General features: G+C 35.8%; 6 protein-coding genes and 2 pseudogenes across 6 annotated transcripts; all 8 read right to left on the reverse strand.

The window, feature by feature from the left end:
• Window positions 1–5,155: 5,155 nt before the first annotated feature.
• On the reverse strand, window positions 5,156–6,558 carry LOC128159691 (uncharacterized). Its single transcript, XM_052822866.1, has 2 exons — window positions 6,136–6,558; window positions 5,156–5,679 (listed from the first exon to the last, which is right to left on the reverse strand). Exons 1-2 carry the CDS (start codon window positions 6,431–6,433, stop codon window positions 5,273–5,275), a joined length of 705 nt encoding a protein of 234 aa, XP_052678826.1. The 5' UTR covers window positions 6,434–6,558; the 3' UTR covers window positions 5,156–5,272.
• A 4,763-nt stretch (window positions 6,559–11,321) lies between these two features.
• Window positions 11,322–12,476, reverse strand: LOC128159692 (uncharacterized). Its single transcript, XM_052822867.1, has 2 exons — window positions 12,179–12,476; window positions 11,322–11,713 (listed from the first exon to the last, which is right to left on the reverse strand). Exons 1-2 carry the CDS (start codon window positions 12,474–12,476, stop codon window positions 11,322–11,324), a joined length of 690 nt encoding a protein of 229 aa, XP_052678827.1.
• Window positions 12,477–20,245: 7,769 nt separating this feature from the next.
• On the reverse strand, window positions 20,246–23,039 carry LOC128161052 (uncharacterized). The gene is made up of 3 exons (XM_052824303.1): window positions 23,019–23,039; window positions 21,152–21,449; window positions 20,246–20,680 (listed from the first exon to the last, which is right to left on the reverse strand). Exons 1-3 carry the CDS (start codon window positions 23,037–23,039, stop codon window positions 20,274–20,276), a joined length of 726 nt encoding a protein of 241 aa, XP_052680263.1. The 3' UTR covers window positions 20,246–20,273.
• Window positions 23,040–24,848: 1,809 nt separating this feature from the next.
• LOC128159684 (uncharacterized) lies at window positions 24,849–27,791 on the reverse strand (annotated as a pseudogene).
• Window positions 27,792–29,179: 1,388 nt separating this feature from the next.
• LOC128159932 (WASH complex subunit 4-like) lies at window positions 29,180–39,194 on the reverse strand. The gene is made up of 18 exons (XM_052823158.1): window positions 38,785–39,194; window positions 38,544–38,660; window positions 37,789–37,956; window positions 37,359–37,513; window positions 36,536–36,610; window positions 35,910–36,014; window positions 35,711–35,800; window positions 35,372–35,416; window positions 34,976–35,084; window positions 34,427–34,580; window positions 33,772–33,835; window positions 33,570–33,644; window positions 33,390–33,486; window positions 33,178–33,272; window positions 32,803–32,895; window positions 32,194–32,284; window positions 31,754–31,822; window positions 29,180–29,679 (listed from the first exon to the last, which is right to left on the reverse strand). Exons 4-18 carry the CDS (start codon window positions 37,431–37,433, stop codon window positions 29,531–29,533), a joined length of 1,386 nt encoding a protein of 461 aa, XP_052679118.1. The 5' UTR covers window positions 37,434–37,513; window positions 37,789–37,956; window positions 38,544–38,660; window positions 38,785–39,194; the 3' UTR covers window positions 29,180–29,530.
• Window positions 39,195–39,275: 81 nt separating this feature from the next.
• Window positions 39,276–42,324, reverse strand: LOC128159931 (uncharacterized). Its single transcript, XM_052823157.1, has 2 exons — window positions 42,252–42,324; window positions 39,276–41,672 (listed from the first exon to the last, which is right to left on the reverse strand). The coding sequence occupies exon 2, from the start codon at window positions 41,670–41,672 to the stop codon at window positions 39,948–39,950; it is 1,725 nt and encodes a 574-aa protein (XP_052679117.1). The 5' UTR covers window positions 42,252–42,324; the 3' UTR covers window positions 39,276–39,947.
• A 2,036-nt stretch (window positions 42,325–44,360) lies between these two features.
• On the reverse strand, window positions 44,361–55,336 carry LOC128161053 (WASH complex subunit 4-like; annotated as a pseudogene).
• On the reverse strand, window positions 54,823–57,860 carry LOC128159933 (uncharacterized). The gene has a single exon (XM_052823159.1). The coding sequence runs from the start codon at window positions 57,849–57,851 to the stop codon at window positions 56,121–56,123; it is 1,731 nt and encodes a 576-aa protein (XP_052679119.1). The 5' UTR covers window positions 57,852–57,860; the 3' UTR covers window positions 54,823–56,120.
• Window positions 57,861–72,089: the final 14,229 nt, after the last annotated feature.

Here is a 72,089-nt window from a genome sequence, read left to right on the forward strand (position 1 = left end):
AGTGTCATTGAGACACGTGTATGTGGAGAATAACGTCACGACCAACAATGTCACAACTAGTTGTGGAAGGAAAAAAGAACCTCCATCCAGCTATACACCTTAAAATGGCATAACTATTTGAACATTTTATTGATGTTTATTTAAGCTCATGGTGATGTATGATTAAATTTGATTGGTTTTTATTTCAGAACACTTGTGTTGTATCACCCTACAGCTGGGGGTCAATATGGCCATATACTTCAAATGTATTCAATCTTAGAAAATCTTTCATTCTACTCCAAAATATATTTGAGAAAAACTAAATACATCCATGATGTCCATAAAGCCCTTTACCTAAATTGTGAAATTCATGCATGTCCCCTTAAACATGTGTTCAGACGGTAGGGTGGGGCCAGTATGGCCATATAGTGAAAATATATTAAATCTTAAAGGGGAAGGAAAGTCAAAAATATATCTTATTCATGTGGTAATACTGTTTTGAAAATTATAAAACTAAATAATTAAGCTTAAATGCGTTTGAAGTTAGGGAAATCGTATTTACTGCATGGATACTGATATGTTGTAGAACTTGTTTACGGCTAAATACAACTCTAAATTACGTAATGTTGGCGGACGACTAAAACAACCCTACCAACTGGTGACCTTATTCCCCCACCTTCTGCCATCAGTTTGCATTATAACTAATTTACTTATGTGTTTGAATGCATAGGTTACCTTGTATAATATTCTGCTCTACATATTATATGTTGCAGTTGGTTTTAAATAACATATGTTTTTTTCAGTTACAGTATTTTGATTTTTGTTCTACTTGAATTATTGGTATGTACTAGATATGATGTACATGAATGTTTATATGTTCTGATCAGAATATAATTTTCAACACATTTGTGAGTTTGTTTGAAGTGCAGGTAGGAGAATAAGGAGGCATAATTAAGCTTAAATGCACGTTTGAAGTTAAAGAAATCGTATTTACTGCATGGAGACTAATATGATGTAGAACTTGTTTACGGCTAAATACAACTCTGAATTAGGCCTACGTAATGTTGACGGACGTTTAAACAATAAAAATGATCATTGTGTATTAGAAATATATCTGTTAATCAATGAATTCAAAATATTGTTTGCACCCCCAGAATTATTGATCGACATTGCATGTTTGTCATGTATCTATCACAATGCCTGTAATGTTATTTCAAGTTTTGAATTTGTTTCAAAAATGATTTATCTAATATAAAACAATTTTTACTCTAAAAATGTCGTTTGAATACAAGAAGTTATGGCTATGTAATGTCAATAAATTTAAAACAAATTTCCAGTTGAAACGCTATTGCACAACCAATTTTAAAATATCGGTTTCAATATATTTAACTGACCCACTTTGAAGTTAAGTTATTGCAGTATACGTTAAATGAAAAAAATAATCAAAGACTGACAGGTTTTCTCCTAAATCGTAGTTATTTAACAAGACGGCTTTTATGTTCAAATCGATGTATGAAATTTTGATAATTTCTATTTGCAATTATATTAATTCAAAATTGTAACGAATATTTCTTGAAAACAGATAAGTATTCATATATTAATATTTTTCATTTGAAGATTGCTGCATCAAAGAAAAAATTAAAAACATTACTGAGGACAAACAAACCTAATAAAGTTGAAAAAGAATTTTAAATCTTAAATAACTACGTCATAATAAAAATGAAAAATAAAATAATCTCCTTCCGTGGGTAAAGAAAGAATGTTCTTTGAATTCAAACAATAATTACGAGTTTTCTCAAGTGTTTATCTCCAGGTTACTGTATTTGATTGATAGTCTAATTAAGTAACTAAATTCTGATCATCTCTGCGTTCTTTACATGTAATAAAAATTTACAAAGAATATTCGCTGGCTCTTTTTCGATGTTTTTAAAAGTAGGAGTTACAGTAAATATATTATATTCTAAAAACATTTTTAAAATTTTTTAATTATCTTTTTTAAAAATTGCTTCTTTGTAAGATGAATCAATCCTGATCATGAATTAATAATCAATGACACATAAACACAAGAAAAATATATTTTTGATATTTTCCTCGAATCATCATTAAAATCTTTCGGCAAATTATTAATAAGAAGGAGTGAGGAGGCATCAAACATTGACATCCCAACATTAAATCTATCAGCAATTCTAATATCAACAAATCAGTCATTTCGTGTTTTCAGCCACCAATAGTATAGAACTTGGCTTTCTCAGATTTTGTTGAAACCACAACCTTTGCAATTTGGTCCATACTTGGTGCATCAGAAAAAAGCGCCAAGAGAATTGCTGAAGCAGATGTAAGCGTGTCTGAAATTATTGCAATTTGTTATACAGTTTTTACAAAAAATTAAAAGTAAGAGAAATGCAAGGTTATAACTACTTCCTCCTTTTTTCTTAACGCAAATTGTTCAAAACACAGGATGAAGCTCTGCCATTTAAGTAAACTAAATGATAACTGAATGGTCTGGAAAGGTGACTGAATGGCACAAATATGCCATTCAGTCACTTTTCAGTTACCTTTCAGTCACATTTCAATTAATTGAATGGCAGAGATTCATCCTGTGAAACGACTTTGACATTCTCTTATTAACTGTAAATATTAGTAATGATTTATTTAATTTGTTAAGATATACAACAATCATACAAAGAAGCCAACAGACCTTGAGGAACATGAGGAGTATTTTGTTGGATTGTGTTGCATTTGTGTCGTATATACCTGCCTATTCTCTTTGCTCCAGAAGGAGCATGACGTCAACACAAGACCTCGCCACTCGGCTCTCTTCTTTGTCAGGGACTTAGTCTCTCCCCAAGTCATGTGAAGCTCCTTACGTTCACGTTTCACCGTTCTGCGCCACGCTGTTTTGGTCTTCCCCTTGGTCTTTTCCATGGTGGTGTTCACCTGATGGCGACTTTGGGAATTGGTGCTCCTTCCATGTTCAAGACATGCCCTAGCCATCTGAATCTCCTTTGTTTTATCTCATCGATGATTTTTTTTAGTTAGTCATATTAAGTAGATTTTCATTTGATATTGTATTTGACCAATATATTTTGCAGATTTGACGGACGCAGCTCTAGTGGAAATTGGATAGTTATCTCACGTCTTTCGTTCTTACCCCCGGTTTTGTTATCTTTTTGTGAAGGATCTTAGTACTTACCACTGTCTCTAAATTACAAATTTATCAGCATGTTTTATTATCCCCTCGCGCAACTTGTTGCGAAGTAGATATAGCATCGTTGTTGTGCGTGTATGTTTGTGTGTCTGTGCGTGTGTGCATATTTCTGTGTCTGTGCGTGTGTGTATGTTTGTGTGTCTGTGCGAGTGTGTATGTTTGTGTGTCTGTGCGTGTGTGTATGTTTGTGTGTTTAGATCAGCCTTGAAAGTAAAATGAAAAGAAAACCCTCTCGTGCATGTTTATCAAACCTCGTACACTATATAGGCACGGTTAAAGAAAAATCCCTGTTCATTTTCAAGGAATTCTGTTAAATATTTATTAAAATATCGTTAAAATTAAATTAGAACTTTTTTATGTAGGCCTTGACGTACAATAGACATTTCCTATTCGTTAAAGTAAACATTTCAAACCGACAACTTGATATTTTGTTGCATTTAGCCCTTGTAAAGGTTAGAAACAAGTGTTTTGAAGAAATAAATAAAAATATTCGAGCAAGAGATTAATTCATCCCAATTTAATCCAAACAAGCAGCCGTCTGAGCCGAATTTCGGGCTATGTTTCCGGAATTCCCAAGAGAAGAGCAGGTTTATAATTCATAAGAGACTGATAGGAATATCGTCAACACTATTATTCGGGAATTCATTTCATTTTAATTGCTCTGGATACGTTACTATTTAAAAAAAAGAGGGGTGGGGTGGAGATTGCGTGTTATTTAAACTCGTTTAAACTTTTTCATAATAAGTCCTATAAAGCAATGGTTGCTGATGTCAAGTCGATCTTTAAGAGTTCTGCCTGAATTCTATCTATGCCTGCTCTTTTTCCTGATTTCAAGGATATGATGGCTTCCGTTATTTTGTCTTTTGTTTGAAGATCTCTATTGAAATTGAGGTTAGACTGTTGTCTATGCCCTTTAATAAAGTGGCTGGCTCCGGTCTGTTTAAGACCTCTTTGAAGTGTTCTAGCCATCTTGTTGCCTGTTCTCACTTCGTTATAATTATTTTACTTTTGGTATCTTTCACAGGTTGTACTTGATTTGTTTTGCCACATAATTCCTATTGCTTGGTTATTTTAAGTAAGTTATTCAGGCCTCCTCTCTGGGCACCATTTTATGCTTAATTCACAAATTGATCGATGAAATTACGTTTCTCATTCCTGGTTGGTTTCATAACTTGTCTTTCTCTTCATATTATTGTTTAAGTTCCGTTCTCTTTTTCGTGCAGACTTGGTGCTTAATACTCTCTTTTTGAGCTTTGTTCTTTCTGCGACTGTGTTCTACAGTTCACGATATTTTACAAGATTTGATAACCCGAGTTCGCCCAGAACTTTTCGGTTATCTTCGAGATTCTTTTTAATTTGTTTCTTAATTTTAACTTGTCTTTCTCATCATATTATTGTTTGAGTTTCTCTCTTTTTCGTGCAAACTTCGTATTAAATACTTTCTCTTTAAGCTTTGCTCGTTCTTCGATGGTGTTCCACAGTTCTGAACTTAACGATAGTGTTACAAGATTTGATAGCCCTAGTTCAACCAGAATACGTCGGTTATCACCGAGGTTCTTTTCCTGAGTTTTCATCTTTAGCCATTGCAATGTTACGCTAATATTTCCCCGCCACATACACATGTATTTTGTCTGATTTTTAACTCCAATCCCGATTACATAATTATTACTTTTATTCATCAATCATTCTTTGTTAATACAGTATAAGGAAGAGTATTCTGTTCATCAGGATTAACAAATATATATTATAAAAATAAAGTAATTATGAATTAATAGGCAAAACCATTTTAATTTTTCGGGTATGAATAAATATAATCAGAATCTCTTAGCAAACAAAAGAGTTTTAAAAATAAAATAAAAAATAAAATTCAAAATAAAAATCAACAATGGTGCAGAATCAGATTTATTCAGACTTCACAAGTAAATGAATCATAATAAATCGTATATATAATCGCAAACATTTATGCATTGAATGTTTAATTTTGGATGACGTCGGTCCTATAACCCACCAAGGTTGTGCAGACAAATGGAATGTTAACTTTAGTGGAGTTCTTTTAACAAAATATTGCATGGGATATGAATGTTCTTAGAGGTAAATTATCCATTGTCCGTTTCTAAGAAGTACGTTGCTGATAGGATAAGCATTTGGAAACTGATGTTCCATGATTTTTGAGCTTCCAACCGCTTCCCCGATTCCGACAAGGATATTTCCATGATCCCACTGAACCCAATACCGGACGAACTCCCTGGGTGAGAGATACGATCCGATGTGTTGGGAGTAGCAGGTACCGGAAACAAACCCATCTCTCATACAATTGAGGTCCATTGAAAATCCTTCCAAAATAATCCAGTAGCCAGGAAAGGCTGTTGTGTTACCGGAAGACAGACCGAAGTAGGCATCATTAGATACTTTTACGGAGAACTGTATAGACCGTCTGCCTAATAACAGAGGCCCTATGTCAATCCAAGTTGTTGGCGCTGTTACGTGTATATCTGTAAAAGAAGATATGTTACGTTAGACAATTATGTCTCAATTTAAATGTTTTTTGTTCATTATTAAAGGATTTATCCAAGGTTTATTTAAATCAACAATGTTGTCTTCGCTGTATTTGTTTGAAACTGTTTGCAAATATCGTTATTTAACATACATTAAACACCTAAATGTTTGAGATCTTTGATTAAAGGTTTGGACTTTTCTTAAGATAGATTATTCGTATGAGAATTTATTGTGTAAAAAATAATATAAATTATGATAATAACTTTAAAGACGCAACCGAGAGGAAAGTAAATGCAAAATCATGCATATATACAATCATGTATGTTGCCATATCCAACTATTCAAATGGCGGAAGTCAAAGGAAAACCCCATCTGCAAACACATTTAAGAAACTAATAAAAATAGATAAAATTTTCAAAAGGAATTTACAGATCGCAAAAACGTTTCCTTACTATTGCAGAAATGTTTCCATCCTACTTCTGTTATCCAGGTTCCGGTGATAAGGTTAAATTTTAGAAGGCATTTATAATGAACCGAACACAACTGATCGTCATTATGGCAAGAAAATGCTTGTCCGTTCATCATTTTAGCCCTTGTGCCGCATTCTAAGCACCGGGTATTCTCTCTTTGGCGTACTACATAAAGGTTAGAATTTATATCATTCATTTCTTTAACCATTGTCCAAAGAATTTGTTCAACGGCTCCAGAACACACAATGCATAAAAAAAGAAGATGAAACTTTAGAACCATCTTAACGCTTATGACCGTATTAAAAAGTCTCGGATGTTTTTCTAACTTTAGACTTAAACCAGCGTTCTACGGAGTACTTTTTCTTCGACTAAATGATGCTTGTTAGTTACATGAATTTAATATATCTCTAAACAAAGTCAATCATCGATTTTTCCCCCTTTTTCTCTTAGCAGACATTTATTCTACGAACAATTTTACTTTATATGGACAATGCAAAGAGAAAAATAAAAATAAATTCGTTTAAATTATCCTGCGTTGATATAATAAACAATTCAGTTAAACAAGAGCAGTTCTTTTGTTCAAACAAAATGAGCATTTGTGTCAATCCAATTTCAGATGTAAGCCACAGTACAAATTCACAATAAAACGCCAACGCACGTATATTTCTGAAATTATGTCTGTATCAAATTCAATGTAAACATAAATTATGCAATAAATGTACCTTCCAAAATGTGCCTTATAGAAGGGTGAGGTTTTTTTTAGGGGGAGGGCTGGGTGAGTTGAGGTTAGTATTCTTTTTTTAAGTGTTGAGACAATCACTAATTAAAATCAATTTTTCTGTAGTAAGATAGCAAAAGATTGTTTTAACAAAGTTTGATTCCCAAATATCAAATCTATATGTTGCTTACACAAGTAAATTTGGAATCTGGAGTTTTCAAACACGCTGATTAATCGATAAAATATGTGCATCAAACCGTCTTTTGTTTGCAGTTTGATTCTCAGCCTTAGACTTAAATAAGAGCTTATGCAAATTATGTCATACACCTTATTGGCCATTTAAGAAGACTAACATACAAAATATTCCAAATTCTGCTTCAATATATCAAAGACGTTCAAAGTGTGGCCCGAACAGCATATTGCATACCGCTATATGCCTTCAGTAGATGGCCATGCGACCGTTTTTTAATTAGTTTCTTTGCTAAATGCTGAAACAAGTCGAATTTTATCTGTAGAAGGGTACTCAAAAGTTGAAAAGAATTTTAAATCACACAATAACTACGTCATAATAAAAACGAAAAATAAAATTATCTCCTTCAGTGGGTATAGAAAGAATGTTCTTTGAATTCCAACAATAATTACCAGTTTTCTCCAGTGTTTATCTCTGTGTCACTGTATTTGATTGATAGTCTTATTAAGTAAATAAATTCAGATCATCTCTGCGTTCTTAAATAGAAATTTACCAAGAAAATTCGCTGGCTCTTTGCTGATGTTTTTAAGAGTAGGAATTACAGTAAATATATTATATTCTCAAAACATTTTTAAATTTTTTGATTATTTTTTTAAAAAATTGTTCTTTAAGTTGAATCAACCCTCGTCATAAATTCATAACCAATGACACATAAACACAATAACAAATATATTTTTGATATTTTTCCTCAAATCATCATTAAAATCTTTCGGCAAATTGTTAATAAGAAGGAGTGAGGAGGCATCAAACATTGACATCCCAACATCAAATCTATCAGCAATGCTGATATCAACAAATCAGTCATTTCGTGTTTTCGGCCATCAGTAGTATAGAACTTGGCTTTCTCGGATTTTGTTGAAATCACCACCCTTACAATTTGGTCCATACTTTATGCATCAGGAGAAGGAGGCAAGAGAGTCGATGAAGCAGATGTAAGCGTTTCTGGAATTATTGCAATTTGTAATACAGTTTTTACTACGAATTAAAAGTTAGAGAAATGCAAGGTTTTAATTGTTCCTCCTTTTTTCTTAACGTAAATTGTTCAAAACGACTTTGACATTCTCTAATTAATTGTAAATATCAGTAATGATTTATTTAATTTCTTAAGATATACAACAATCATACAAAGAATCCAACAGACCTTGAGGAACTTGAGGAGTATTTTGTTGGATTGTGTTGCATCTCTGTCGTATATACCTGCCTATTCTCTTTGCTCCAGGAGGAGCATGACGTCAACACAAGACTTCGCCACTCGGCTCTCTTCTTGGCCAGGGACTTAGCCTCTCCTCAAGTCATGTGAAGCTCCTTACGTTCACGTTTCACCGTTCTGCGCCACGCTGTTTTGGCCTTCCCCTTGGTCTTTTCCATGGTGGTGTCCACCTGATGGCGACTTTGGGAATTCGTGCTCCTTCAATGTTGAAGACATGCCCTAGCCATCTGAATCTTCTTTGTTTTATCTCATCGATGATTTTTTTTTTTAGTTGGTCATATTAAGTAGATTTTCATTTTAATATTGTATTTGACCAATATATTTTGCAGATTTGACGGACGCATCTCTGGTGAAAATTGGATAGGGATCTCATGTCTTTCGTTCCTACCCCCCCCCCCCCCCCCCCACACACACACACACTCGCTTCCATACAAAAAATATTGACTTTACATTCCTGTTCTATATAATTTGATCTTTGTTTTCCTGATATAATATTTTGATTTCAAGTGAGTGTTTCATTTGTAAAATGCTCTTTGTTGTGCGTGTGTGTATGTTTGTGTGTCTGTGCGTGTGTGCATATTTCTGTGTCTGTGCGTGTGTGTATGTTTGTGTGTCTGTGCGTGTGTGTATGTTTGTGTGTCTGTGTGTGTGTGTATGTGTCTGTGCGTGTGTGTATGTTTGTGTGTTTAGATCAGCCTTGTGAGTAAGATGAAAAGAAAACCCTCTCGTGCATGTTTTTCAAACCTCGTACACTACATAGGCATGATTAAAAGAAAAACCTTATTCATTTTCAAGGAATTCTGTTAATTATTTATTAAATATCGTTAAAATTAAATTAGAACTTTTTTTATGTAGGCCTTGACGTACAATAGACATTCCCTATTCGTTAAAGTAAACAGTTCAAACCAACAACTTGATATTTTGTTGCATTTAGCCCTTGTAAAGGCTAGAAACAAATGTTTTGAAGAAATGAAAAAAAAATAATTCGAGGAGGAGATTAAGTTCATCCCCATTTAATCTAAAGAAGTAGCCGTCTGAGCCGAATTTCGGGCTATGTTTCCGGAAATCCCAAGAGAAGAACAGGGTTATAATTTGGAAGAGACTTTGATGAATATCGTCAATACTATTATTCGGGAATTCATTTTATTTTAATCGCTGTGGATACGCTACTATTTAAAAAAAAAAAAAGAGGGGTGGGGGTGGAGATTGCGTGTTATTTAAACTCGTTTAAACTTTTTCATAGAGCAGACTGTATATTATTTTGCTGTTCACTAAGTTTTATAAAGCAATGGTTGCTGATGTCAAGTCGATATTTAAGAGTTCTGCCTGAATTCTATCTATGCCTGCTTTTTTTCCTGATTTCAAGGATATGATGCCTTCCGTTATTATTATTTTTTTTTTTTGAAGATCTGTAATGAAATTGAGGTTAGTCTGTTGTCTATGCCTTTTAATAAATTGCTGGTTCCGGTCTGTTTAAGACCTCTTTGAAGTGTTCTAGCCATCTTGTTGCCTGTTCTCACTCCTTTATAATGATTTTACCATTGGTATTTTTCACAGGTTGTACTTGATTTGTTTTGCCACATAATTCCTTGGTTATTTTATGTAAGGTATTCAGGCCTCCTCTCCGGGCACCATTTTCTGTTTTATTTAAGGAATGAATTCAATATTTATTTGTTTTATACGATATAAAATGGTTTGGGGCAGTTTACGCTTTATAAACCGCGAAGCGGTTTATAAAAAAGCGTAAACTGTTTCAAACCATTTTATATCGTATAAAACTAATAAATATTGAATTCATTGCTTATAATTAAATTTTTCTACTCTTCATTGTAGATAAAAACGATCATTTGAACTTTAAATTGACATCAAATTGTACAAAATTCAAACGTAACGTCAGGCGTATTGATACGTTTTTGACGTTAGTCTTACTATGACGTAGGCAACATTCTTTATACGATATAAAACAATTTTTTTAGCCAATCAGAAAGCGCGTAACAACCAGAATTAAATTATTCACAAATTGATCGATGACATTTCGTTTCTCATTCCTGGTTTGTTTTATAACTTGTCTTTCTTCATATTAATGTTTAAGTTCCGGTTTTTTTTTCGGGCAGACTTGGTGCTTAATACTCTCTTTTTGAGCGTTATTCCTTCTACGATTGTGTTCTACAGTTTAGGATATTCTTACAAGATTTGATAACCCTAATTCGCCCAGAACCTTCGGTTGTCTTCGAGATTCTCATTGAATTGTTTCTTAATCTTAACTTGTCTTTCTCATCATATTATTGTTTGAGTTGCTCTCTTTTTCGTGCTGACTTGGTATTAAATACTTTCTCTTTAAGCTTTGTTCTTTCTTCGATGGCGTTCCACAGTTCTGAAGTTTACGATATTGTTACAAGATTTGTTAGCCCGAGCTCAACCAGAATATATCGGTTATCACCGAGGTTCTTTTCCTGAGTTTTCATAATTAGCCATTGCAATGTTACGCTAGTATTTCCCCGCCACATACAGATGTATTTTGTCTGATTTTTAGCACCATTCCCGATTTCATATTACTTTTAATCATCAATCATTCTTTGTTAATACAGTATAAGGAGGATTATTCTTTTCATAAGGAATAAATAAATAAATATTATAAAAATAAAGTAATCATGAATAAATAGGCAAAACCATTTTAATTTTTCGGGTATGAATAAACATGATCGGAATCTCTTAGCAAACAAATGAGTTTTAAAGTATTAGAGCTTTCTTTTGACGATGAAAATAAAAATCAAAAATTGTGAAGAATCATATTTATTCAGACTTCACAAGTAAATGAATCATAATAAATCGCATAAATTATCGCAAACATTTATGCATTGAATGTTTAATTTTGGATGACGTCGGTCCTATAACCACCAAGGTTGTGCAGATAAATTGAATGTTAACTTTAGTGGAGTTCTTTTAACAAAATATTGCATGGGATATAAATGTTCTTAGAGATAAATTATCTATTGTCCGTTTCTAAGAAGTACGTTGCTGATAGGATAAGCAGTTGGAAACTGATGTTCCATGATTTTTGAGCTTCCAACCGCTTTTCCGATGCCGACACAGACATTCCCATGATCCCACTGGACCCAATACCGGACGAACTCCCTGGGTGAGAGATACGATCCGATGTGTTGGGAGTAGCAGGTACCGGCAACAAATCCATCTCTTATACAATTCAGGTCCTTTGAAAATCCTTCCAAAATAATCCAGTAGCCAGGAAAGGTTGTTGTATTACCGGAAGACAGACCGAAGTAGGCATCATTAGATGCTTTCACGGAGAACTGTATGGACAGTCTGCCTAATAACAGAGGCCCAATGTCAATCCAAGTTGTTGGCGCTGTTACTTCTGTATCTGTTAAAGAAGAAATGTTACGTTAGCTAATAATGTCTCAATTTAAATGTTGTTTTTTCATCATTAAAAGATTGGTCCAGGGTTTATTAAAATTAACAATGATGTCTTTTCTTTGCTGTATTTGTTTGAAACTATTTGCAATTATCGTTATTTTACATACATTGAACATCTAATTGTTTGAGATCCTTTATTAAAAGTTTGAACTTGTATTGTGATAGATTATTCGTATGGTGATTTACATATTATATTCATTGTGTAAGAAATAATATAAATTATGATAATAACTTTAAAGACATGATCAAGAGGGGAAAAATGCAAATTATCACACATTTATATGTAGCAATATCCAACTATTCAAATCGTAGATGTTAAAGGAAAACCCCATCTGCAAACACATTTAAGAAACTCATAAAAATAAATAAAATTTTCAAAACGAATTTACAGATCGTGTAAACGTTCCCTTACTATTGCAAAAATGTCTCCATCCTACTTTTGTTATCCAAGTTCCGGTTAAAAGGTTAAATTTTAGAAGGCATTTATAATGAACCGAACACAACTGATCGTCATTATGGCAAGAAAATGCTTTTCCGTTCATCATTTTAGCCCTTGTGCCGCATTCTAAACACCGGGTATGCTCTCTTTGGTGTACTACATGAAGGTTATAATTTATATCATTCATTTCTTTCACCATTGTCCAAAGAATTTGTTCAACGGCTCCAGAACACACAATGCATAAAAGTAGGAGATGAAACTTGAGAACCATCTTAACGCTTATGACCGTATTAAAAAGTCTCGGATGTTTTTCTAACTTTAGACTTAAACCAGCGTTCTACGGAGTACTTTTTCTTCGACTAAATGATGCTTGTTAGTTACATGAATTTAATATATCTCTAAAAAAGTCAATCATCGATTTTTTCCCCTTTTTCTCTTAGCAGACATTTTTTCTACGAACAATTTTACTTTATATGGACAATGCAAAGAGAGAAATGAAAATAAATTCGTTTAAATTATCCTGCGTTGATATAATAAACAATTCAGTTAAACAAGAGCAGTTCTTTTGTTCAAACAAAATGAGCATTTGTGTCAATCCAATTTCAGATGTAAGCCACAGTACAAATTCACGATAAAACGCCAACGCACGTAAATTTCTGAAATTATGTCTGTATCAAATTCATTGTAAACATATAAATTATGCAATAAATGTACCTTCCAAAATGTGCCTTAAAGAAGGGTGAGGTTTTTTTAAGGGGAGGGCTGGGTGGGTTGAGGTTAGTATTTCTTTTTTAAGTGTTGAGACAATCACTAATTAAAATCAATTTTTTTTTGTAGTAAGATAGCAAAAGATTGTTTTAACAAAGTGTGATACCCAAATATCAAATCTATATGTTGCTTACAGAAGTAAATTTGGCATCTGGAGTTTTCAAACACGCTGATTAATCGATAAAATATGTGCATCAAACCGTCTTTTGTTTGCAGTTTGATTCTCAGCCTTAGACTTAAATAAGAGCTTATGCAAATTATGTCATACACCTTATTGGCCATTTATGAAGACTAACATACAAAATATTCCACATTCTGCTTCAATATATCAAAGACGTACAAAGTGTGGCCCGAACAGCATATTGCATACTGGTATATGCCTTCAGTAATATGGAGGGTAATCGTGTTCAAAAATCCAGACATGTAAACTTGTTAATCCGAATATGTAATCGTGTTGATGTGTGAGCCTGAGCAAGAATATGTGTAATTCTAATCGTGTAACCTATAAAACTCGGGCATAAACACGTGTAAGATTTGACTCAGTTCCTTCGCATGATGCACATTTTGCAACTTTATTGTTTACATTAGTTAATTAAACCTTCAACTTTGCACACTTTCAATCCGTAGTTTCTGCGTTTGTAACTTCAGGCTTGGCAAAAGCACATCTGACATGATACAAATTGACAAATGTAAAGTCTACAAGTTTGTCGAATTTTGACATGACCTTATATGGCAACTGCCTTGCTGCGGGAAAAGGCATGCCGTAACCGCCGGACCGGAATGAATGAACGAAAAATAAACATAATATTCAGCTAAACTGTTGCAATAAGCTTTTAATGAACGACACCTTTTCTATCGAAAACACTGGTATTATCTTCAGAAAAAAAAATTGAGGTATGATTGAAACTGGACCAAACAGGAAGAGGTTCATGTAGAAAAAAAATCGTTGCCGATGTGACGAATGCGCTAATTTCCGTAATATAATTCTTATGGTATTATAAAAGGAAATGCCTAATATCTTATATCTCTAAAAAAAATTGACATGTTATTTAAACTGGAATATAAGTAAATGCGTACTCTTTTCTAGAAATGAGACGGATCAAGAAATTTCCTAAGGGGGTAAATATATTTTGAGCGGCATGGGGTTCAAAGACCGCCATGAGGTCCCATGTAACTCCATTGCTTCTGAATTCTAAGAATTTCGAGAGTGAAATTTTAACCGGGTTTCCGATTATTGAAATAGTAAAAATTGCAGACGGGCGAGTGGCTGTCAAAAAGGTACCCTTATTGTATCGATAACTCCTCGAACAGTTTTCAAGATAGGAAGTTGTTCTTTTGCAGATCATTTATACGTATATATCAAAAGTATGCAAATTGCTAAGATTTTGATTTCTGATAATCTATAAAAATATCAGCTGTTGAACTTAGTCATTTTTGGGCAAAAACATTGCATATAGAGTATCCCATTTTTACTCTTGTTATTTTTCTGAATTAGTTAGAATAAACGACCTGCAAGGATTGTGTAATTTTTGCGGAAAAATTTATGTTACTTAACGTGTATTTATACTTTTTGTTGTTGTGTAAGTGAAAGATAAATAATAACACAATCTTCAATAATAATAAAAAAAAAAAACTAGCGCATAATTTTTGTGCGCCGTAAATTGAAGTTTTACTATGGGAAGCACTGTAGCTCAAAGATCGTCCATCTGTATTTTTAAACAGGGAGCTACAGACCTGCAGCTAGTTCACAAGTGGCTGTAAAGCTGTATTATACTAGCTCTCCAGAAAATTTTTATCAGCCAACTTCACAAAGTGAGTCTGTATTGAACCGACATTCAGGACGTCATACTCAATCCCGTAATAATTGCTTAAGATAATTTTTTAAAAATGTCAATTTTTACCTTCATGATAGGCTTTTTTCCCTATATATTGCCGACAATGCAAAGAAACAATTCTTACAATAATTTATACACATTTTAATTTCACGATAACTTTGCAACTCAGCTGACGGACCTCGTGTAATTTTTCGCGTGGGGGGGGGGGTCTTGTCACAACCTTTTTGGAAGCGATAAGGATGCATTTGGAGATATGGATATAGATTTGGAGGCCTATACTTTAACAATTTGTTGCATGCACTCTAATAACAGTGGCGTCGGAGGCAAATTGAAGGGGGGGGCTAAACTAATCATGAAAAATATTGACAAGAATTCCTTATGAAAATTCTAATCCGTGGGGGAGGGTATACCAATAACTCCAATCTTACCTGTCCAATTTTGTCCCCCCAAATCATGAAATTCCTAATCCGTGGTGGTGGTGGTGGTGGTGGGGGGGGGGGGGGCTAGTATACCTACTATGACTCTAATTTTCAATAAACTATTAATAATTATCATTCTCTTTAAGGTCTTTTAAGGAACAATTTTGTTTGTTGCGAGGAAAAAGTAGGGTGGGGTGGGGGGTTGAATCCTCCTTGTTGCTATGTTCCTAATGGTTAGGTCTAACTTGGCAAAAATGTGGGTGGGGGGGGCTAAGTCCCCCCCCCCCAGCCCCCCCTCCCGGTTCAGACGCCTATGAATAAAAATGCGTATATATCTTTATACACGTGTATTCGAACAAAGTCATTAAATGTAATTTTTTTCAGTTCTAAGAGGATATCTGAAGCCGATCGAATTCTTTACTTGCATCTTTTATACATTCTCTTGATTAAATGTACACCAATCTCATAATTTAATTTTCCGAAAAATAATACTCTGTGAAATGTTGTTATCCAGAGATAATATGATTATAGGCTTACCTAATATTTATCTTTTTTATTTATTCCGTCCCTATTCCGGCGATTACGGCATGCCTTTACCTGCAGCTAGCCTTTTTCTATCAGTGACGTCACTGTTTCCATATAAGGTCATGTCAAAATTCGACAAACTTGTAGACTTTACATTTGTCAATTTGTATCATGTCAGATGTGCTATTGCCGAGCCTGAAGTTACAAATGCAGAAACTACGGATTGAAAGTGTGCAAAGTTGAAGGTTTAATTAACTAATGTAAACAATAAAGTTGCAAAATGGCATCATGTGAAGGAACTGAGTCAAATCTTACACGTGTTTATGCCCGAGTTTTATAGGTTACACGATCAGAATTACACATATTCATGCTCAGGCTCACACATCAACACGATTGCATATTCGGATTTACAAGATTACATGTCTGGATTTTTGAACACGATTACCCTCCATACAGTAAATGGCCATGCGGCCGTTTTTTAATTAGTTTCTTTGCTAAATGCTGAAACAAGTCGAATTTTATCTGTAGAAGGGTACTCAAAAGTTGAAAAGAATTTTAAATCACACAATAACTACGTCATAATAAAAACGAAAAATAAAATTATCTCCTTTAGTGGGTATAGAAAGAATGTTCTTTGAATTCGAACAATAATTACGAGTTTTCTCCAGTGTTTATCTCTGTGTCACTGTATTTGATTGATAGTCTTATTAAGTAAATAAATTCAGATCATCTCTGCGTTCTTAAATAGAAATTTACCAAGAATATTTCCTGGCTCTTTGCCGATGTTTTTAAGAGTAGGAATTATAGTAAATATATTATATTCTCAAAACAGTTTTAAATTTTTTGATAATTTTTTTTAAAAATTGTTTTTTTTTTAGTTGAATCAACCCTCGTCATAAATTCATAACCAATGACACATAAACACAATAAAAAATATATTTTTGATATTTTTCCTCAAATCATCATTAAAATCTTTCGGCAAATTGTTAATAAGAAGGAATGAGGAGGCATCAAACATTGACATCCCAACATCAAACTATCAGCAATGCTGATATCAACAAATCAGTCATTTCGTGTTTTCGGCCATCAGTAGTATAGAACTTGGCTTTCTCGGATTTTGTTGAAATCACCACCCTTACAATTTGGTCCATACTTTATGCATCAGGAGAAGGAGGCAAGAGAGTCGATGAAGCAGATGTAAGCGTGTCTGGAATTATTGCAATTTGTAATACAGTTTTTACTAAGAATTAAAAGTCAGAGAAATGCAAGGTTATTACTTGTTCCTCCTTTTTTCTTAACGTAAAACTTTGACATTCTCTAATTAATTGTAAATATCAGTAATGATTTATTTAATTTCTTAAGATATACAACAATCATACAAAGAAGCCAACATACCTTGAGGAACTTGAGGAGTATTTTGTTGGATTGTGTTGCATCTGTGTCGTATATACCTGCCTATTCTCTTTGCTCCAGGAGGAGCATGTTGTCAACACAAGACTTCGCCACTCGGTTCTCTTCTTGGCCAGGGATTTAGCCTCTGCCCAAGTCATGTGAAGCTCCTTACGTTCACGTTTCACCGTTCTGCGCCACGCTGTTTTGGCCTTCCCCTTGGTCTTTTCCATGGTGGTGTCCACCTGATGGCGACTTTGGGAATTGGTGCTCCTTCCATGTTCAAGACATGCCCTAGCCATCTGAATCTCCTTTGTTTTATCTCATCGATGATGTTTTTTAATTTGGTCATATTAAGTAGATTTTCATTTGATATTGTATTTGACCAATAAATTTTGCAGATTTGACGGACGCAGCTATGGTGGAAATTGGAAATTGGATAGTGATCTCATGTCTTTCGTTCTTACCCCCAACATTCGCTTCCATACAAAAACATTGACTTTACATTCCTGTTCGATATAATTTGATCTTTGTTTTCCTGATATGATATATTGATATCAAGTGAGTGTTTAATTTGTAAAAGGCTCTTTGTGCCTTTGCTAGTCGTTTTTTTTTTATCTTTTTGTGAAAGATTTTAGCACTGACCACTGTCTCTAAATATACAAATTTATCAACATGTATTATTATCCCCTCGCGCAACTTGTTGCAAAGGAGATATAGCATCGCTGTTGTGCGTGTGTGTATTTTTGTGTGTCTGCATATTTCTGTGTCTGTGCGTGTGTGTATGTTTGTGTGTGTGTGTGCGTGTGTGTATGTTTGTGTGTTTAGATCAGCCTTGTGAGTAAGATTAAAAGAAAACCCTCTCGTGCATGTTTATCAAACCTCGTACACTTCATAAGTATGATAAAGGAAAACCCCTATTCATTTTCAAGAAATTCTGTTAAATATTTATTTAAATATCGTTAAAATTAAGATAGAACCTTTTTGTGTAGGCCTTGACGTACAATAGACATTTCCTATTCGTTAAAGTAAACATTTCAAACGAACAACTTCATATTTTGTTGAATTTAGGCCTTGTAAAGGTTAGAAACTAATGTTTTGAAGAAATGAAAAAAATTGATTCGAGGAGGAGATTAGGTTCATTATAGCATTGAATCATGATTTTTTGAAGTATACACTCTCATAACTGCAGCGATGTGTGCATACAAATTGAGTAACGCGCGTTAGCGCGTTATGAAAATCTGTATGCACACACCGCTGCAGTTATGAGAGTGTATACTTCAAAAAATCATGATTTAATGCTTATATTTACATTTTTTTTAACTTCTTGCCTTGTCTGCAAATGTGATTCATACCTTAAAATTCCTATCTTATCCTAAGGGTAAGTTAATATTAATGGAAGAGCCACAGTAACAGCCATAAGCGTGAACTTTGATTTTCGCTTGTGACGTTGCAGTTTACAGCGTTCAACGTTTGTGACGTCATAATAAAACTCGTCAATTTGACCTTTGACTACTTGTTGCATTTAGAGGCATTTAAACATCACGGAATTTAATGGAAAAACACAGTAGAATGTAAATATTCCACTTTAATCTAAACAAGCAGTCGTCTGAGGTCAATATCGGGCTATATTTTGGGCTAGATTGCGTTTTATTTAAACTCGAATTTTTCCATAGATCAGATTGTATATTAAATTGCTGTTCAATAAGTTCTATAAAACAATGGTTGCTGATGTCAAGTCGATCTTTAAAAGTTCTGTCTGATTTCTATCTATGCCTGCCCTTTTTTATGGTGTTCCGATGGGGCCACTTCGACCTTCGCACTTTCGACGTGGTCGAGGTGCGAGAGTGCGAAGTTGCGAAGGCGAAAGTGCGATGGTGCGACGGCGAAGGAGCGAAAGTGCAAAGATGCGACGGCGAAGCACGAAGATACGAAGGTGAAAGTGCAAAGTTGCGAAGGCGAAGAAGTGATGCTACTATCGCTCCTTCGCCATCGCAACTTCGCACTCTCGCCTTCGCATCTTCGCGCTTTCGCCGTCGCTTTTTTATAATTGTGGAGCTCTCCATCGTTTAAAGAAAATTATAGCTGTATAAAAGGACATATGAGGTAGACGATGAACTTTTTAAAATTCATTTTCAACAGACTGCGCAGATCCATAACTTTTTCTAAAAGGGGGGTGGATGGCGTCCGAGACATATTTTAAAGATTTTATTATATATAATTAATAAAATTACATTTTCCGGGGGGATGTGATCCGGACCCTCTTTCCCTTATTTACTGCATGTTTGGAATTATTAATATTGGATTTTCCGGGGGGCGGACCCCCTCTCCCCCTCTAGGTCCATACTTGAGCAAGGAGTGTCGCATAATGAAATTAGAATGTTTCTGTGTTTGATCCACGATAAACAGACAGCTGGTAAGTGACAGGAGTCTGGAAGTGCATATGTATACATTCTGGAGGACATTACATTTTATACGGAGTATATAATGATTAGGCATAGCCAGTACTGGTAACATATATGTCTCATATGCACATTAAAATATTTTTAAACATTCATAGTCAGCACAATGGCCTAGCGCATGCGTACCAATAATATCATGGATTAATCGGGAAACCTTGGCGAGTACGGTGCCTGCATCAAATTCTATGTAATCGACCAAGACTTTCTGAATGCTATCACCTTCGCACCTTCGCACTTTCACCATCGCACTTTCGATGCTTCGCTCTCGCACTCTCGCACTTTCGCCTTCGCAACTTCGCACTCTCGCATCTTCGACCTAAAGACGAAAGTAGGATAGAAATAATTAGAACTGCCTTGTCAATGATTCATTGTTGGAAGAGATAAGTTTGTGAAGAAAGGAAAGTTTTAATAAAAACAAAAATCAAATGGGAGTGCAGAATCAGGTTTATTCAGACTTCACAAGTATATGAATCATAATAAATTATATATATATTTGCCAAACATTTATGCATTAAATGTTTATTTTTTGGATGACGTGGATCGGTCACATAACACACCAATGTAGTACGGACAAATATAATGCCGCATGTTAGCGTTAACCCAACGTGAATTTTTTTTTGGTTTTTTTTTTTTTTACGAAATATTGCATCTACTTAAGATATAAATGTTCTTAAAGATAAATTATCCATTGTCCGTTTCTAAGAAGTACGTTGCTGATAGGATAAGCATTTGGAAACTGATGTTCCATGATTTTTGAGCTTCCAACCGGTTCCCCGATTCCGACACGGATATTTCCATGATCCCACTGGACCCAATACCGGACAAACTCCCTGGGTGAGAGATACGATCCGATGTGTTGGGAGTAGCAGGTACCGGAAACAAATCCATCTCTTTTACAATTGAGGTCCATTGAAAATCCTTCCAAAATAATCCAGTAGCCTGGAAATGCTGTTGTGTTACCGGAAGACAGACCGAAGTAGGCATCATTAGATGCTTTCACGGAGAACTGTAAGGACAGCCTGCCTAATAACAGAGGCCCTTTGTCAATCCAAGTTGTTGGTGCTGTTACATGTATATCTGTAAAAGAAGATATGTTACGTTAGCCAATAATGTCTCAATTTAAATGGTTTTTTTTCATTATTAAAGGATTTATCCAAGGTTTATTTAAATCAACAATGTTGTCTTTACTGTATTTGTTCGAAACTGTTTGCAAATATCGTTATTTAACATACATCTAATTGTTTGAGATCTTTCATTAAAGGTTTGGACTTATATTATAATAGATTATTCGTATGAGAATTTACATATTATATTAATTGTGTAAGAAATATTATAAATTATGATTATATAACTTTAAAAGCGTGATCAAGAGGAAAGCAAATGCAAAACATAACACATATATATAAAAAATCATGTATGTTGCCATATCCAACTATTCAAATGGCGGTAGTCAAAGGAAAACCCTATCTGCGAACACATTTAAGAAACTCATAAAAAGTAAATAAAATTTTCAAAAAGAATTTACAGATCGTTTAAACGTTCCCTTACTATTGCAGAAATGTCTCCATCCTACTTCTGTTATCCAAGTTCCGGTTAAAAGGTTAAATTTCAGAGGGCATTTATAATGAACCGAACACAACTGATCGCCATTATGGCAAGAAAATGCTTTTCCGTTCATCATTTTAGCCCTTGTGCCGCATTCTAAACACCGGGTATTCTCTCTTTGGTGTACTACATGAAGGTTAGAATTTATATCATTCATTTCTTTCACCATTGTCCAAATAATTTGTTCAACGGCTCCAGAACACACAATGCATAAAAGTAGGAGGTGAAACTTTAGAACGATCTTAACGATTATGGTCGTATTAAAAAGTCCCGGATGTTTTTCTAACTTCAAAGTTAAACCAGCGTTCTAGAGAAAACTTTTTCTTCGTCTAAATGAAGCTTGTTAGTAACATGAATTTAATATATCTCTAAACAAAGTCAATCATCGATTTTTTTTAGCTTTTCTCGTAGCAGACATTTTTTTTTATATTCATATGTTCAAAATATAATTAAAATGGAGTTCCTCCCCCCACTCTCTTTGGGAGCATGTACATATAATATTAAGGTGGCTCCATACACCCACAGTTTATTCCAATTTTCAATAGTAAACCACAAAACATATACTTATCGAATATTAAAATGATAACAGGGGTACTTTAGGTATTTTTAAAGAATTTTTAAATGTTTTTTCGTGTTTTAGTAAAGTAATCTTTAAAAAGTAAACTAATAACAAATTGAGAGAATTTTTGTGATCGGCTTCTGCCGATCACAGTTGTGTCCATATGAGGCATCCGGCAAATTTAACTATTTGCGCACGTGTTGCGCCTTGCACTTTTTTGTTTACTTTGCAATGACGTCCTTATTTAAATCCTTAATTGGACGTAGATTACTAAAACGGTAATCTTGTCCGCTTACCCTGAAATTAAAACATTTATAGAGTTACATACATAATGATTCAAATCATGGGTTTTTTTCACATATGCGTAGGAATATTAGTCGGAAGTATAATTCGCCTACTAAAAGTAAAGCTCATTCATGCCTTGCCATTTCGGAAATCAAAAAAACTGTGCTATATATACAGTGTAGTTCACTGCATGTTGCATATATTATATAAACAGGGCTGACCAATGATATTCCTTTAAAAGGAATACTTGTTTTTTGTTATATGATGGATATTTCCTTCGGACACCTACAAATAAATATAATACTTCTTAACATTCAAAAATGTTATTTTTGCAATTTTTTTTAGTATTTCCCCAAAACATAATTTTTCATATTTTCTTACTCTGTTGAAATCATCTGAAAAACTGTTCAATGTTATAAGAAAATGTATTTTAATAACTGTGACATAAAAAATTTGAATGAAAATCATTGGAAATAAACACAAAAAATATTTTAAATTTTATTTGGTATGAAAGTTCCTCAGGTAAGAGTTATCGTTCCTAAGTCCCAAGACCCAAACATCTTAATGGGCTTTTCATTTCTGAGTTGAAGAAAATTTCCTAAATATCACGATGGAATGATAAACACGTCGAAAATTGGAAAGAAAACATTTAAAAAGCTATACTTGATTTTATTGTTTATGTCGATTAATAATACGACACAGCGTGAAGGTGTCACATTACTTGTAAGTAATGATTTTTCCAATTACCAAATTAAATCTAAGACTATTCATTTAACAATTTTTTTGAAATAGCGGTCCCCATACAATTTGCCTCAGTTTAAATCAGCCAGTACCGGAATTACATCCTTCCAGATTTACTTTTTTGCGTACTGCGTCATCAAAAAGTGGTGTATAGAGCCACCTTAAATGAAACTGAACATTAGGAAACCAACAGTAAAATTGAAGCTAAGGAATACTACGGCACACCTGCCCTCCACATATTAGCATTCTTAAGATTTTAAAAGTTTGAGAATTTCCTTTCTATACCAGCTGAAACTCTTATTAGATTCGAATGGACGGATCCATAAACTTTTTTCGGATCGGGGTAATTTGGTTTGCCAAGATGATGAGATCTTAGGAATATTTTCTGTAATTTTAATGTGATTTTAATGTTTGATTTAAAAATCTTTTAAAAATCTTTGATTGTCTTGATTGGGGGGAGGGGTTTGTCCTCCCAGACCCCATCCTCTTCTATATAACTCCGCGCATGCATGCTTCTTGTAAATATATGTAGAGAAAGTATTTTAATTACATTTTCTAGTAATGGTATGATTCTCAAGTCCTTCTAATAGTGCAAGCTCATAAGAAAATTTGTTTTCTTTGTTCGCTAATATACATTTATGAACATGCATTGCTCTCTTTTGTTCATTTTTATTTTCATATTGATATACCGTTTTCATTCATCTACAAAATAAAATTTCATCCATCCTGGGGGTTCTTCTTTTCCTTTAGGGAGGCTGAATGGTCAACAAATTAACCTAACCAACAGATATGTATGAACTTTAAAGATATGATATATTTAGCTATAAGCTATCATTTAGTAAAAAAAAATCCAAACATTTTGTCTTTAAAATTGGGTATTTTTCTATATCTTTATATAGAGCTTTTTTTTTAAAGGAGATCAATACAGTCTAAATATGGCTACTACCATCGAGCCCTCTTAACCTCGTTAATGTTTTACACAGCCCAAATATTGAAGTAAAGGACGTTTCCTAAAGTTTTTGATCTCCAACCATAGCATTTAGTCATAGGTCTCGGAACCGAAGGTGCTGGGGGTAAAACAACTTACAAAGCCCGTGATGCTTAACCGACCCTCAAAGTATTATTACCAGCATTTCTTACGTAAATTGATTGTAATTTGTAATTCATAGCTCTGTAGAAACTGAAATATACATGCCCTGTTTGTCGAAACCTTCAGTAAACTATTAGTAAGAAAATACACAGACCGTACGATATAATCACCATGATCATGACGTCATTCGGCTATTTCTTTTATTTGAACGTACTGATGTGGATTAACAATCATTTGGTTAATTTTACTCAGTACTCTTTACGATCAATGATTTTTTTTTTAAAAGATGTAAATATAAGCAAAAAAATTGGCTTTATGTGGAATTTTTTTTTTGGCATTTGTCGCATCCCGCATGAATCAGCACGGAAAGCATTTCATTGTTTGAATGAAATATCTTCCGACGTTTTGAAACTGGACAATGAATCTATAAATATAAAATAATTATTTGCCAAACCAAAACGAAAAGAATGACTTGCAAGCAACGATAAAACCCACCGCCCCTTTCCCGGTTTCAGCTGTAGGTACTCTCTCTCTCTTTCTCTCTTTCTTTCTCTCTTGGCAGTTCTACAGTTCCTAGTCTGAAAAAACTAATGCATGTTTTTGTGCGCAATAAAATGACAATTTTTTTCAGTGTGCCACTGTAGCTCCAAGATTTTTTTTCCAGATCTGGAGCTGCAGACCTGCATGCATCTCTCTCTCTCTCTCTCCTTCTCTCTCTCTCTCTCGATTTGAAACCAGACAAGGTATCTATAGATTAAAACACTACATGACCTGCATGCATCTCTCTCTCTCTCTCCCTCCCCCTCTCTCTCTCTCTCTCTCTCTCTCTCTCTCTCTCTCTCTCTCTCTCTCTCTCTCTCTCTCTCTCTCTCTCTCTCTCTCTCAAAATTCGACTATAAAGATTAAAATGTGGAAAAATTTCGAAGTTTAAAGCGCTTTATATAGAACTTCAGTGTTTTGTAATCTGCAGTTTCCGGAAAAATCAAATCTGCAATATGGTAAACTTTTGCTTGTAATAGTTTACGATTAATATCAAGAAGTGGATCAAGAAAACTATCTTAATTTGAAATATGATATTATTACATGTAATGTCATGTCTGGACTTCATACTGACCATAGATACAGAGGCTTTGTTTATAAATATAAGTTTTTTGGATAACTACATATATTGACAAAATTAAAGCTAGCGGTTTCTAATAAATTTAAAAACCAATATTTGTTAATACATGTATATTTTATAGTCAACTCATCTGCAATGAAATCAATCTGAGAAGAAATTCATATTACAAACAACAATACAATGGTTTACATGAATAATGTATGTACATGTATAGCAATGTACTTTTATGTACACTGCAGATACATATATGTACCAGTAATTGTACACTATCACAGTGTTATTGATACATCGTCTACAACAAACACTCAGTACCTAACTTATGTATGGATATATAATGATCACTGTAAATACTTGTACACTGTCACCGTGTTGGTGACATATTGTCCCACCCAGAGATTGTTTTCATCATCCACACACACACACTGTAGGGATACTTTATCCCTTGTTGTGATGTGAGTATTAGAGACAAGAACTGACCGTCCTGGTTCAGAAGATGAACTGTTTTACTGATACTATCACACACCAGGATATGACCGAGTACATCAGTACATATTCCATATGGATTAAACCCTGACCCCTGACCTGTGTAGGAGAACCTGTGTTGTCCTGATTTATCCACCACCACTACACCATTGTTATAGTCTGATACACAGACATCACCATTGATGTTTTCTGTGATGTAGTGTGGTAAACTACTATACAGTTCCCGTTCTTTGTTGCCTCTCTGTATGTTCTGTATTTCTGTCCCTGTCTTGTTGTACCTGGTAACTGTACCCTTTCCATCCTTCCACATCCCCACCAGTATGTCCCCGTTGATGTGTGAGGAGTGTATACTGAGTGGTTCCCAGTCTCCCGTTTTAATGAATTCAGTGATTGTATTATCTGGTGTTATCCTATTGATGACTTTGTTGTCTTTGTCTGTATAGATCAGACCCCCGTCCTGTGTGACTGTGTGGTAGCCATCAGATCCACCACTGGTTTGTATCTTCTGTAGCTGATTCCCCTGTAGATCTGTTTGGACAAGGTTACAACTACTATCACTGACCCAGAGTTTGCCTGATTTACCCAGTGATGTATGATATACACCATCATTTCCTGGTACTGTGTACTCCCTGACCTTGGTGACAGAGGAAAACAGAGACAGTGCTTGTTTCACGTCAGATTTCTCTCTGTCTTGTTTTCTCTGTTTCCCTGTAGGTTTCAACTGTGTAGAGGCAGTCTCCATGGGTTTTATTTTTCTGTTCTCTGGTTTAGTGTTGGGGACAGTTATTGTACCCAGTAATTTGGCGATATCTTCCTTGCTGTATTGACCAGCAGTAAATACGGGTGGGACTGGTTTTGATGTCTCTGGAATGTGTCGAATGATTAAGTTTTCTGATTTGAGGGCAAATGTTAATTGTTCTATGTTTGAGGGAGATAGGTAACCATAATATGTTTCGATTAAATCATTGAGATAGTTGATGTAGCCATCTATTTTTTGGTTTTGACTGTTTAATATTTGTAATAATGACTGTTCTATTTTGTCGACTTGTTCTATTTTATCTGATGTGACCGTGTCTACCAGCCTTTTCACAGCTTTCGCTTCAGTCTTTATGGATGTTCTTATTCCCTCCATGATCTTCTTTATTTCTGTGACATCTCCAGAAATTTCCTTTTTTAAATCTTCAGAAGTAGGCTCAAAATAGCTTCGAATTTTGGTAATTTCTATGTGACAAAGTGAACATTTTTCAGCAAAGACCAATTCTAGGTCAGTAAAGGCATGGTCGCGATGTTCTTTGGTTCCTGTGCATTTAGAACAAATGGGAATTTGGCATTCCTTACAGAGAAGTTCTATGTGTCTTGTGGGGTGGATCTTGCATTTCTCCACAGGAAGCGGTCGTTTGCGTTGTTTATATGGGACCACTTCATGGTTCTTAGTTTTCTTATTCTTCTGATGTTCATCTCTGCATTGTTCACACATTGGTTGGTGACAATCATTGCAGTAAAACTGGCAGTTCCTCTCACAGTCTTCAGTGCCACACATCAAATAATGCTGGGCGTCGGGTGGTATTTGGGATTCAGATTTTGCCATCTGAAATGAGAAAAATTTTAAAAGTTTGAGGAGACTATTTCTTTATTTTGCTCCTCAATATTATCAAGGAGTCAATCATTTCTACCTACCCTCCCCCCCCCCTTCCTAGAAAAACACACACACCAACACCCAAACACACATACATTAATATATACAATAAACAATATCCTGGGTTTTCTTAGAATACTTTTAGTAATTAAACGATCTTGAAATATAAATTCATACTTATTTCAATATTTTGATAGGAAGTTGGAGGGGGGTCCAGACCACCCACTACCCCTGAAGTCCGCGCATAATACACTGCCTTTAAAAAAAATTATGGACTTATAAGTACAATAAAACAGTTTGAGTCTCATCTATTTGTGACCCAGGTCTGTTTAAAGTATACATTTTTTAGTAAACAAAAATGTCGGTGAATGAATGGGCCAATGGTAGAGAATTGCTAGTATTTCCCTATTTCAAAGCACGGCCACCAGATAGCTACTTTCGGTTCAGTACATTATAAATGATCGACTGTTGATCGAATTAAAAATCTTGAAGTAAACCAAATATGTCAACTTGTTTTCCATCGTGAGATATAGAAACAATTATTAGCACTCACCGTGTGTATCAGTGTGACATTTTATAAGTTACACCTGGCAGCCATTATCGCGTGATTTATAACGCTTTATAATATTAGAATGAGAAAATACGAGACTTGTGTAATTTACTTCCTGGTCAAAATATCTCAATTGTTCAGTGGACGAATGGTGTCCCAAGCACGTGGGGGGGGGGGGGTCAAAAAATACAAAAAGCAAAACACACAAAAGTCCCTGCGCCCTGCCCAATTTTTTCTGCACGGTCTGTAGCCCTTTTGTAAAAGAAAAATCTTAATTCTTTATGTATGGTTGGTGTTTTCGAAGAAAGTGTCGTCACTATTGTCGCCTCTTTGTCACGCACTAAATTACTAGAGTTTCTACCCATCGAACATATAAAATGAAGCACCAGCATCATTATATTTTTTTTCACTTCCTTTTGTTGAGAAAAAAGATTGTTGATTTGATATTAAATGTTTTCGGTGATAAGCTCGTGCTGTTAATAAATTTTCCCCCAAAAATTACAAAATAATTTAAATCTTTACTTTTGACTAATTTAATCGATGCTTTCATTCATAATGTTTAGATTTGCATGTATATATTTCGGGTAGCACACTACATTTGAAAAGCATTTACCGCAGTCATATTGAACTTTAAGTTGAATTTGCAGAATTGTGCCGTTTGGTTAAGAATATCTTGATTAATCGGCCTTAATTATAAATTTATTATAATATATAAAAATTGATAATAAAAGTATATACATAATAAAGACATCTATGAATATATCAATTATTCGATAGTTGCTGAGAAATCTTTGACAGAAATTTGATTGAAAATTATTAGTAATATTATGTGTATTTCTGTGTATTGCATTGAAAAACATTTCGTGAAAATCACTGTTTCAGTCATTTTAAAAAGCGTTTTCAATGTACATTAAAAAGTAAAGGGACGACACTCGCCGTCATAGATTTTAGGGGGTCCTTGGTTCACGCTATCTTTTAAACAACTTCTCCAATCTCTCCAACAATTTCTGGCGAGATCTAGGTTGGAAAATGATCAAACAACATAGATGTGAGCCAATTCTCACTAGCTGCTTTGATGTGAATATGCAAAAAAAAGGAAGTCGACATTTTAAAAAATTAGGCCAATATAAACATAAGTCGTAATTTAACAGGAAGTTGCCGTACGATTAGTACAAAAAAATCCCATCATATGATATGCCTAAACAAATAATGTGTTAAAATTTCAAGCATCTGCAATGAATAGTTACTAAGATATCGTTGATAAAAATTTAGGCCGAGTGACCGGATCCCAAATGGTCAGAAAACTATATTAACATTACAATAAGTTTCTTACTTTTCTGATTAATCATCATTGCACTCGAGACCGCAAATTACCGGTATATATTCTTAAATTAAACCAATTCATGCACAAAAGTATTGCTGAGATTTCTTATAATATACATATAAAGTTCATGTAGAGTTTTCTAATTCATTGCCATTTATTAGACAAAACAAAATAAATACAAGATAAGATTGCATATTTTATTTCTTATTAGATACATCAATATTGTTCATAATCTCTGTTTGGCACTTATAAGCTTTCATAGCCACAAAAATAGCATCAATATAGCACAATTTCAAACTTAAAGCAAAGCCATAATGTGAATCAACAATAAATCCTAATCATGTCCAAATTAGTATTATCACAAATAAGTATACTTCACAATTTGTAATTCATTTTTCCTATAGAGTTCTTCAAAAAATATATACATGTATTGTTTATGTCCTATATCTGATTTTACAAAATTGCACATAGGTCCTTTTACTATATTGTATGTGGACACTGGGTTTTGGAGTACTGAGTCCATCCCACTGTTGCTTACATTGGAGGGGGCGGGGGCGGAGGCGGGGGTGGAGGTGGAGGAGGAGGAGGGGGAGGGCCACCTGGTGGTGGGGCTGGGGCTGGGGCCGGAGGGGGTGGGGCAGCAGGGGCCGCCGGGGCAGCTGGAGGCGGTGGGGCACTGGAATCTGAAAAACAAACAACATCATTAAATTACGAACATTGATACAACAGACTGATAAAACAATTCATTAATATCCAGAAATAAACTTTGCAAAGTTCCACTTTATGGCACAACTTACTTACATAAGCAATAAGGAATCATTCTTTGAGTATTATGAGGTGATAATTTTGGTCAGGGCGTGATCAAATTCAATAAAGCCCGAAGGGCTTTATGATAGATTTGATCACGTCCCGACCCAAATTATCACCTTATGATACTAGTACTCAAAGAATGATTCCTTATTACTTATATTTATATAATTTTAAGTCATCGTACGATTAAACATTAAAATATAAATAAGCAAACCCCGCTGGCGCCTCAATTTGGCATCATTTGTATTATGGGTTATATAGTACAAAATCGATACGTAGTGTTATCACAGGCAAAGACACTGGAAAATGTAAATATATATGAATAGATTCCTTTTTTAAATTTTTAAAATAAGGTCTAACCTATTAGAAGAGATTGTAACTGATTTGGTTTAGTGTTAACTGTAACTTTTTTTTGGGGGGGGGGGGGGCGGTAATTTGATTTTCCTTTTTATCTTTCAAACCAAGGAATATTAATTGAAACTGAACTTTATTTATTTTACAACAATTGATAAACAAGTTCAACAACTTATATTTAATATCTTTCATTAGCACGGATGTTAGCGCGAGGGGGGTCATTGTTGTGGGAAGAAGCCGGAGTACCGGGAGAGAACCCACGTGTCCAAGCGGGCGACCGCCATACCCTATCACATACAACCACTGTCGATCACAGGGATCAAACTCGGGTCGCAGCGGTGAGAAGAAGGAATATTAATTATAAAATAAGAAAATGAAATTCAAACTGATTAATAAGCTTAGGAAATAAATTGATATCCAAGAGCCTATTAAAGAGTCGATAGGTTGTATGCTCTGCATATGTAGGAGATATCAGTATAGATATAATAGGAGTAGTATTACAGTATCTTTATCATCAAAGCCATACAAATAAACTAAGGAGATTTAAAACAATCTTTATAAAACATGTAAATGCAATAATCAAAGCAAGCTATATATGTTTTTTTCTCTGTGAACCTAATGTGTGAATCTATGACAATAAAATTTAAACTTATGTGGGTATTACTTTTTCTAAAAAAGAGAAAAAAAGCCTCTAAACTTCAGAGATAAAGAATCATTACACCAGTGTTTGAAATAAAATGTTAGATGCAACAGTTAACAAGGGGAGGAACATTACATCCATAACAAGTTATACATATACACATGTTCATCTAGTGTTAAGCATAAGTTATACACCACAAGCAAAGATAGAAAAAGAAAAGTATTAAAACTAAATAACAATACTAAGCAAATTTAGAGTGATACATTCATATGCACGCGAAACTAGATCTCTGTTAATGTGAGGAGAAATCTAAATTCTAATTAAAGAAGCAATGCTATGGACCTCAGTAAACCTCAGTACATGCGTCTACTTTAATTATAACTACATCATGTAGCATCCATACATAATGCCATGCATAGTCCTACCTTCCTATCCTTTCATGTTGCTTTATATCCAACAAAACAATACATTAGAAACATTGTCTTACACAAAGTACAGTGTTTATTGTACAAGTAATGAATAATATCGTATGAAGGTGGTATGGGACACCTCCATGTTGTGACGAATAGTTTATCGAAATAAACAATAAAATGAAGTGTAATTTTATAAGTAGTTTCTTACTCAATACTGTCACCTTACAACTTTAAATCTTGCTGAGGGTTTTTACAATTTTTTTACCTCTCAAAGTATTATAAAAGCTATTTTTTTTTGGTTAAATATTGTAAAATTTAAAAATTCTTAACCAGTGAAAATACATGTATTCTAATTAAAATGTACTTTAAACCTCATTATTATTGACAGATGTCCCAAACCACCTTAATAACTGTAACATGAATTAACTCAAGGCAATGTTAATGAGAAATTGTTCTACATGAACACAAAAATAACACCTGTCCTTAATTAGTTACAATTCACTTCATAACAAACAATGCCACAGTTTATTTTCTACATACCTGCTGGAGTTGTTGTAGTTTGACTGGTGGCCTGAGCAGGATCTGAACTGGTACTCGGCTCTCCATCAGCTTGTGAAAAGCCATAAGATTTTAAAATTGAGAAATATCACAAATGTATGCCCAAAACTTTTTCAATGATTTATGTATGTATGGAACAGCGTGTATGTATATAGGATTAGGCCAAATCTGCTTCAATTATTATCCATAGAATTTGGGCATTAGGCAGTAAAACGTTCATAGGTAATATACTTATGAGTTATGCGTAGGGTGATTTCAAATTCATTCTCTTCGTCATCAGATGTAGTATTGTAACAAAATAAGAAAAAAATTTCTTAATTACTTTAAAGCAAAATTTAAGTGTTTTTCCTAAGCTTGGCACTTGGCTATTTATGTGTTTTACTGTAATAAGAAATAATAATATGTGTAAAACAATTTGGTACCTTTTTTCTCCTCGTTCTCTTCTGCGGCAGTTTTATCAGCACGGAAGAAAATCCTGGCACTGCTGAGGGAATAGTTGAGCAGGTCATATTCCTTGAAATGAAAGTGTGTTCTTATTACATCATCAAGATAGCATTTTTTTTTCAAAATTATGATGAAATTTTGGTGGGTTCCCCACATCTTGGAATCTGCATCTCAACGAATATAAAAAACATTAATCTTGATTCAATATTAATACAAGTGACCCCTTGAAATTATGACCCCATAAACCACTCTGGTAATTTCAAAATAAAGATAAACGAGAGCTAATTCCTTCACACCAGGTAGCTCTTTTTTAATACAGTTCAAATAACTGCAATAACATTGCCTAACACATGCACAAACAGAAAATAAATTACATAAAGAACGAATGTGAACAAGTATTTGAAAATATAGACTCCACGTCAATTTACTATGCCTGAGGTAACTGGGGAAATAGAATGGAGGTAGCTACTATGCCTGTTGTAACATGGAGAAGGGAGATAATTATTAGGTCTGTTGTAACTGGAAGAAGGGAGATAACTACTATACCCGTAGCAACTGGGAAATAGAAGGGAGATAACTGAGCCCACCTGCTGGTATTGGTCTAGCCTCTTCACTGTCAGGGTCATGGTCTGTTGGGATTTCTCATCCGCCCTGTTGGCCATAGCCTGTCTCTGCTTCTCCTAAAAAAGACATGAAAAGTTTGAACTTGTTCTAACTGATGGTACATGTAGTGTCATAATCTAAACATAATGTATTATACCTGTTACATGTAATTAAAAATTATATCTACTGGGATATTAAAGTACTGTATAATATATCACTAAAATAACATTAAGAAAAAATTAACACCATATATCAATAAAGCAAAAAAATCTTACTTAAACATTACGGAGAATTCGGAAAATTCAATTTGTTAAAAAATACAAAAAACAAACAAACAAAGTTCTATCCCTTTGACCAACCTTTTCTATCCTGTATTTGTCTTTGACTGACTGGAACCAGTGAAGAGAGTCAAACTCATGATACTGGTCTAACAGCTTCAAGATGTAGGCCACTCCTACAAGTAAATATGCATTTGTTTGTAAACTAAGATATCAAATTAATATACCCTGGTATGTAAAACATAGTCGGTATATGTATACAAGGTTCTATGCATGACCGACTTTATTCTCACCCATAGCAAAGCCATCGTCAGTGAAGGCTGCTCCCACTTTGTTTCTTCTGCTCATTTTCTCTTTACAACTTATGGAATGTTCAATGTAATTTACAGTCTAAAAAGAACAAACTTTGTTATAAAGATGAACTAGCTACTATATTTAAAAAGAGTTGTTTTCCTTGGTATTCACTCTCTTACCAGTGGAGGAAGAATTACAAAGAAGTTCCTCAGGTGCATATTTTGGAATTCTGGGGCAAAGACATCAACCAGCATCTGTAACATAGAAATGGTTTCATACATCTTGATAAAGATGTGTTTTCCTGAAGATACACTATGGACACAATATAACATATAGATTGGGAGAGAAAAATGAATCAAATAGTAAATAACATTTACTTACTTTGAAATACTCTGTGCCCTCTGCAAAGTTTCTAGCTAAATTGCCAACCACATTGTCAAGGTTTCTGAAAATATGTGCGGAATGTGCCATTACTGTTCCACAAGAATTAAATCATCAAAATAAAACATTAAACACTGAAAGTAAATGTGTTTTTATGTGTATTTCCACATAACATTATCTATATCTAGACCTTGTACCCTTGTCCAGAAGGAGACATAAAGGTAAAACAGAGTAGAGAAGACTTGAAAAAGATTTAAAATCATGGTTGACAATTTTCGCTCAAATATTTTTAAGACGTTGTTAATAATGATTGTCTTTCTTAAGATAAGATGATTGAGAGTATCCCCTATAGAGTCATGTACTAGATATAAAACTCACTTGTATACTCATGCAGAGATGGAACACAACACACACTTACTGTTAAAGGGGTTATTTATGTTGGTGGTCAAGTACACAATTTCTATAGTTTAACAATATGTGTGGGTATTAAATACACAGATGCATGATTTACCACACTGAAGTTTTTATTTTTTTTACCATATGCACAGGGGTATTTTAAGCATGCCACATAACTAGTGTAAATTTCCCCTACATGAAAATATCCATTTTTACAGTATATATTCATACACATAAATAGAGAGTACACTACACTCACTTGGCGGCAGCCTGACACTCTGAGGACAAGTTCTCCTCCTTACACAGCTCCTCGAAGCTGACAATGTCCTCGATGTCCGGAATGAACCGGATAGCATTGCTACACCAGTGGAGACCTCCAGACCGGATCATACGGATGTATTCCATTGCATTTCCTGAAATAAATTATGTACTTCAAATTATCATAAAAGTCATATTGGGCTCCTTTCATACTGAGATTTGTCAGAAATATTCAAATCCAAATTTTATTTGATGATGTGATTATTGAAATGTTTATGAAATAATATACTTGAGAGGCTTTATTATAACATCATTTTCTGTCAAGATTTATTTGACGTTACATCAAAACACATATTACAAAGTATATATACCTGAAACCTCTATGTTGAGATTACTGTACACTGTTTTCTTACCTATCTATATCTCAAATATCTCTGGAGAAAATTTGATCCAGATAAAACCTTAGTTACATCTTACAACAGTTCCTGATCCAGATTACACTTCTTCAGTATAGTATGTCATTTTAAAACCAATCCAGGTAATTCCTTACCTATCTGTGAGATGAGAGTCCGGAACTGATCCAGATAACTATCTCCATCTGGAGTGAGACCCAGGTTCTTGATGTTTTTGTTGAATTTGTCTGCTCTTTCCACAGGATACTGAAAAGGAAAAGATAAAGTTTTTTGTTAACATGTATTTCAATTGTTTGCAGACAACATTTACCATCATGATACCTGTATTGGATTATTTTGAAGGGTTGACCCTTTTAAAGACATCAAATATCCTTTACAATGTTGTAATTGTAACTAAAGGCATTATCATCTGACTTGAAATGTTTAGATTCTACTTTACATTGCATGATATTGTAACTTGGTCCTTAGTTAGCATCACTTATTCTAAGACTCCATAACAGAAAATATCCAACAATAAGCAAACCTACATGTACCTTTTGATCAGTCTGCATATGATTTTCTCTAAAGAATTTCCAATCCTGAAGAAAAGATGAAACAATTTGATAATAAATTTCATTTTCTAGGAATTCATTTATACTGTAGTGAATCAATATTCTTTGAATACAAATCATAATGGATTACATGTATGTTGTTATAGTGTTTTATAATTGGAACCTTTTGCATATTAATTAACAAATGTAACAAAATCTACAAAAATTGATATCAAGAAATATCAATAAAACCATAGAATACAATTACTTCCAGTCAAAAAATTTGTAAAACAAAGGTCATAAAACACATGATACGGAATGCAAGAAAAATTCAATACTTGCCTTGATTAACTTGGACTTGATATGTTCATCATAAAGAAACTGTGAAAAAATGTAGAACTTCTTCCGCAGAAATTGGTAAGTGAAATTCACCTGCAATTTAGGATAAAGGCAATGACTTATAATCTAGCAAGTGTCAGTTAGATGAGAAATAAACACAGATAAATGACCTCAACGTGGGGTTGTAATAAGGCGAACCTACCGTGGTGTTCATGATGCCCGTGCCGTGAGTCCGGATGGAGTTGGCGATGTGTCGGATGTTCATCGTGTTGAGGTGCTTGTTGTTGCTGGATCGCTCAACAAAAATCTGAAGTGTAATGTAAAGACGTTATCAAATGTAATTATGGTAGAAATATTGATGATACACATGGACTACCTTTGTACATGTATTCAAAATTACTACATGCGAGTTTAAAATATATTACTGGAGTAACATTATAATTACTATAGCCTACAAGTATGTTTTAATATAACTTTTATAGTGGGTAAAACTGTGACGGGTTCAAGAGATTTTGGATTAACAAAGAGTTGTATTAAACCAGTGCTGAATTACACTCCCATCGAAGTCTAACAAATATTGGAACATGCTAGAAACAGAATGAATTATCCGTTTTGACAACATGTGCACATGATGACAATTGGATAAGGCTGTATTTAAGAAATATTGGATTTCAAAAATACCAGTCACATTATAGAACTGTTGGATAAAACAGTCCGTTGTTGGATTACAGAGTTGTCAAATTAGAAAGTTTTTGGATTAAGATGTTGTCGGATTACAGAGATGTTGGATTGCAGAGTTGTCGGATTAGAGAAATCCAGTAAATTTACCTGGTTGTTTAGATTGTACATGTATCTGGAGACAAACACGTGGATGTTCCTCATAATCTCCAAAACATCAAGGCCCTGACAGAAAAAATTGCGGATCATGCATTATTTCTTAGCAGTTTATTATCTGCAACAAACTTCATTAGAAAAATTAATGTGAATTTTACATTGCATGAATTTTATGTAAAAAAAATAAAATGGATATCAAGTGATGAACAATTGTCTGTGTAATAACTTTTAAATGCAGTCAAAACAACAGCACTTTTCATTCAATTTGATATTCAACCTAATGTAAACAAGCACCTGTTTTAGTGTCGACTAGGTAGGTGGGACTAGTACTTACCCGTTCTAGTGTCTGACAGGGTAGGTGGGACTAGTACTTACCTGTTCTAGAATGACTAGGTAGGTAAGACTTGTATGTACCTGTTCTAGTATCTGAGAGGGAAGGTGGGACTAGTACTTACCTGTTCTAGTGTCTGACAGGGTAGTTGGGACTAGTACTTACCCGTTCTAGTGTCTGACAGGGTAGTTGGGACTAGTACTTACCTGTGCTAGTGTCTGACAGGGTAGGTGGGACTAGTACTTACCTGTTCTAGAGTGACTAGGTAGGTGGGACTTTTATGTACCTGTTCTAGTGTCTCACTGGGTAGGTTGGACAAGTACTTACCTGTTCTAGTGTAGACTAGGTAGGTGGGACTAGTACTTACCTGTTCTAGTGTCTGACAGGGTAGGTGGGACTAGTACTTCCCTGTTCTAGAGTGACTAGGTAGATGGGACTAGTACTTTCCTGTTCTAGAGTGACTAGGTTGGTGGGACTAGTTCTTACCTGTTCTAGTGTCTGACTGGGTAGGTGGGACTCGAGTAGATTCAGACAGTACTTCTGTTGTGCCATGTTCTTCATCTCGCCGTACGTCTTCCAGTCGTGTAGAGCCACAGTGGTCAGGTTGTAGAATGTCTTGTTCAGGTAATGCTACACATAGGCTTCAAAACAAAAGGCATACCAACATTAAAATCTCTTTTTGTCCATTTTACACTCATTATCATTGAACTTAACACTTTCAGTTAATTGCTTTTTTCCTTACAGTATATATATTAAATAACCATGCACTGTTTCAATGTATAATAATTTTTCTATAATGCATTTTTTACAATCAATTTGTAGAATGACAATTGAATTTCTCCTATTTATGGACAGGGCTAAAAGGTTGGGCAGAAATTTCCACCAGTCAAAAATACTTTTATATCATCATATTTACCTTTGATGTTGATCAGTCTGTCAAACAATCTGATTGGTCGGACTCTAAGCAGGTGGGAGAGATCTCTCATGCCGACCTTGAACGGATTCCTGTCGTCGAGCTGGAGGTGGGTGTGGATCTATAGTCGGAGGTCCGCCTCAATGCTCGACACAGGGGACTCAACAGGTCCTGTGTAAAAAGAGAGTCAAATGAATTACTGTTAGTAAAAATAAATTACTGGATGAAAATAAAGCAAATAAATTTATAGCAAAAACTTAAAAATTTCAATGAAGAGGTATTATAATTTCCATTAAATAAACAACATTTTAAAGACAAAAAATTATGCGCAGATTGATCACCAGTTAACAAAATATTTCATCTCGAAAAATTTATACACTGTATAAATAATCAACACCTTATGTTTTCACTTCAATCAATTGTTTACACCTATGTCTACATAAACAAATACTGTGAATCATTAGAATTTGTGCATGGCGGCTCAATTTTCTGGGTATTCGTGGGTAGCCCTCACTCACAAATTTAGATCTCCTACTGAGACAGAAAACCGACGCATTCACAAAATTACATCCCCATGCAAAAAACCCACAAACTAAAAAATTGGCTCCAACAAAATTTAATGATTCCACAGTAATTCCTCTTAAAATTTTAATTCCAAAAATTACTTCATCAGTAGATTTAACTTTTGATTTGAAACAGTGCACGGTTATTTAATTTATTTCCTGGGTCTGTCTGTAAACAATTCTCTAGGACCATACCTCTTTGAAGTAGCCATATATTTCTCTGTCGTGGAGATCAGCCAATTCGTTGGGTGTCGCCATGTGACGCACGGCGGCCATTCTTGGAACACAGTCCTTGAGAGCTCCAAACATGTACTGTAACACAACAATATACTACATGTAATATAGGTACTCTATTTAACAAATACAGTTTAGTTTTAATCTATTTATTGATAATCTATTTTGAGTTCCTAATTATTAATAAATAATTTAAACTTACGTGTATCCTGTGGGGGGTCGGTGACATTCTCAAACATGTCGGTCAGGTAGTTGGGGAGGATCACTCGGTGCCAGTAGAAGAAGGAGCAGTCACAGGCCTGGCGTACCCTGGGGGTCAGAAAACAAAACAATGAATCTCAAGTACATGTATTATAATGGTCCAAAACGGAAGAATGACTTGCAAACAACGACAAAGCCTACAGTCCCCCTTTCCCGGTTTCTGCTGTAGGTACTCTCTCTCTTTGCTGTAGTTCTGTAGCTCCAGATCTGAAAATATTCGACTGGACGATTCCACAGATATCGCGTATAGATAATGTTAATCTATCCAAAACTAGTGCACATTTTTGTGCGCAATATATTGACATGCATGCAGCTCTCTCTCTCTCTCTCTCTCTCTCTCTCTCTCTCTCTCTCTCTCTCTCTCTCTCTCTCTCTCTCTCTCTCTCTCTCTCTCTTTTCAAACATTCGACTATAAAGATTATAAAGTTTAAAAGCGTTTTATATAGAACATCAGTATTTTGTAATTTGCAGTCTCTAGAAAAATCAAATCTGCAATATGATACATTCTTTGCTAGTAATAGTTTACGACAAATATCAAAAAGTGGTACAAGAAAACTATCTTAATTTGAAATATAAAATTATTACATGTAATGTCATGCCCCACTTTTTCTCTCAATCAGATCATGTGAAATTTAAGATTATAGAGAAAAGTGAAAAAAGAATGTTTAGTAATAATGCTAACATTTAAGATTAGCTTCCTTTTTTTTGAGAAACCAGCGCTTATCATTCAGAAAATCTTCTCATGTCATACTGACTATAGATACAGAAGCTTTGTTTATGAATAATATTAGTTTTTCGAATAGCTTCATGTATTGACAAAATTCAAGCTAGCGGTTTCTAAAACCTTTAAAAACAGATATTGTTGATCCATGTACATATAATAGTCAACTCATCTGCAATGAAATTAACCTGATAAGAAATTCATATTACAAACAAAGATACAAAGGTTTACATGAATAATGTATGTACATGTATAAATCAATGTACTTTTATGTACACTGCAGATACATATGCACCAGTAATTGTACACTTTCACAGTGTTGTTGTTACATTGTCTCACAACATACACACACAGTAACTAACTTATGTATGGATATATAATGTTCACTGTAGATATTTGTACACTGTCACTATATTAGTGTAACGTTGTCCCACCAAGAGATTGTTGTCATCATTCACACACACACTAATGGGACACTCTATCCCTTGTTGTGGTGTGAGTAGTAGAGACAAGAACTGACCGTCCTGATCCAGAAAATGGACTGTTTCACTGATATCATCACACACCAGGATATGACCGAGTACATCAGTACATATTCCATAGGGAATAAACCCTGACCCCTGACCTGTGTAGGAGAACCTATATTGTCCTGATTTATCCACCACCCCTACAGCTTGTTTGTGATAGTCTGATACACAGACATCACCATTCATGTTTTCTGTGATGTAGTGTGGTAAACTACTATACAGTTCCTGTTCTTTGTTGTCTCTCTGTATTTCTGTCCCTGTCTTGTTGTATCTGGTGACTTTACCCTTTACATCCTTCCTCATCCCCACCAGTATGTCCCCGTTGATGTGGGAGGAGTGTATACTGAGTGGTGTCCAGTCTCCTGTTTTAATGAATTCAGTGATTGTATTATCCGGTGTTATCCTATTGATGACTTTGTTGTCGTCGTCTGTATAGATCAGATCCCTGTCCTGTGTGACTGTGTGGTAGCCTTCATATTTACCACTGGTTTGTATCTTCTGTAGCTGATTCCTATGTAGATCTGTTTGGACAAGGTTACCTTCCATATCACTGACCCAGAGTATGCCTGATTGACCCAGTGATATATGATATACACGATTAACTCCTGGTACTGTGTACTCCCTGACCTTGGTGACAGAGGAAGACAGAGACAGTGTTTGTTTCGCGTCAGATTTCTCTCTGTCTTGTTTCCTCTGTTTCCCTGTAGGTTCTATCTGTGTAGAGGCGGTCTCCATAGGTTTTATTTTTCTGTTCTCTGGTTTAGTGTCGGGTACAGTTACTCTACCCTGTAGTTTGGCGACATCCTCCTTGCGGTATTGACCAGCAGTAAATACGGGTGGGACTGGTTTGGATGTCTCTGGTATGGGTCTAATGACCAAGTTTTCTGATTTGAGGGCAAATGTTAATTGTTCTATGTTTGAGGGAGATAGGTAGCCATAATATGTTTTGATTAAATCATTGAGATAGTTGATGTAATAATCAATTTCTTGGTTTTGTCTATTTAAAGTTTGTAATAATGACTGTTCTATTTTGTCGACTTGTTCTATTTTATCTGATGTGACTGTGTCTACCAGCCTTTTCACAGCCTCTGCTTCAGTCTTTATGGATGATCTTATTCCCTCCATGATCTTCTTTATTTCTGTGACATCTCCAGCAATTTCCTTTTTTAAATCTTGAGAAGTGGGTTCAAAATAGCTTCGAATTTTGGTAATTTCTATGTGACAAAGTGAACATTTTTCAGCAAAGACCAATTCTAGGTCAGTAAAGGCATGGCCGCGATGCTCTTTGGTGCCCGTGCATTTAGAACAAATGGGAATTTGGCATTCCTCACAGAGAAGTTCTATGTGTCTTGTGGGGTGGATCTTGCATTTCTCCACAGGAAGCGGTCGTTTGCGTTGTTTATAAGGGACTACTTCATGGTTCTTGGTTTTCTTATTCTTCTGATGTTCATCTCTGCATTGTTCACACATTGGTTGGTGACAATCATTGCAGTAAAACTTGCAGTTCCTCTCACAGTCTTCAGTGCCACAAACCAAATAATGCTGTGCGTCAGGTGGTATTTGGGATTCAGATAATGCCATCTGAAATGAGAAAAGTTCTTTAAGTCTGAGGAGGCTATTTCTTTATTTTGCTACTCAATATTATCAAGGAGTCAATCATTTCTACCTACCCCCCCCCCCCCCAACCACACACACACACACCACGCACATAATATATAGATACATACATTAAACAAAATCCTGGGTTCTCTTACGAATACCGGTTCTTTAATTAATTTACGACCTTGAAATATAAATTCATACTAATTTCAATATTTTAAGAGGAAATGGGGGGGGGGGGGGTCCAGACCACCCACTTCCCCTGAATTCAAACATCCAGGCATAATAGACTGCCTTTAAAAAATCAATTGTGGACTTATAAGTACAATAAAACAGCGTGAGTCTCATCTAATTTTGACCCAGGTGTGTTTAAAGTATACATTTTTTGGAGAGAATTCGTATCTCCCTATTTCAAAACATGGCCACCATATAGCTACTTTCGGTTCAGTACAATTATAAAAATAATCTATTGTTGATCGATTTAATAATCTTAAACCCAATATTACTGGAATATGTCAGCTTCCTCATCATCATGCAGTAGAAACAATTATTATAACTTACCGTATGTATCAATGTGACCTTTAGGCTTTTATAGGATACGCCATGCAGCCATTATCGCGTGAATAACCCCCTATAAAATTAGAATGAGAGAATACGAGACTTGTGTAATTTACATGTACTTCCTGGACGTGCACGGGTAACCAAGTTTAGATCTCCTGATCCTGACCTCCTACGTTGAAATACAATCAAAGTGTATTTTAATATTATAATATTTAATTTTTAACGCAGGGTGTCTCGTTGTGATATTGGTACTAATTATATAATATCAGATATATTATTATTGAATTTGATTAAGTTCAAGAGTATAAGATTAAATCAGAACTTTTAATGTTTATGCTTATAGAATGGATTAATTAGTTTTATTCTGTATGCACGGATCAACAAAAATGTCCGGGGGCGGGGATCAGATGCCTACTTATTGAATTAAATATGTAAATTTGATAAATCCCAATTGTTCAGTGGACAATGGGTGTCCCTGGCACGTAGGGGGGGGGGGGGGGCAGGAGGTGTGGCCTGTATGGGTGGCGAAAAGGGCAAAATATACCCCAAAAAAGCACAAAAACCCTGCGCTGTATTCAATTTTTCTGCAAGGCCAGTAGCCCTTTTCACAAGATGTAGCGTAATTCTCTCTGTATTTGGTGTTGTTATCAGGTTATTGAAGAAAGTGCCGTCACTATTGTCGCCTCTTTGTCACGCACTTAATTATTAGACTAACATGTACATGTAACTCCCCATCAAATATATAAATTACCAGCATCATATATTTTTTTTCACTACCTGTTGTTAAGAAGAATAATTGTTGAGTTAATATTAAATGATTTTCTTTAATAAGCTCGTGCTGTCTATAAACTATTCCCCCCAAAAAATTATAAAATAATTTAAATCTTTAATTTTGACTAACTTTAATCGATGCTTTTATTCATAATGTTTTGATTTACATGTATATGAATTTTATTTCGGGTAGCACACTACACTTGGATAGCATTTACCGCAGTCTAATTGAACTTAAAGTTGAATTTGAAGAATTGTGCTGTTTGATCAAGATTATCTTGATTAATCGGCCTTATAAATTTATTGATTTATATAAAAAGTGTGTTAAAATTTATAATAATATCATGCGATAAATAGTTGCTGAGAAATGACATGACATGCCTAAGCAAAACGTGTGTTTAAATTTCAAACATATGCGATAAATTGTTGCTGAGAAATATTTGACAAAAATCTTTTTGAAAATTTAGACTTAAAATCAACCAAGTCGTCATTCAACAGGAAGTTGACATTCGATTGATACAAAAATATGCCCTTACAATATGGCATACCTTGGCAAAGAGTGTCTTAAAATTTCAAGCACCTGCGATTAAAAGTCGCTGAGAAATCTTTTGACAGAAATCTGATTAAAAATTATTAGTAATCTTAAGTGTATTTCTGTCAGTGTGTATTGCATTGAAAAACATTTCGTGAAAATCACAGTTTCAGTCATTTTAAAAAAGCATATTCAATGTACATTAAAAAAGTAAAGGGACGACACTCGCCATCTTAGATTTTAGAGGGTCCTCCGTTCACGCTATGTTTTAAACAAGTTCTTTAATTTCTCCAACGATTTCTGACGAGATAAATGTTCGAAAATGATCAAGCAACATAGCTGTGAGCCAATTCTTACTAGTAATATCCCCGCTCTGATGTGAAGATGAAAAAATAAGGAAAGTCAACATTTTAAAAAATTAGGCTAAAATAAACAAAAGTCGTAATTTAACAGGAAGTTGCCGTACGATTAGTACAAAAATTAATCTTATGATATGATATGCCAAAAGAAATAATGTGTTAAAATTTCAAGCAACTCCGATGAATAGTTACTAAGATATCGTTGATAAAAATTTAGGCCGAGTGACCGGATCCCAAATGGTCAGAAAACGATATTAACCATTAGTTTCTTACTTTTCTGATTAATCATCATTGCACTCAAGACAGCAAATTACCGGTATATATTTTTTAATTAAACCAATTCATGCACAAAAGTTCTGCTGAGATTTCTTATAATATACATGTAAAGTTCATGTAGAGTTTTCTAATTCATTGCCATTTATCAGACAAAACAAAATAAATACAAGATAAGATTGCATATTTTATTTCCTATTAGATACATCAATATTGTTCATAATCTCTGTTTGGCACTTATAAGCTTATTCATAGTTCATAGCTACAAAAATAGAATCAATATAGCACAATTTCAAACTTCAAGCAAAGCCATAATGTGAATCAACAATAAATTCTAATCATGTCCAAATCAGTATTCTCATTAAAGTAGACTTCACAATTTGTAATTCAAATTTCCTATAGAGTTCTTCCAAAAATATATACATGTATGGTTTATGTCCTGCATGTGTCTGATTTCACAAAATTGCACATAAGTCCTTTTATCTATATTGTATGTGGACACTGGGTTTTGGATTACTGAGTCCATCCCACTGTTGCTCACATTGGAGGGGGCGGGGGCGGAGGTGGGGGTGGAGGAGGAGGAGGAGGAGTGGGAGGGGGAGCACCACCTGGTGGTGGGGGTGGGGCTGGGGCCGGAGGGGGTGGGGCAGCAGGGGCCGCCGGTGCAGCTGGAGGAGGTGAGACACTGGAATCTGAAAAATAAACAACATTATTAAATCAAGAACACTGATACAGCAGACTGATAAAACAATGCATTAATAAGGTCTAACCTATTAGAAGAGATTGTAACTGATTTGGTTTATAGTTACTGTAACTTTTTTTTTGGGGGGGGGGGGGGGTAATTTGGTTTTCCTTTTATCTTTCAAACCAAGGAATATTAATTAAAACTGAACTTTATTTATTTTACAACGATTGATAAACAAGTTCAACAACTTATATTAATATCTTTCATTGGCACGGATGTTAGCGCGAGGGGGTCATTGTTGTGGGAAGTAGCCGGAGTACCGGGAGAGAACCCACTTGTCCAAGCGGGCGACCGCCATACCCTATCATATACAACCACTGCCGATCACAGGGATCAAACTCGGGTCGCAGCGGTGAGAAGAGGGAATATTAATTATAAAGTAAGAAAATGAAATTCAAACTGATTTATAAGCTTAGGAAATAAATTGATATCCAAGAGCCTATTAAAGAGTCGATAGGTTGTATGCTCTGCACATGTAGGTGAAATCAGTATAGATAATAGCAGTAGTATTACAGTATCTCTATCATCAAAGGCATACAAATAAACTATGGAGATTTAAAACAATATTTATAAAACATGTAAATGCAATAATCAAAGCAAGCTATAGATGTTTATTCTGTGTGAACCTAATGTATGAATCCATGACAATAAAATACAAACTTAAGTGGGTATTACTTTTTTAAAAAAAAAAAAGAAAAGAAAAGCCTCTAAACTTCAGAGATAAAGAATAATTACACCAGTATTTGAAATAAAATGTTAGATGCAACAGTTAACAAGAGGAGGAACATTACATCCATAACAAGTTATACACATAAACATGTTCATTTAGTGTTTAGCATAAGTTATACATCACAAGCAAAGATAGAAAAAGAAAAGTATTAAAACTAAATAACAATACTAAGCAAAATTAGAGTGATATATTCATATGCATGCGAAACTAAATCTCTCTTATTGTGAGAAGAAATCTAATTTCTAAAGACGCCCAGCATTATTTAGTGTGTGGCACTGAAGAAATGCTCAGTAAACCTCAGTACATGCGTCTACTTTAATTATAACTACATCATGTAGCATCCATACATAATGCCATGCATAGTCCTACCTTCCTATCCTTTCATGTTGCTTTATATCCAACAAAACAATACATTAGAAACATTGTCTGACACAAAGTGCATTGCTTATTGTACAAGTAATGAATAATATCGTATGAAGGTGGTATGGGACATCTCCATGTTGTGACGTATAGTTAAAGAAATAAACAATAAAATGAAGACTAGTGTAATTTTATAAGTAGTTTCTTACTCAATACTTTCACCTAACAGCAGTGGGTTAGAGCATGCGCGGATCCAGAAATTTTTTCCAGGGGGGGGGGGGGGTCCGAAGGATAATTGTGTTTGCCAGGGGGGGTCCGAGGCATATTTTCGCGATAATTTTACTATGTAAATTTAATAAATTTTCATTTTCCAGGGGGGGTCGGGACCCCCCCCCCCCCTACCCCCCCTCTAGATCCGCGCATGGGTTAGAGGGCTTACTACGAATCAATCAGCAAGTCATGAGTTCTAATCCTGCTGGGGGTTTTACTTTTACTTACCTCTCCAAATATTTTTAATAGCTATTTTTAAGTTAAATATTGTAAAATTTTGAAATTCTAAATCAGTGAAAAATATTCAAAATATTCAAAATATAATATAATTTAATCCACATTATAATACATCAGATGTCCCAAACCACCTTAATTACTGTAACATGAAATCTAACAACTTAAAGCATTGTTAATGAGAAATTGTTCTGCATGAACACAAAAATAACTCTTGTCCTTAAATACAATTCAATTCAAAACATGACAAACAATGCCACAGTTTATTTTCTACATACCTGCTGGAGTTGTTGTAGTTTGGCTGGTGGCCTGAGCAGGATCTGAACTGGTACTCGGCTCTCCATCAGCTTATGAAAAGCCATAAGATTTCAAAATTGAGAAATATCACAAATGTATGCCCAAAACTTTTTCAATGATTTATGTATGTATGGAACAGTGTGTATGTGTATAGGATTTGGCCAAATCTGCTTCAATTATCATCATCAGAATCTGGGCATTAGGCAGTAAAACGTACATAGGTAATATACTTATGAATTATGAGTAGGGTGAATTCAAATTCATTCTCCTCGTCATCAGATGTAGTATTGTAACAAAATAAGATAATTTTTTCTTAATTACTTTAAAGCAAAATTTAAGTGTTTTTCTTAAGCTTGGCACTTGGCAATAAGTGTGTTTTACTGTAATAAGAAATAATAATATGTGTAAAACAATTTGGTACCTTTTTTCTCCTCGTTCTCTTCTGCGGCAGTTTTATCAGCACGGAAGAAAATCCTGGCACTGCTGAGGGAATAGTTGAGCAGGTCATATTCCTAGAAATGAAAGTGTGTTCTTATTTCATCATCAAGATAGCATTTTTTTTCAAAATTATGATGAAATTTTGGTGGGTACCCCACATCTTGGAATCTGCATCTCAACGAATATAAAAAACATTAATCTTGATTCAATATTAATACATGTACAAGTGACCCCTTAAAATATGACCCCATAAACAACTCTGGTAATTTCAAAATAAAGATAAACGAGAGCTAATTCCTTCACACCAGGTAGCTCTTTTTTAATACAGTTCAAATAACTGCAATAACATTGCCTAACACATGCACAAACAGAAAATAAATTACATAAAGAATGAATGTGAACAAGTATTTGAAAATATAGACTCCAAGTCAATTTACTATGCCTGTGGTAACTGGGGAAATAGAAGGGAAGTAGCTACTATGCCTTTTGCAACATGGAGAAGGGAGATAATTATTAGGTCTGTTGTAACTGGAAGAAGGGAGATAACTACTATGCCCGTAGTAATTGGGAAATAGAAGGGAGATAACTGCGCCCACCTGCTGGTATTGGTCTAGCCTCTTCACTGTCAGGGTCATGGTCTGTTGGGATTTCTCATCCGCCCTGTTGGCCATAGCCTGTCTCTGCTTCTCCTAAAAAAGACATGAAAAGTTTGAACTTGTTCTAGCTGATGGTACATGTAGTGTCATAATCTAAACATAATGTATTATACCCGGTACATGTAATTAAAAATTATATCTACTGGGATATTAAAGTATAATGTATCACTAAAATTACATTGAGAAAAAAATGAACACCATATATGAATATAGCAAAAAAATCTTACTTAAACATAAAGGAGAATATATAATGATATTTGGTAAAAAAAATTGTAAATATACAGTTTTGTAACATTCATATAGTCAAAAAACGAAAAAATTAATAAATCAATAAAACAGAGTCATCTCCCTTTGACCAACCTTTTCTGCCCTGTATTTGTCTTTGACTGACTGGAACCAGTGAAGAGAGTCAAACTCATGATACTGGTCTAACAGCTTCAAAATGTAGGCCACTCCTACAAGTAAATATGCATTTGTTTGTAAACTAAGATATCTAATTAATATGTAAAATATAGTCAATATATGTATACAAGGTTCTATGCATGACTGACTTTATCCTCACCCATAGCAAAGCCATCATCAGTGAAGGCTGCTCCCACTTTGTTTCGTCGGCTCATTTTCTCTTTACAGCTTATGGAATGTTCAATGTAATTTACAGTCTAAAAAGAACAAAATTTGTCATAAAGATGAACTAGCTGCTATATTTAAAAAGAGTTGTTTCCCTTGGTATCCACTCTCTTACCAGTGGAGGAAGAATTACAAAGAAGTTCCTCAGGTGCATGTTTTTGGGATTTCTGAATTCTGGGGCAAAGACATCAACCAGCATCTGTAACATAGAAATGGTTTCATACATCTTGATAAAAAGGTGTTTTCCTGAAGATACAATATGAACACAATATAACGTATATTTTATTGAGAGAGCATATGAATCAAATAGCAAATAACATTTACTAACTTTGAAATACTCTGTGCCCTCTGCAAAGTTTCTAGCCAGATTTCCAACCACATTGTCAAGGTTTCTGAAAATATGTGCAGGGTGTGCCATTACTGTTCCACAAGAATCAAGTCATCAAAATGAAACATTAAACTCTGAAAGTAAATGTGTTTTTACGTGTACTTCCACATAACATTATCTATATCTAGACTGTGTACCCTTGTCTAGAAGGAGACATAAATGTAAAACAGAGTAGAAAAGACTTGATAGGGATTTAAAATCATGGTTGACAATTTTCGCTCAAATATTTTAAAGACGTTGTATTTAATAATGATTGTCTTCCTTAAGATAAGATGATTAAGGGTATAGTGCTATTATTCATCCCCTATAGAGTCATGTACTAGATCTAAAACACACTTGTATACTCATGCAGAGATGGAACACAACACACACTTACTGTTAAAGGGGTTATTTATGCTGGTTATCAAGTACACAATTTCTATAGTTTAACAATATATGTGGGAATTAAATACACAGATGCATGATTTACCACACTTAAGTTTTCATTTTTTTACCATATGCACAGGGGTATTTTAAGCAGTTTTAAGCATGCCACGTAACTAGTGTAAATTTCCCCTACATGAAAATAACCATTTTTACTCATACACATAAATAGAGAGTACACTACACTCACTTGGCGGCAGCCTGACATTCTGAGGACAAGTTCTCCTCTTTACACAGCTCCTCGAAGCTCACAATGTCCTCAATGTCCGGAATGAACCGGATAGCATTGCTACAACAGTGGAGACCTCCAGACCGGATCATACGGATGTATCCCATTGCATTCCCTGAAATAAAGCATGATTGAAAACAATACACACACTATTAAAAATATTCCCAATGTATTTCAAATTATCATAAAAGTCATATTGGGTTCCTTTCATACTGAGATTTGTCAGAAATATTCAAATCCAAATTCTACTTGATGATCTGATTATTGAAATGTTTATAAAATAATATACTTGAGAGGCTTTATATTTACATCATTTTCTGTCAAGATTTATTTGACATTACATCAAAACACATATTACATAGTATATATACCTGAAACATAGAAAACCTTATTTACATCTTACAACAGTTCCTGATCCAGATTACACTTCTTCAGTATAGTATGACATTTTAAAACCAATCCAGGTGATTCCTTACCTATCTGTGAGATGAGAGTCCGGAACTGATCCAGATAACTATCTCCATCTGGAGTGAGACCAAGGTTCTTGATGTTTTTGTTGAATTTGTCTGCTCTTTCCACAGGATACTGAAAAGGAAAAGATAAAGTTTATTGTTAACATGTATTTCAATTGTTTGCAGACAACATTTACCATCATGATACATGGATTGGTTTATTTTGAAGGGTTGACCCAAAAGACCAAAAAGATTTCAAATATCCTTTAAAATGTTGTAATTGTAACTAAAGACTTTATCATCTGACTTGAAATGTTTAGATTCTACTTTACATTGCATGATATTATATAAATAGTGCCTGTTTGGGAGGGTAACAGTTGAAATTGACACCCCGAGGAAACAATTGTCAACCGACGCAAAGCGGAGGTTGAAAATGGTTTTCGAGGGGTGTCAATTTCAACTGTTGTCCTCCCAAACAGGCATTATTCATTTTATTATACTGAATGTCTTAATATAAGAGAATTTCTTACTGCTTTTATTTAGGAATTCTACGCCGAACCGTATGCATATAAATTATGCGCATGAAACAATTCGTTGTGTTATCTGTTGCCAAGTGTGTTGCTAACACTGAAGGTAATAGAACGGATTGTTACCTGTGTCTTAACCAATCAGATTTCAACATGAAAGTATAATAATGTAACTTGGTCCTTAGTTAGCATCACTAATTCAAAGACTCCATAACAGAAAATATCCAACAATAAGCAAATCTACCTTTTGATCAGTCTGCATATGATTTTCTCTGAAGAATTTCCAATCCTGAAGAAAAGATAAAACAAACTGAATTTCATTTTGTAGGAATTCATTTATACTGTAGTTAATCAATATTCTTTGAATGTTAACATTAATGGATTACATGTATGTTGTTATAGTGTTTTATAATTGGAACCTTTTGTCTATTAATAAAACAAATGTGACAAAATCTACAAAAATTGATATCAAGAAATATCAATAAAACCATAGAATACAATTACTTCCAGTCAAAACATTTGTAAAACAAATGTCATAAAACACATTATACAGAATGCAAGAAAAATTCAAAACTTGCCTTGATTAACTTGGACTTGATATGTTCATCATAGAGAAACTGTGAGAAATTATAGAACTTCTTCCGCAGAAATTGGTAAGTGAAATTAACCTGCAATTTAGGATAAAGGCAATGACTTATAATCTAGCAGGTGTCAGTTAGATGAGAAATAAACTCAGTTAAATGACCTCCACGTGTAGTTGTAATAAGGCGAGCCTACCGTGGTGTTCATGATGCCCGTGCCGTGAGTCCGGATGGAGTTGGCGATGTGTCGGATGTTGTTGTGTTGAGGTGCTTGTTGTTGCTGGATCGTTCCACAAAAATCTGAAATGGAATGTAAAGATGTTATCAAATGTAATTATGGTAGAAATATTGATAGATACACAAGTACTACCTTTGTACATGCATTCAAAATTACTACAGGTGAGTTCAAAATATATCACTGGAATAAGATTATAATTACTATAGCCTACAAGTATGTTTTAATACAACTTTTATAATAGTAAAACTGTGACAGGTTCAAGAGATTTTGAATTTACAAAGAGTTGTATTAAACCAGTGTTGGGTTACACTCCTATCAAAATCCGACAAATATTGGAACATACTAGAAACAGAATAAATTATCCGTTTTTGACAACATTTGCACATGATGACAATTGGATAAGGCTGTATTTAAAAAATATTGGATTTCAAAAATACCAGTCACATTATAGAACTGTTGGATAAAACAGTACGTTGTTGGATTACAGAGTTGTCAAATTAGAAAGTTTTTGGATTAAGATGTTGTTGGATTACAGAGATGTTGATTTACAGAGTTGTCAGATTAGAGAAATCCAGTAGATTTACCTGGTTGTTTAGATTGTACATGTATCTGGAGACAAACACGTGGATGTTCCTCATAATCTCCAAAACATCCAGGCCCTGACAGAGAAAATTGTGAATCATGCATTATTTCTTAGCAGTTCATTATCTGCTACAAACTTCATTAGAAAAAATTCATGTGAATTTTACATTGCATGAATTTCATGTAAAAAAATAAAATGGATATCAAGTAATGAACAATTGTCCAAGTAATAACTTCTAAATGCAACCAAAATAACAGCACTTTTCATTCAATTTGATATTCAACCTAATGTAAACAAGCACCTGTTCTAGTGTCGACTAGGTAGGCGGGACTAGTACTTACCTGTTCTAGTGTCTGACTTGGTAGGTGGGACTAGTACTTACCTGTTCTAGTGTATGACAGGGTAGATGGGACTAGTACTTACCTGTTCTAGAGTGACTAGGTAGGTGGGACTAGTACTTACCTATTCTAGTGTCTGACTGGGTAGGTGGGACTAGTACTTACCTGGTTCTAGTGTATGACAGGGTAGTTGGGACTAGTACTTACCTGTTCTAGTGTATGACTGGGTAGGTGGGAGTAGTACTTACCTGTTCTAGAGTGACTAGGTAGGTGGGACTAGTACTTACCTGGTTCTAGTGTCAACTAGATAGGTGGAACTTGTATGTACCTGTTCTAGTGTCTGACTGGGTAGGTGGGACTAGTACTTACCTGTTCTAGTGTCTGACTGGGTAGGTGGGACTCGAGTAGACTCAGACAGTACTTCTGTTGTGCCATGTTCTTCATCTCGCCGTACGTCTTCCAGTCGTGTAGAGCCACAGTGGTCAGGTTGTAGAATGTCTTGTTCAGGTAATGCTCCACGTAGGCTTCAAAACAAAAGGCATACCAACATCAAAATCTCCTTAATTTGTTTGAACCTAAATAGTTTTGAAAAACTTTTCATCCATCCAACAAAAGTGTTATGAATGATAGTAAAAATCCATTTTACACTCAATACCATTGAATTTATCACTTTAAGTAAGTTAGTTTTTTTCCTTAATTTAATTACCATCACTATAATAATTTTTCAATTATGCTTTATTTAACAATCAACTTGTAGAATAACAATTGAATACCTCCTATTTTTAGACAGGGCTTAAAAGATGGCCAGAAATTTCCACCAATCAAAAATACTTTTATATAATCATATTTACCTTTGATGTTGATCAGTCTGTCAAACAATCTGATTGGTCGGACTCTAAGCAGGTGGGAGAGATCCCTCATGCCGACCTTGAACGGATTCCTGTCGTCGAGCTGGAGATGGGTGTGGATCTGTAGTCGGAGGTCCGTCTCAATGGCCTGACACAGGGGACTCAACAGGTTCTGTGTAAAAAGTCAAATGAATTACTGTTAGCAAAATGAATTACTGTGTGGATGAAAATGCAGCAAATAAATTTCTACCAAAATTTTTAATATTTCAGTGAAGAGGTAATTTACTTTAAATAAACAAAATTTTAAAGAAAAAAATTTATTTGCACAATTGATCACCAGTTAACAAAATATTTCATCTCGAAAAATCTATACACTGTTCAAATAATCAACACCTTATGTTTTCATTTCTATACACTTGCCTCAATCAATTGTATACACCTATGTCTACATAAACAAATACTGCGAATCATTAGAATTTGTGCATGGCGGCTCAATTTTCGGGGTATTCATGAGTAGCCCTTACCCACAAATTTAGATCTCCTACTGAGACAGAAAAGCGACGCATTCACAAAATCACATCCCCATGCAAAAAACCCACAATCCAAAAAATTGGCTCCAACAAAATTTAATGATTCCACAGTAATTCCTCTTAAAATTTTAATTCCAAACATTACTTTATCAGTAGATTTAACTTTTGATTTGAAACAGTGCACTGTTATTTAAATTATTTCCTTGGTCTCTCTGTAAACAATTCTCTAGGACCATACCTCTTTGAAGTAGCCATATATTTCTCTGTCGTGGGCATCAGGCAATTCTGTGGGTGTCGCCGTGTGACGCCGGCAGCCATTCTTGGAACAAAGTCCCTGAGAGCTCCAAACATGTACTGTAACACAACAGTATATCACATGTAATGGGAATTCTATTTCAAGATTAATACAGTTTAGTTTAAATCTATTCATTGATAATCTATTTTGAGTTCCTAATTATTAATTAATAATTTCAACTTACGTGTATCCTGTGGGGGTCGGTGATGTTCTCAAATAGGTCGGTCGGGTAGTTGGGGAGGATCACTCGGTGCCAGTAGAAGAAGGAACAGTCACAGGCCTGGCGCACCCTGGGGGTCAGAAAACAACACAATGAATCTCAAGTACATATTGGCATGCTTGCAGCTCTCTCTCTCCCTCTCTCTCTTCAAACATTCGACTATAAATATTAAAATGTGGCAATTTTTCGAAGTTTAAAAGCGTTTTATATAGAACATCAGTATTTTGTAATTTGCAGTCTCTGGAAAAATAAAATCTGCAATATGATAGATTCTTTGCTAGTAATAGTTTACGACCAATATCAAAAAGTGGTACAAGAAAACTATCTGAATTTGAAATATGAAATTATTACTTGTAATGTCATGCCAAACTTTTTCTCTCAATCAGATCATGTGAAATTTAAGATTATAGAGAAAAGTGAAAAAATAATGTTTAGCAATAATGCTATGTAAGATGAGTTTCCTTTTTTTGAGAAATTGGCGCTTATAGATAGCATTCAGAAAATCTTCTCATGTCATACTGACTATAGATACAGAAGCTTTGTTTATAATTAATATAAGTTTTTTGAATAGCTACATGTATTGACAAAATTCAAGCTAGCGGTTTCTAAAAACTTTCAAAACAAATATTGTTCATACATGCATATTTAATAGTCAACTCATCTGCAATGAAATTAACCTGATAAGAAATTCATATTACAAACTAGAGGTTCTGTGAGCAAGCTCACAATTGATACCCCCCGCTAAGATAAAAAATCATAATGCGTGTATTTTTCTTATTATAGAAAATATTGGATGAATCTATTTCACCGTCTATTTTCTTTAAATAACAACTGCTCTATTTTTTTAAAACTGTTGGTCATAAGCAATATTTGTGTGAAGTAAGAACATTCAATGCTTCTCCATATGAAAGATAATGACCGGACACGAATTTTGCACTATTTCTGCCAGTGACCTTGACCTTGCCCAAATGACCTTGGGTCAAGGTCATGACACACCCTTTGGTCCTAAGCAATATTTGTGTGAAGTTAGAACATTCAATGCTTCTCAATAAGAAAGATAATGACCGGACACTATTTTGCACTATTTTTCCCAACGACCTTGACCTTGCCCAAATGACCTTGGATCAATGTCATGACACATCTTTAGGTCATAAGCAATCTTTGAGCACATGAATTAAGAACTTCCAATGTTTCTCGATATGAAAGATATGGGCCGGACACAAATTTTGCACTTTTTCTGCCAGTGACCTTGACCTTGCCCTAATGACCTTGGGTCAAGGTCATGACACACCCTTAGGTCATAAGCAATCTTTGTGTGAAGTAAGAACTTCCAATGTTTCTCCATAAGAAAGATATGGACCGGACATGAATTTTTGTATGTTTTCTGCCAGTGACCTTGACCTTGCCCAAATGACCTTGGGTCAAGGTCAGGACACACCCTTAGGTCATAAGCAATCTTTGTATGAAGTAAGAACTTCCAATGTTTCTCCATAAGAAAGATATGGACCTGACACGAATTTTGTATTTTTTCTGCCAGTGACCTTGACCTTGCCCAAATGACCTTGGGTCAAGGTCATGACACACCCTTAGGTCATAAGCAATCTTTGTGTGAAGTAAGAACTTCCAATGTTTCTCCATAAGAAAGATATGGACCGGACACGATTGCACAGACGGACAGAAAGACGGACAGACGGACAGACGGACAAGGTGATTCCTATATACCCCCCCCCCCCCAAACTTCGTTTGCGGGGGATATAACAAACATACAAAGGTTTACATGAATAATGTATGTACATGTATATCAATGTACTTTCATGTACACTGCAGATACATATGTACCAGTAATTGTACACTATCACAGTGTTGTTGTTACATTGTCACACAACATACACACAGTACCTAACTTATGTATGGATATATATTGATCACTGTAGATACTTGTACACTGTCACTGTGTTGGTGTTACCTTGTCCCACCCAGAGGTTGTTTTCATCGTCTACACACACACTGTAGGGATACTTTACCCCTTGTTGTTCTGTGAGTAGTAGAGACAAGAACTGACCGTCCTTATCCAGAAGATGTACTGTTTCACTGATATCATCACACACCAGGATGTGACCGAGTACATCAGTACATATTCCATAGGGATAAAACCTTGACCCATGACCTGTGTAGGAGAACCTGTGTTGGCCTGATTTATCCACCACCACTACAGCATGTTTGTTAGAGTCTGATACACAGACATCACCGTTGATGTTTTCTGTGATGTAGCGTGGATAACTATACAGTACCTGTCCTTTGTTGTCTCTCTGTATGTTCTGTATTTCTGTACCTGTCTTGTTGTACCTGGTGACTTTACCCTCTCTATTCTTAATCATCCCAACCAGTATGTCCCCGTGATTGTGGGAGGAGTGTATACTGAGTGGTGCCCAGTCTCCTGTTTTAATGAATTCAGTGATTGTATTATCCGGTGTTATCCTATTGATGACTTTGTTGTCTTTGTCTGTATAGATCAGATCCCCGTCCTGTGTGACTGTGTGGTAGCCTTCATATTCACCACTGGTTTGTATCTTCTGTAGCTGATTCCCCTGTAGATCTGTTTGGACAAGGTCGCCATACAAAACACTGGCCCAGAGTCTGCCTGATTGACTCAGTGATATATGATATACACCATCAAAACCTGGTACTTCGTACTCCCTGAGCTTGGTGACAGAGGAAGACAGAGACAGTGTTTGATTCACATCAGAGTTCTCTCTGTCTTGTTTCCTATGTTTCCCTGAAGGTTTCATCTGTGTAGAGGCAATCTCCATGGGTTTTATTTTTCTATTCTCTGGTTTGGTGTTGGGAACAGTTATTCTACCTAGTAGTTTGGCGACATCCTCCTTGCTGTATTGACCAGCAGTAAATACGGGTGGGACTGGTTTTGATGTCTCTGGTATGGGTGGAATGATCAAGATTTCTGATTTGAGGGCAATTGTTAATTGTTGTATGTTTGAGGGAGATGGGTATCCATTAAATGTTTGTATTAAATCACTGAGATAGTTGATGTAATCATCTATTTTTTGTCTTTGTCCATTTAAAGTTTGTAATAATGACTGTTCCATTTTGTTGGCTTGTTCTATTTTATCTGATGTGACTGTGTCTACCAGCTTTTTCACAGCCTCTGCTTCAGTCCTTATGGATGATCTTATTCCCTCCATGATCTTCTTAATTTCTTTGACATCTCCAGAAATTTCTTTCTTCAAATCTTGAGAAGTAGGCTCAAAATAGCTTCGAATTTTGGTAATTTCTATCTGACAAAGTGAACATTTTTCAGCAAAGACCAATTCTAGGTCAGTAAATGCATGGCCGTGATGTTCTTTGGTGCCTGTGCATTTAGAACAAATGGGAATTTGGCATTCCTCACAGAGAAGTTCTAAGTGTCTTGTGGGATGGATTTTACATTTCTCCACAGGAAGCAGTCGTGTGCGTTGTTTATAAGGGACTACTTCATGGTTCTTGGTTTTCTTATTCTTCTGATGTTCATCTCTACATTGTTCACATATTGATTGATGACAATCATTGCAATAAAACTGGCAGTTCCTCTCACAGTCTTCAGTGCCACAAACCAAATAATGCTGGGCGTCGGGGGGTATTTGAGATTCAGATAATGCCATCTGAAATGAGAAAAGTTCTTAAAGTCTGAGGAAGGTATTTCTTTATTTTGCTACTCTATTATTAAGGAGCCAATCATTTCTACTTACACCCCCCCCCCCCAAACAACACACACACACACCACGCACAAATATAGATACATACATGTACATTAAACAAAGTCATGGGGGTTTCAGGGGCGTAACTAAGGCTTGCTTATTGTGGAAGCAAATTAAGGCAGGGGGTTTGAGGCCGTTTTGAGCCCCTAATGGGTACAGCGCGAAGCCCAATTCAAGTGGGGGCCCAGGGGGCAAAGCCCTCGGGAGCTGGCGAGTTATCAGCATCAGACACTTAATTTTGAGTATCCAGGAAAAGGAGTTTCATCAAAATAACCCCAGTCTTTAATGTGTAAAATGCCTACTTCATCATCATCATAAAATTCACGATAAAGAAGAAAAAGTAGTACCTGATTTTTAATGAGATTTATTCATTTGATATCTAATAAGTCTTGTGCTTTCTCTCCTAATGGTCTAAAACATTTTTGCCCACAAAAATACTCTTATCATACATAAGATAATTATATATTTAAACTTTAAGATTCCATTATTTCGATCTCGATAATCTATTCATAATCATTGTCAACCTGTCACTCAGGTTACGGAATTGTATGCAAAGAATAATGAAAATATCAGAAGAGCAATTTATTATTTTTTTGTTTATTGAAATAGAAAGGCAAGTTGTCTGTGCTATGTCTCAGCAAATTCTGAGATAACAGAAGTATACTATAATTTTTATTCCTAAAAGAAAGTTTTCATTATTCAGTATAAATGTATTATTGAAGTTTTATTTTCATTTATTTATTCATTTTTGTTATTTATTTATTTTTTTTGTTTGTCAAAATGATGTGGAAGCACTTGCGTATGCCTAGTTACGCGCCTGGTTTTTGTAGGAGTACTTTTATTAATTTAACGATCTTGAAATATAAATTCATATTAATTTCAATATTTTAACGGGGGGGGGGGGGGGGGTCCACACCACCCCCTTCCCCCTGAAGATCCGCGCATAATATCCTGCCAACAGGTAATTAAAAAATCAATTATGGACTTATAAGTACAATAAAACAGTGTGAGTCTCATTTATTTGCGAGGTTTGTTTAAAGTATACATTTTTTTTGGTAAAGAAAAATTTTGGTGAATGAATTGGCCAATGCCAATGGTAGAGAATTCGTATCTCCCTATTTCAAAACATGACCCTATACTGCTATACTTTCGGTTCAGTACATATTATTATGGGGCGCCTGTAAAGTGCGAAACGAAATCGAAACGAAACGAAACGAAACGAAATCAAACGAAACGAAACGAAACCAATCGAAACGAAACGAAATCAATCGAAACGAAACGAAATCAAACGAAACGAAACCAAAAATCGAAACGAAACGAAACGGAATTTAAACAAGACTTATATCAATTTTGACTACATAAAAGTGAAAATAAATTCATTGAAATAAATTTTTGAACCATTTTTCGTTCGATTTCGTTTCGTTTCGTTTCGTTTCGATTTCGTTTCGCACTTTACAGGCGCCCATTATTATGATTATAAAAATGACGTATTGTTGATCGAATTTTAAAATAATCTTGAAGTAAACCCAATATTATTTTACATTTGTGTCTTGGCCAAGTTATAATAAGTAAAAATGGTGCATACAATTTAAATTGTATTTAATTTCATCGAAATGTCAAATGATCGCCAGAATAAAAAATGGGTCCATGTAACAACAATCACAATGGCCTTTTCAGAATGTATGGATGCCGTTTGATGTATGTCCTTACATATTTCAAATATTTTATATCATTAATTAATATATTACTTATTATATTATTAATCTATTATATTTTTAGAAATGTAGCATATTCTAAATAGCGATTTACCGGATATATCTATACCCTGTATAAGGCAAAAGTATCGGCATGAGCGATTTGACGTTATCATCAAGAGTAGTGAATAAAGGCTATTGTGGACTGAAAAAAATGTATTAATTACCTTAATCAAAAATGTATTACATGTGAAATGTTTCATCTTGAACTCTCTAAAAATAGCTGACCACCGTAAATGATCAAATGGGCCCGCATATCAGAAATATTGATATTTTAGTGCACTCGTGAAAAAGTTTTAGCTGATTTCACACAATTAATGGTGCATAAAATGAACAAAGTTTAATTCTGTTATTTTTTGACACATTCTTAAATTTAACCGTTGCAAATTGTTGACATTTGATTAAAGATTTTTGACATGTAAAAAATGACGTCATAATCGTACTTGATTTCAAACGCGAGGAGTTTCCCCGAGAGTGACGGAGTTAGGGTAGTGACGGAGTTAGGGGGCTATGCGATATGCCTAAGCAAAGAGTGTGTGAAAATTGCTAGCACCTGCGATTAATAACTGCAGATAAATGTTTGGCGAAATTTGATTGAAAATTTAGGCTAATTAAACTAAACAAAGTTATTATTTAAAAATAGGTTGAATTCCGTTTACATGTAGTATCAATTAAAATGAATCCCACCATATGGCATGCCTAAGCAAAACGTGAGTTCAAATGAATTTCAAACGTATGCGATAAATAGTTGCTGAGAAATGTTTATAGCGAGCGCAGCGAGGCGGCGCGAAGCGCCGCTCGCGTAGCGAGCTCCATAGACAACGTGTACGAACGGAGGAAATTCGAGTTAAAATCTGCACATTGTTCAAAGAAAATTTTGTGGACCCGCGTGAAAACGTTCTACTATCCCAGTGATCCTTTGCGGTGCATAGCAACATCGTGGAACAGGAAGTGTTTCTACGGAAAATTCTAACCTCTACATCGCATACATCATTTTCATTTAACAAAAAAAATCCTTCTAAAAACATTACAGTAAACAACACGTAAGCTTACCTTAAAAAAAAACTGAACTTTATATGACGTCATTTCCTTCTCCGAATTTGTCCGACAATTTACGAAAACTGTCGAGCGCAAAAGAATGTTAACTATGACGTCACAAAGATCTCGCGTTTTAATTTAGAGGTGGATCAAGGATATGTACTGGATCATGTAGGAAGTACTCAGTATCAGTGTTAACGGTGACTCTTTGGCTGATTAGTTTTGTATTGATGATTTTTTTTTTTTGCTTAGTAAATACACATGCAAGTTCCATGCTAAATTTATTGTCATATTGATCCAATCATATATGCATACGTTAGGTAGGTGACAAAAAATTATTCAGAAAGAAAAGTCTAATCATTATTAGATCTACGTGCAGCCACGTCATTTTGTAATGAATAGATAAAAGAAAAGAATTAAACTGTTAAAATATCTACCGGTACATGTATTTGTTATATAGTTGCATATGTGGTCAAATAATATTGGATATCACACACTAAGAAAGGGGTGAGGGCACATGTCTACAACGCAGCGTCGCTTATATAGCGTACAAAAATTAAAAAGATTTAAAACAAAATTAATGTCACAGAGGAAAATAATTAAAACACAGGTTACAACAAGGAACAAAATGAGAAATAACAGACAAAATTTATTTTTTACTGATTTTAATGGTCATTATTAAAAGGTAAAGAAAAGATAAAACATAATTGTATCTACATAAAAAAAACGGCGTTGTGTTTATCAAAATATTTTAATACAATGTAAGTCTGTTTAACATTTTATTAATGCTCAGTGGTAGTTTGTTTAAGTGTATAAGACTAGGAAGGGGCCATTGGAATAAAAGTTTGATAACTTCGGGTTCCTTGCGGTGGTAAAAGTTTTCGAGAAAAAGCCAAAGTTTTTTGGTTAGGGCAAGTCCACGGGTTGCATTTAACAATGATGACAGATGTGTGGTTCCTTCTACGCCCGCCCCAACGGTCACACCGTAAAACATATTTTAAAAAAAATATAGGCTGAAAATAAACAAAGTCGTCATTTAACAGGAAGTTGACGTCTGATTGGTACAAAAATGGATCTGACCATATGGCATACCTTAACAAAGAGTGTGTTCAAATTCCACACATATGCGATAATTTGTTGCTGAGAAATATTTGACAAAAATTTGAAAAGTTTGAAAATTTAGACTAAAAATCAACTAAGTCGCCATTCAACAGGAAGTTGACATTCGATTGATACAAAAATATGCCCCCATAATATGGCATTCCTTTGAAAAGAGTGTCATAAAATTTCAAGCACCTGCGATTAAAAGTTGCTGAGAAATCTTTAACAGAAATTGATTGAAAATTATTGCGTGGACCCTGAGGTCCACGCAGAAAATATATAAGCGAGGTTAAACCGGATGCTATGGGGAAAATTCAGCCTGCGCATGAGCTAGCCTGGTTCCTGTGCGTAATGGGTAGCTCACGTTTATCTGAATCGGGATTGGGATTCCGTGCCATATGCACACATAAAGTTCAAAGGCGCTGTAATTGTAAAGTTGTCGGTAAACAGTACAGAAACAAAGTATTCCTTTAAAAGAAATGATCGGTATGTGATATGAACTGTCAGTATTATGAAATAAGTTTATGTTATGCCGAAACTACAACATGCATCAACTAGCATAATTTGCAATGTTTTGTTGTTTTCCGAATACACATACATGTAACTTAACTTTACTTTCATAGTAGGCGAGACTAGAGAACTTCACGATTAATTTTTTTTAAGCATTAAGGTATGATTGAATAATTATGTCACTGTATAAAAGTTAAAATCTCAAGAAAAATGCATCAAAATATGAAATTTTTAATTTACACAAAGGTGTCACTGCATAGTTAACAAAGTATTGCGAATCGTAATGTGTGCGCAAATAGTAGAATTCACCGAATGCCTGATACTATACATAAAAACTTCATTCATAGATAGATCAAAATTATTTTAGAAGCATGAATCCTCTTAGATCTGAGATAAAAAGTCAGGGCCATACATACATGTATACGTAATACAACGTACAAATTTAGTGGTTAAAAGCAGAGGGCTCGAGTCGGTGGAATCTCTGAAAATCTTAAAGGAAGTGAACATGAAAAAATTATCAAGGGCTCAAATTTGTCTGTTTGATGAGTATAATGATATCTGAAAACCGTTTAGACAGAGCTTTCCTCAGTAAAAAGATATACCACTTAGAATTACTAATTCTTGCAATCCATGAGCGCTGCCATATTGTTAAAATCATTACCTCCCTGCTGGGTTATCTCTTAGCATCTAAGAGAGGGCAGCACTGATGCTGCCGTCAGTGAGACACATTGCATTTTTACACACGTGTAGTAACAGGGATAAAATGCCATCATCAAAATGTGAATGGAAACTTGAAAGGAATGTAAAGGGTTGTCATTTTAAACAGTGCTTATGGAGGAAGATTTTGGATCTCAGAATGATGCATTCCCACCAGCAGTTAATGTGACATGTAACTAGAACGGAATGTCCGTGGATCAGTGTTATTGTGACCTATTTTTTCTTGCACTCGGGAATTTCTTGTTTATGAGTTTGAACATTATGTGTGCTACATAAATGAGCACACAAGGTGCATTGCACAGCATCCTGACTTTTTAAAAGTGTCTTAGTCCTGTTATTCTTCTGACAGCATAAACAGAACCGGCGTACATATCATCAAGATCTTATGTATAAAAAAAAACAAATCAGAAAAATTTCCAGGGCATTTAAATAAAAAGTAACGGTAAGAAACCCCGCATGGAAAATGGAATTACAATTTTATATTAATTTAAATTGAAATCTAATATAAAACAGCATTTTATTTATGTAAACACTGACTGCCACATGCATCTCCGTACAAAAACATCTGGAATGTGATGGTCTTATTTTTCACAAATTAATTTATCTATATTCATTTTTTGTACAAATCAGAAATAGTTATCTGAGGTTCATTTATAGAAATGTACTAAATCCTTGTCTTCTCATGACAGTACACAAAATTTTTCTTCACATTAAGGCATAATTTTTTCCTCAACTTTTATCAACTCTGTACATAAACACTGGCCTAGTTCCAACATTGACCCAGTCACCAGCAGCAATGTGGCTTATCTACGTCAGAGAACAGATGCATGCTGGGGAATAATGGATTACCTCCATAAACCTTTCACTGAGAGTGTTAAATTGATAAAATCTCTTGATAGAAATAAACAAATAGGTAACAGACCTCATTTTTAAGTTTCAAAAGGCTTTTATAATTTATTAAGCAACAATTATTTTTTTCATGTTCACTTCCTTTAAGGCTTTTACGTTTTCGTTGGAAACACATGCAAAGGGTCCACGTATTGTAGTCCTTTTTTAAAGGACAGCAACTTGTTAGTAATCTTAAGTGTATTTCTGTGTATTGCATTGAAAAACATTTCGTGAAAATCACTGTTTCAGTCATTTTAAAAAATTCAATATAAAAAAATAAAATTAGGCCTATTCAATGTTCATTAAAAAAGTAAAGGGACGACACTCGCCATCTTAGATTTTAGGGGGTCCTCGGTTCACGCTATGTTTTAAACAAGTTCTCCAATCTCTCCAACGATTTCTGACAAGATCTAGGTTGGAAAATGATCAAACATAGCTGTGAGCCAATTCTCACTAGTAATATCCCCGCTCTGATGTGAATATGCAAAAATAAGGAAAGTCGACATTTTAAATCAAAGTACTGAAAGTATTGAAAAGCGCTAAGCCGGAATGAAAGTGTTAAAAATATATCGATTGATATGAAAATACATGTAAAGAATCATATTGTTCGTTATTGAGAAAGAAAAATGCACTTAATATAAAAAATCGAAATTTCAAATTTACAATTATATAACAATCTGCCTTAAAGCATGTTTAAAAAGATATTGCTTGGTTTTAAAATTTTAGCAATTTCTGGAAATCGAGATCATTTGTAGTAATTTTATAATGATATTGCTTGTTAGTTTTAAACAGATTTCGCTACTGTTTAGCAGAGCTACAGAATGCATGCTTCTTGTAAAATTAGATTGTCGCCAATAACAACGATCAAATGATGATTAATATTTATTTATGTTTATTTGCTAATTTTCATCATTTCTTTGTTTTTACATCTGACAACTTCCAAACAAAAAAAGATGAACACTAAAAAATACAGTGACAAATTACGATACCAAGACCTTCTTTGCAGGGAATGCTACTTATTCTTTAAAATATAAGCTTTGGTATTCATACAATATATCCAGCCTTATTTAACAATACACCATGCAAAGACCCCTAATGAATAAACATTACCAGATGTTAGAATATCAAAATGGAGTCGCTTCTTTTCATTTAAGCATCAACTAGACGGTCTCTTCTGGGGTATATTTTAGGGTATATCATTGAATTTGATGAAGTCTAGCTCACATCTCATCAGACGTAAAAAATATCGTGGTTTTAACAAGTATTATTAAAAGGATGTTGTCATGGACGCCTATGCAGATGTCACAACAGTATTTCACCGTACGTTCACGTCAAAACCTAGCTAAGGCGAAACCATTCGAATTCTTCTTCGAATTGGGCCGTTTCCGACTGCGACAGGGGCTACCTTTTTAATGAGATGAAAAAAATACCGGTATGTGTAAGATATCTGACTATTCACGTTTTGTAATAATGCGAGCTAGGTCATTTTTGAGATGTGTGTTGTTTTTTATGGGAAGAGGGGTGATAGGTTCTTGGCTTGTGGTCTTGTGCTTTTCAAGCACACGTGTAACTTCGACGTAAAAAAACTTGTTCCTTGCTGGATGTACCTGTGTTTTGCTACTAAATTGTAGAAGCTTTGATTTTATAAAATATCAAAAGGATTTTCGCAGAAGTTTGTTTTGAATTTATAACTTGTATCTAAAGATGCGCAATTATGGTAGGGATATATTGTAAACTTGAATACTGTAGTGACACCTGCAATACAAACAAGGTCTGCCGGAAAGGCCCGAGAAGCTGCCATCGGATGGAAGAACTGTTTTCACCAGCGTATCAGAGATCGTATTGAAGCAGGCAGCTATTTTTCATTAGTCTTTTTGTACATGTATTACTGTATTGAGTTATTGCCCTTGATTTATTGATTTTTGATGATTTAATTAATGCTTCCAATAATAACCAATTATTATGATGATTATTTTTATACAATAATAAATATTCAACATAAGTAAGTTGTAATGTATAAGTATTTTTTGGATTAGGTTGGATTAATTTGTTTATTTTTAATTTCTAATTTTTAGATACTATGAATTATTCTAGGCCGGCACATATATAGGGACAGTGTCAAATGCGTTACAAAAAACGACTGTTTGGGGTTAAACTTGAACAGGTACGGCTAGATTGAGTGTGCGGACATCCCTGCTCTTTCTAATCTTCGTGTGATTTAACCTACGATACAGAGTGTGCGGTCATCCCTGCCTGCTTTGTATCGCATTAATACAAGTGTGCGGTTATCCCTGCTTGTATTGGTGGTGGTTGCGGCGGAGCACTAGTGTGTGGTCATCCCTGCTGGTGTTCTGGCCTTTCTAGCGCAAGTGTGCGGCACTCCCTGTTTGCGTTAGGTTGCGTTGTTGGCGCAAGTGTGCGGTCATCCCTGCTTGTGTTAACGTTGGTACCTGTTCAGTTGCGTAGGTGTGTGGTCATCCCTGCCTGCGTAACGTTTAGTCCCTATATATGTGCAGGAGCGGTGATTAAAGTCTGCACTTGTAAATATTGGCAGCAATCAGGGCTATCCGATTCTATCTCGGGTACGGGCCCGCGGGGATCACAGGCAGTGACCCCCTTGCACGTTACATAAAATTTGGTGGCAGCGGTGGGATACCCTGCAATTGCTGCGGAAAGAATGGAAGACGTCGACAAAGAAATATCGTTCTTGGAGGAGAAGATCGCAGAGATGCGTGAGCGCAGCGACATCCTGAAGACCTCAACGCCAAGCAGAGATTCTGGGGTAGACACTATACGCAGAGCTTCGGATACTTCTCAGAAGAAAGGAGAGCTGTCTTTGCGCACTGGTCACACGACAGCTTTACATCTCGAAGAGGCGGCTGCTGCGTATGAGACGGGGGCTTATTCCGGACTTCGCTCTAACAAGAGAACAGAAGCGCACCCGCGCAGCAACGACCAGTTCTCTGATTCCTATGAGCTCTACGAAGAGTCAGAGAGGAAAGTAGAAAGCAGCATCGGACATAGGCCATTTGCTAGCTGCTCTGGTGCCGCGCACAAGCCAGATCTGAATTGGCAGGCCGACTCGCTCTTACCCGGCGTGACGCGCAGACGATCTCGGGTGAGATTTGAAAGCCCTGCAAGAGGAAATGAGACAGACAATGCCATTGCCAAGCAATCTATCAAGCCAGCTACATATGATGGAAGCGGCCCTTGGCTTGATTACCATGCGCATTTTGAAGCCTGCGCCGACATCAACGGCTGGAGTTATGCCACTAAAGGTTTATACCTGGCAGTTTCCTTACGTGGCAATGCGCAGGGAGTCTTGGGTAATATGCCAAGAGGTACAAAACCTGATTTTGATTCCCTCGTTCAAGCTTTGGAGGATCGGTTTGCGCCGCCAAGCCAAACCGAGCTCTATAGAGTCCAGATGCGAGAAAGACGTCAGAGAGCGGGTGAGACTCTTCCCGAGCTAGGCCAAGCCATCCAGCGGCTCGCCTATTTGGCATACCCTACTGCCTCTGCGGAGATTAGGGAAACGTTGGCCAAAGACCAATTCGTAGACGCACTGGTTGATTCAGAGATGCGCATTCGCATAAAACAGTCCCGCCCCAGGCATCTGAATGATGCAATCCAACTGGCCGTGGAGCTAGAGGCGTACAATAAAGCTGAGAGAAAAGGCTATGCTCGTCCCACTGCCCCAGATCCAGAAAATGATACATTAGCCAAGACGATAGATGCTCTTAACGCAAAGATAGACTCGCTACAGTTAGAGGTGAAGTCTTTAAAGAGACAAGGTGGGGGCGATGCGCAGTTAAGGCCCAGAGCGCAGGAGCAGCAGAAATTGTGCTATTATTGCAGAAAGCCAGGTCATATTCGGTAAGACTGTAAGGGCTACAGAGATAACAGACTGAGAGAGAATTCTACCATTAGTAGTGAAAGCGGGAATCGAAGATATGGAAGGAGAGCTGAGGCAAATTCTAATCAGATGCAGAACAAGACTAATGGGACAGCCTCCATTGGCGCAAACACCGTGGGTTCAGACGCTGGCTTGTTTCTAAAGATGGAGATATGCGGTGTAGTGGCCAAACTATTGGTAGATACTGGAGCTACCCTGACCCTTATATCTACGGACTTGCTGTCCAAGGTTTCAGATAATGACAAACCAGTGTTAAAGGACATGAAGCGACAGATTCTTGATGCAGGTGGTAACTGCCTTCGCATTCGTGGTAGAGGCAACTTCCCAGCCAAATGCAGTGCACTCAACACAAGTATTGAAGCTGTCGTAGCTGATCTAGGTCTAGATGGGATCTTAGGCCTCGACTTCTTTGAGCGACACAGCTGTTGCATAGATATACAGCGAAGTATCTTGACCATTGATGGTTTTCCCCACACTCTCTTGAAGGAGGGAATATTTGGATGTTATCACGTTGTTGCAGTGAACACAGTCACCATTCCGGCAAACCAAGAGGTGCTTATTGGTGGAAAGGTATGCATTGAGGAAGGCCAAATCATTGGGAGTCAAGACTACTTGGTTGAGCCTAACGAGAAATTTGTTGCCTCGGGTACACTAGTTGGAAGAACCTTAGTGAAAGGAAACAGCATTGTGCCAATCCGCGTATTAAACATAGGACCAGAGCAGCGCACCATATACAGTGGAACGCATGTGGCTGAATTGTCCTTCTGTCGTCCTGTGCAGAGTGTAAGGGAACAGGCGCATAATACCAAACTCGACGAAAAATTGGAGGAACTCCTGAGAAGGTGTAGTGTTGATCTGACGGATGACCAGCGGTTACTAGTGCGTAAATTTCTCTGTCAATACACGCACGCATTTGCTTTAACAGACTCGGATCTTGGGACAACCAGCATTGTTGAGCATGAAATTGATGTTGGCGGCGCTCACCCTATCAAAGAACCATTACGACGGGTTCCCTTCCATGCAGCCGAAGAAATGAACAAACATGTAGAGGGAATGCTTCAAGACGGAGTGGTAGAACCCTCTTCTAGTCCATAGGCAGCGGGAGTAGTGCTCGTGAAGAAAAAGGACGGGAGCACTCGTTTTTGTGTCGACTACAGGAAACTAAACGGCGTGACAATCAAAGATGCATACCCTCTGCCACGCATCGACGAGTCCCTCGACAATCTCTCTGGGAATGCTTGGTTTTCAACTTTAGACCTGTGCTCCGGGTACTGGCAAGTATCCGTTAAAGAAGAGGACCGTCCAAAGACTGCCTTCGTTACCCGCAAAGGTCTTTTTCAATTCCGGAAGATGCCATTTGGGCTCAGCTGCGCGCCAGCGACTTTCCAACGATTAATGGAGACCGTTATGGCAGGATTACAATGGGAGATATGTTTGATATACTTGGACGATGTCATAGTAGTTGGGAAAACGTTTGAACACATGATAGAAAACCTTACAAGGGTATTCGACCGCATCGTAGCTGCAGGCCTGAAGCTCAAGCCGAAAAAATGTGTTCTGTTTTCGCGCAGGGTCCTATACCTTGGGCATGTTATCACGGAACATGGTATCTCCACTGATCCAGAGAAGGTGCAAGCAGTCAAAGACTGGCCAGAACCCTGTAACGTGACGGAGGTCCGTTCGTTTCTCGGCATCTGCTGATATTACCGGAGATTTATAGACAAGTTCGCAGAAAAGGCAAAGCCATTGACGAAATTAACGGAAAAGGGCAACGCGTTCGTGTGGACTAAAGAATGCCAGGAAGCTTTCGCCGAGTTGAAGGGTCGATTATGCAACGCACCAATTCTAGCTATGCCAGACTTTACCAAACCATTTAACCTGGATACAGATGCCAGCAACTTTGCCATTGGTGCCGTGCTTTCACAGGTTATTGATGGCAAAGAACGTCCAATTGCCTATGCCAGCCGGACTCTTTCGAAGGCTGAAAAACAATATTGTGTAACAAGGAAGGAACTTCTGGCAGTGGTGCATTTTTGTAAATACTTTAAGCACTATCTGTATGGCAAGAGATTTACAGTGCGCACAGACCATGGATCCCTACGCTGGCTGATGCGATTCAAAAATCCGGAGGGGCAACTCGCACGCTGGCTGGAAGTGTTGAGTGTGTTTGACATGAAGATTGAGCATCGACCTGGAAGCCAGCATCGAAACGCAGATGCGCTCAGCCGTATTCCGTGCAAGCAGTGTGGTTTTACCAGCGATTGGGAGCGCTCCACTGACATCGCCCATGTAAAGGCCGAATCAGGAGGCGACACTCTGCGTAGCTTACAAAACCAAGACCCACAAATCAAACAAGTCAAAGACTGGGTGACCAATCTCGCCAAGCCTGACTTTGACGTAGTTAGCGGAGAGGGCAGGTTTTTGAAGTCTCTGTGGTCACAGTTCTTGTCCTTAGAAGTCCAAGACGGTATTTTGTACCGAAGGTGGAAGAATTCTGACAAAACGTCCACAATGCAAGCAATACTTCCCTACTCAGAGAGGAGAAATGCCCTGTTCCTGACTCATGATAACCGGTCTTCGGGACATTTAGGAGTGCGTAAAACACTGGCAAAACTTCGACAGAGGTACTACTGGCCTGGTTTGCAGGAGGATGTGAGAACGTACATAGCCGGATGCGACCAATGCACCCGAACTAAGGGACCATTGAAGCATAAAAGAGCGCCAATGCAGATTGCCAAAGCTGGAACTCCTATGGAACGCATTGCTACTGATATCCTTGGAGAGTTGCCAATGACAGCCAAGGGTAACAAGTATATACTTGTCATCTCTGATTATTTCTCCAAGTGGACGGAATGTTTTCCTATGCGGAACATGGAGGCAGAGACAGTGGCGCGCATCATCGTGGAACAAGTCATCACTCACTTTGGGGTTCCATGTGTAATTCACTCAGACCAGGGTGCCCAGTACGAGAGTCAGCTTTTCAGCGAGATGTGCAAACTCTTGGGTATCAAGAAGACGCGCACGACGCCATACCACCCCCAGTCGGATGGCATGGTGGAAAGATTCAATAAGACACTGGCCAGCATGTTGCGTGCATATGTTGACGATCATCAGCGGGATTGGGATACTCACCTCCCGTACCTGATGATGGCATATCGATCTGCCGAACATGAGACAACTGGATGTACGCCAAATCTACTAATGCTAGGACGTGAAGTTGCAACTCCGTAGACATTATGTACGAAACGCCAAGCACTATCACAGACATTCCTCAGCATAAATGGGCATGGGAATTGAAGGAAAGGATGCAGGAGGCACATGCTGCAGTACGAGATCATGTAGACGGGGAAATGCGGCGTCAGAAACGCTACCATGATACCAAGCTACATTGGCAGAAATATGCAAAAGGCGACGCTGTGTATGTCTATTTTCCCCAGCGCAAAGTGGGTCACTTCTCGAAGCTGACGACGTACTGGAGAGGGCCATATTCGATCGTAAAACCAATCTCCGATCTCCTGTTTGAAGTCAATTGTGGAAGGCGGGGAAGAGCCCAAGTGATACATACAGATAGAATTCGCCTAAAGCTTCCCCAGAACTTATATGATGAAGCTGATGACACACATTCATTGTCTGAGAATATGTACGTGCCGTTAGATGCGGAAAGTCTTGAGACAAGGCTTGAATTGGCAGATGATCTGAATGATCAGGGTGAGAAGTACCCTGTTACTGACAATGAAAGTCTGGCCACAGCACGCAAGCGCCGCGCGCCGCGCTGGCATGATGACTATGTGTTATAAGTTCGCTTAAACTTGCGCATACTGCTGAGCCACAAACAAAGCAGTGTCAGTGATGATGGGCGTTTTACGTGTCGATGTGTAAATACGTAGTTGTGCTGTGTGAACCTTAGAGATTTATTAGGGTCTTCCGTCTTCAGCGGAAGACCCTTCTATTATTCTTCGGTTTCTTTTTCAATTCTATTATTAGGGTCTTCCGTCTTCAGCGGAAGACCCTTCTATTATTGTAATGTTTCTTTTTCACTTTTCTTATTAGGGTCTTCCGTCTTCAGCGGAAGACCCTTCTATTATTCTATTGTTTCTTTTTCACTTTTCTTATTAGGGTCTTCCGTCTTCAGCGGAAGATCCTTCTATTATTCTATTGTTTCTTTTTCACTTTTCTTATTCTTATTATTCTTTTTTTTTCTTACCGATTTTGTGCAGA

Source organism: Crassostrea angulata, chromosome 8 (genome assembly GCF_025612915.1).
Source record: "Crassostrea angulata isolate pt1a10 chromosome 8, ASM2561291v2, whole genome shotgun sequence".
NCBI lineage: Eukaryota > Metazoa > Mollusca > Bivalvia > Ostreida > Ostreidae > Magallana > Magallana angulata.

Excerpts from the sequence above, each read along its gene's own strand:
- LOC128159692 (XM_052822867.1), bottom strand. The coding sequence starts at position 12,476 with ATGGTTCTCAAGTTTCATCTCCTACTTTTATGCATTGTGTGTTCTGGA. Across the intron at positions 11,714-12,178 it reads ATGGAGACATTTTTGCAATA|ATACAGAAGTAACAGCGCCA; the intron begins GTAAGGGAACGT and ends CTTCTTTAACAG.
- LOC128159931 (XM_052823157.1), bottom strand. The coding sequence starts at position 41,672 with ATGGCATTATCTGAATCCCAAATACCACCTGACGCACAGCATTATTTG.
- LOC128159932 (XM_052823158.1), bottom strand. The coding sequence starts at position 37,433 with ATGAAGAACATGGCACAACAGAAGTACTGTCTGAATCTACTCGAGTCC. Across the intron at positions 35,085-35,371 it reads ATATGCAGACTGATCAAAAG|TATCCTGTGGAAAGAGCAGA; the intron begins GTACATGTAGGT and ends TTTCCTTTTCAG. Across the intron at positions 32,285-32,802 it reads GGCTAGACCAATACCAGCAG|GAATATGACCTGCTCAACTA; the intron begins GTGGGCTCAGTT and ends TTTCATTTCAAG.
- LOC128159933 (XM_052823159.1), bottom strand. The coding sequence starts at position 57,851 with ATGGCATTATCTGAATCTCAAATACCCCCCGACGCCCAGCATTATTTG.
- LOC128161052 (XM_052824303.1), bottom strand. The coding sequence starts at position 23,039 with ATGCTAATATGTGGAGGGCAG. Across the intron at positions 21,450-23,018 it reads TGCTAATATGTGGAGGGCAG|ATCGTTCTAAAGTTTCACCT; the intron begins GTGTGCCGTAGT and ends ATAATCGTTAAG. Across the intron at positions 20,681-21,151 it reads ATGGAGACATTTCTGCAATA|ATATACATGTAACAGCACCA; the intron begins GTAAGGGAACGT and ends CTTCTTTTACAG.
- LOC128159691 (XM_052822866.1), bottom strand. The coding sequence starts at position 6,433 with ATGGTTCTAAAGTTTCATCTTCTTTTTTTATGCATTGTGTGTTCTGGA. Across the intron at positions 5,680-6,135 it reads ATGGAAACATTTCTGCAATA|ATATACACGTAACAGCGCCA; the intron begins GTAAGGAAACGT and ends CTTCTTTTACAG.